This window comes from Miscanthus floridulus, chromosome 2 (genome assembly GCF_019320115.1).
Source record: "Miscanthus floridulus cultivar M001 chromosome 2, ASM1932011v1, whole genome shotgun sequence".
Lineage (NCBI taxonomy): Eukaryota > Viridiplantae > Streptophyta > Magnoliopsida > Poales > Poaceae > Miscanthus > Miscanthus floridulus.
The window spans coordinates 38,015,658-38,077,122 of record NC_089581.1 but is presented as its reverse complement, the minus strand read 5'-3'; the positions used below and the strand labels follow the sequence as shown (position 1 = coordinate 38,077,122).

The following is a 61,465-nucleotide window of genomic DNA, read 5'->3' as shown; positions in this document are numbered from 1 at the left end:
GTTCATTACACTTGAAGTAAAAAGTTTTGATTACAAATAGAGGACAAAAGTAAACTGATCCTAACAATAAAATAAAATGTGTGTATATTACTAATATAAATCAGGATTATGATTCCATAGGTGCTCGATGAGGTATTCTTTTAACTGGACATGTGTTTCCTTGTCTCTGATCCTTTTGTGCGCTTCAATAAATTCATCAAGGGTTCGATTATTCTCATGAGAAGGTTTTATATTTTGGCCACCATAATTGAACTGCTTAGTAGGGTCCACAACTCCTTCATCCTCGACAATCATATTGTGCATTATCACACAAGCTTTCATGATGTCTCCAAGTGTCTCTGTGTCCCACATGCGAGCTGCTCCTCGAACAATGGCGAACCTAGATTGCAGAACCCCAAAAGCTCTTTCGATATCCTTCCTCGCTGCCTCCTGTGCTTTGACGAAATATTTGTTCTTGTTGCCCATAGACTGAGAGATGGACTTCACTAAAATAGCCCATGATGGATATATACCATCGGCTAGATAATAACACATCATATAATCATGACCATTAATGGTATAGTTTAGCTCAGGAGCTCTCCCCTCTGTCAGGTTTGCAAATAAAGGAGACCGATGAAGCACATTGATATCATTATGAGACCCAGGCATTCCTAAAAAGGCATGACATATCCAAAGATCGTTGGAAGCAACAACCTCCAAAATAATAGTGGGCTTTTCCACATGCCTCTTGCACTGACCGTGCAATTCTACAGGACAATTCTTCCACGCCCAATGCATACAATCAATAGACCCTAACATACTAGGAAAACCATTTTTCTCACCGAGTGCCAGTAAGCGTGCTGTGTCAGCCTCATTAGGATATCTCAGGTATTCATCTTCAAATAGATCAACAACTGCAGCAACAAACCTACGTAGGCTCTCAATTATGGTACTTTCGCCAATGCGAACATACTCATCCGTTGCATCAGCTGGAACCCCATATGTTAGCATACGAAATGCTACAGTGACTTTCTGGAAGCAACTTCATCCAAGTACATTGCCCCCACTCCTTTTTTGCACAAAGTAATTGTCTCGTGATTCAACAACATTCATTATGCGTAGGAAAAGCTCCCTACTCATCCTGTACCTGAAAAAAAATTACTCGTACAACATTTACGTACCAAACTATGTATGTACCACAAGTGAATGTACACGAACCTCCGACGAAATAAATTTGGGCCGTACGTCGGCTCATCAGCCAAGTAATCTTGAAACATCCTTTGGTGCCCGCCTTCTCAATCTCGATAAATAACACTGTGCCCTTGGACGGAACCACCATGTCTTCCTTTTTGGTTTGAATATGTCTCGACAATTGTAGCCGCTGAGAAGATCAAAATGTCATCGTCGTCTGATGATGAATCATCCAACTCCCTCTGCAGAAGTGATTTGGAAGCACTCATGGCGTCTAGCGTGGAGGGCTTGCTGAGAGGTGTCTGTAGCTTGCTGGGAGGTGCCTGCCGTGTCCTGGTACATGCCTACGGCTAGCTTGGTGCACGGCGCGGCAAGACAAGAGGACTGCGCGGCGGCCTGGGAGGTGTTGTTGCCGCCTGGGAACTGCCTGCTATGGTCATGAGGAAGGAGGCGGCGGCAATGATCAGCCCACGGTGCACGAAAGAGGCGGCGCCCCTGCTGAAAGAGCGACGTAGGTTTCTGCGGCACGGGAAAAAATGACGACAAAAAATAAAAAAGGTTGTGGGCCTCAAATTTGTTTTATTGGAACTCAATTATGGAAAACTCTTGGAGATGGGCTTTTTTTTTCCTCCCAATACCTTTTGGGGAGTTGTAAAACTACAAGATTTGGGGAAAAAATTTAAGGTAATGTTGAAGATGCTCTAGGTACTTACCACTTGAGTGAGCAGTGAGTAATTTATTCTGGTCGTCAAAGGCACTTGACTATGCTATGATGAATATGCGCGCCCCTCTTTTTTTTGAACCTGGGTTTCTCTTCATTACACATTGTCTAACAAATCGTTAGCAACAATCACAGATACATCATCAGGAATAGAGTTGGTAATCAACTCATCACCCTCATTACATGCATAACCCAGCGCAGCCAGCTCATGAGCGGCTCTATTACAATCTCTACCAACATAAACACACTCAAAATAAAGAAAGTTGGAGTCCAACAGAGACTTGATCTCGCTAATCAACAGACCCACAGCCGATCTTCATCCAAACTCGACATGATGGCCTTCACAACCTCCTGAGCGTTAGGGCTGGATATCGAGCCAGCTCAGCTCGGCTTGGTCCAGCTCGAGTTGGCTCGTTTGGCTCGTTAGCGAGCTTGAGCTGGCTCGTTTAGCTCGTGAGTTACTAAAAAAATAGGACACACATGTTTATAATGTTTATGCTACATTAATTCCAGAAGATCGCGTCCACTATTATGCAGCCATACATGATTAATACACATCAGGTTCATCAAAAGTATCAACCATGCAACATAGTTGGTCCACATATCAGGAACTTCAGATTTTATAATTAAGAACCTATACCCAATGATGTGAAAGGCATAGCCAAGGAAAATACAATCAACAGTTTTAGACCCAAGTTTACGCTTTTTGTTGATTGTCACATTTACTTTAGCCAAGCAACCCCAAGTGCGCAAATATGAGAGATTTAATCTTCTCTTTTCCCATTCCTCAAATGGTGTGATCTCTTTGTTCTTTGTTGGAACTCTGTTCAGGACATGACATGCTGTCAAAATCGCCTCACCCCACCATTCCTTGGATAATCCCGCTGTACTCAACATGGCATTCACTAACTCTGTTAGAGTGCGGTTTTTCCTTTCAGCAATCCCATTGGATTGTGGTAAGAATGGCGATGTTCTTTCATGAACAATACCATGTTCCACACAAAACTCATCGAACACATTAGAGAAATATTCTCCACCTCGATCGGACCTTAACCGCTTTATTTTCCTCTCAAGTTGGTTCTCAACTTCAGCTTTATAGGTCTTAAAATAATTAAACGCTTCATCTTTTGTTTTTAAGAGATACACATAGCAAAACCTAGTGGAGTCATCTATAAACGTGAGGAAGTATCTTTTACTGCCTTTAGTCAAAATTCCATTCATTTCGCATAAATCAGAATGGACAAGTTCTAGAGGTGCTAAATTCCTCGCCTCAGCAGCCTTGTGAGGCTTACGGGGTTGTTTTGATTCAACACATACATGGCACTTAGACTTTTTGACCAAATTGATTTTAGGAATTAAATTTAGATTTGCTAACCGCATAAGACAGCCAAAACTTGCATGACAGAAACGTGAATGCTATAAATCCGACTCATCAGAAATATTAACATAATTCACCATTTTATTACACACATCATGCAGTGATAAACGGAACAAGCCTCCGCAATCATATCCTTTACCAACAAAAGAACCATGTTTTGACACAACATATTTATTCGACTCTAGAACAATTTTGTAGCCATCTCGACATAGCATAGATGCACTAACAAGATTCTTTTTGATGGAGGGCACATGCTGCACGCTCTTCAATGGCACCGTTTTTCCCAAAGTAAACTTCAGAATGACCGTACCAATACCAAGAACATGAGCACGCGACCCATTTCCCATCAACAAGGCGCCAGACCTCTCGACCTGGTAGGAAGAAAACAGAGAAACATCAGCACACACATGAATATTTGCACCACTATTCATCCACCACTCAGGTGAATTACATACTGAAAGAACAAATGGTAAAGAATTACCATACCCAGTTGCTCCTTCTCCAGTATCAGTAGTGACAACATTTGCTGATTTCTTTTGCTGCTTGAACTTGCGCTCAGGACACTCACTTGCCCAGTGCTGTTCATTGCCACAAACAAAGCAGCCTCCATCTCTCTTGTTGTTGTTCTTCTTTTTAAACTGTGCTGTTTGAACAGGCTTTGTTGTGTTCTCTTGCTTGTTCTGGTTTTTCTTCTTTTTATACTTGCGGAATCCAGAGTTTCTCTTCTGTACCACATTAGTAGTAGAGGTCTCAACACTCTTTCCATTATCTTTTGCTCTCGCTCTTTCCTCAACATCAAGAGTACCAATGAGCTCTTCAACATTGAACTCCTGTCTCTTATGTTTGAGTGAGGTAGCAAAGTCCTTCCAAGAAGGTGGTAACTTGGCGATTATACCGCTAGCCACAAACTTGTCCGGTAAGACACATGGAAAGAGCTCAAGTTCCTTAGCTAGTGCCTGAATCTCATGAGCCTGTTCCACTACAGATCGGTTCTCAACCATCTTGTAGTCGTACAGCTGCTCCATGAGGTACAGCTCGCTACTAGCATTGGTAACTCCAAATTTTCCCACAAGTGCATCCCACAGCTCTTTCCCTGTAGGAAGGATGATATAGCTTTTCTGGAATTTTGGATCAAGTGCGCTAATCACTGCACCTCGAAAGATGTTGTCATCAACCTTAAACTTAGCCTCATCCTCAGGAGGCAAGTTAGCAGGTTTGACATCAGAGATATGATAACATGACATTGCAGTGAGCCACAATTCCATCTTAGCTTTCCAAACCAAGAAGTTTTTACCATCAAAAGGATCAGGCTTTAACACAGCAGCAAAACCTCTGATAGAAAAATGTCTAAAATTAGGTTTTCGGATTGTTAGGATAATAGGCAATTTCCATGTCATTTTAATTCTATAAATTAACAGCATGATGATGATATATAAAGAATTTTTAATCATTGAAATAATGATATCGATTATATCCATAGTAAAACTACATGCTGGATCATATATCATTTGAAACTTATGAAGATCATGAATCACAATAAAGAGAAACACCTGGAATGGTATATATTTCATATCTGCAACAAGCATAAAGCTACATACAAAACAACATGACTGTAAGCAGTAAACACATATGTAAAGCATATATCTAGCAGGAACAGACATAAGATATCTTATGAAATGACATGACTGAACATATGAAACAAATTGAAGAACTACTGAAACATGTAAAACGTAAAATAGAGAGAAGATGAAACGATCATACCCTCCCATCCGCAATTCCGAAGTTCCAGCTTCCCTTGACATGCCGTAGGTGAAGAAGATGTTCCTTCTGTTCGCTGATGATGGCTCGCAGCTCTTCGGGCAGTCGCGTAGACGCTCCCCAAAAACCTAATTGCCGATCCCCCGTGCAAGGTCCCGAACGACAAGGGCTTCGGAGGCACCTGCCCTCTCGCTCCTCCGTGCGCGCAGAGTTACGAGATGAAGAAAGCCAAGCAACTGAATCGATTTCCGGAATACGTGTGTTCTCTATTTAACTAGAGTTGGAAGACTCGCAGGGAAAAACGAAGAGGCTACAGAAGCATGCGCAGGGAAGACAGAGAGACTCCGGGAGATCAAGAGTCAGGTCGGGTTAGTGGGTGCTAAAAATTAACACGCCACGCCACGCCCGCCGACCTGCCACGGCCCGGGCCCGGCCGGCGGCGGCGCGCGCGTGTGGCACGCCTTTGTCCGTTTCTCAACCTCTCAAATTAAACGGATTAATTCCAATCATTTAAGTTGAGTCAACGTCCTTTTAACTTCTAATCCGGTACAAATAATAATACCCACAATTACAAGCCATAGAGTTATTGATTTATTAAATATATAAATGGGCCTAGCCCATAATAAATCCAACACGCAATCCCCGAATCAATATAAGAGAATCATCGGCGAACAACAAGTGTGATATGCTAGGTTCACTATGGCAGATTTTCACTCCAGCTATTAAACCACCATCTTCTCCTTTTCTTAACAGAGCTGAGAAAGCTTCAGCACATAATAAAAATAAATAGGGGGATAGGGGGATCCCCTGCCGAAGCCCTCTCTCCGGTGTTGCGCACCCTTGGCCCGCACACTTACGCTTTTGGGTAACTTATATGCGGGGAACATAAATTAAATTTACGTACTAGACCCTCCATCCTTAAATAAATCAATTTCTAAAGTTATCATAAGTCAATCTTCTTTAATTTTAACTAAATTTATAAGAAAAGAGCACCTGGCACTAAATTAATATTATAAAATACACCATAAAATATATTTTCCTAATTTATTTCTTTGGTGTCATAAATATTATTGTACCCCTATGTTCACAAAAGAATATAATTCTCGTTTTTCGAGGAGTAAAACAGTTTTAACATTGAGTAAAGTTATATAAAAAACTACTGACATTGTTGATACAAAATAAGTTCTATTAGATTAGTTATAAAATATATTTTTATAAAAAATTATCTTGAGACATGAATGCTAATACTATTTATATAAATCTAATAAAAATTAAGTTAATTTAACTGATATGGGTCCTATAGTTGCATTATTTTTTGGACGGAAAGAGTACGTATTTTTCTATAAATTTAGTTAGACTTGATTTTTTTTATTTAAGACAAATTTAAGGATTGATTTATTCAGAGATGGAGGCGATCGGTCCAGAGTGATATCTCAAATCTGTAGTTTGGTTTAAGGTCCATGTCCCCCATCTTTGCCGTCCCGAGCGAGAGGTTTGCATGCCTCTTCCTTGGGAACCTTGCAACCAAAAGGAATCCTCTAATTTGACGTCTCTAAGATTTGGACGAGGACGACGCAGTCAGTACATGGCAAAAGCAAATGCATATGTAGTGGTGTCGTACGTTCAGAACAAACTGCAGGCACATGGCTCGCAAACTCGATACGAAGGCTCTCAAGGACTTTCTTTTATTTTTCTTTTTTGCTGAGGGCCTTTGTGTAGTTTGGATGGGGCAGCTTCCTCATCTGTATCCTTTCCGTTTGTGTTCGTATGCATACGCGTATATGTACGTTTTCTGGTAATATATGCCGCGCGTTTTGTGATAAAAAAACTCACAACAAGGCCAATCCAACTCGGGCTTTGGTAACACAAGAAAGGCCAAGATTCCCGGGCTGGCCAGAGTGGTCCAATAAACAGCCCGCTGGTCTCCGTCCGTCCTCTGTCGTCACCGTGCCTCCGCGCATCAAGACGGGAACAGGGACATGTGCAGAGCCGACGCCGCCAGCGTGTCTCGATCCCAGAGGGTCTTCGCTTTAGTCAGCTTATCAGCTAGAATTATAGTATTTTTCTCTCATAACAAAAATAACTTCAGTCGACTTTAATATCAATCAAACAGGCCAAACTAATCCATCGGAGTGGGCGGAGAAACACCACCAAACCAAAGCCGAACGAATGGGGTTCCAACAAATGACGATGCCGGGACAACGCAATGGCGAGCGTTGCGAGACGTGAAGGCAGTCGTTTACAAACCAAAATACTATTTAAACTGATTTGTTGTGAGAGAAAAATACTGTTCTAACTAAAAAATAAATTAAAAAGTATGAATTATAAGATAAACGAAAGCCTTCCTTCGTTTGCCATTGTCGCCTCGTCTCATCTGAAAACGAAGCTTGGGAACCCCGCCCCCACAATACAAACGACCACGCAGCCTCCGCGGCCACTTCATCGGACGCTGTCCTTCCTCCCACGGCAGGCAGTCTCGCTGTGCGGTTGTTGTCGCCCTGCGATGGGCCCTTGTGTGCCTCCCGTCACCGGTCACCGGGCGAGGGCCTGTGCGCGTGGCGCTGGGCCGGGGCTAGGTATGCGCCCGTGTGCCATTTCGGGATTTGTGGCGGGCTTTGTCATCGGGGAGCTGGGCCTATCGTGACCTCTGGCCCTGGATAGTCGGGCCGGCCCACACCTATCCTGGACTTGATCCTTGCTCGGCTTGAGTTTCGTTGCTGGAGTTCTAATACACGCATGGTTGCTGCGGTATCAATCTTCGTTGCTTTCTTTTTTTTTCCAGAAAAACTAACGGAAATGCTTTGGTGCGGACTTCGACATGTCCGGACGCCGTGTTTCTTGGGCCTCGCATTACCAGCCCAACTAGCCTGCTCCCCTCTACGGCTCTACCTTCGTTCTTTTATGGTTTCTTCAAAAAAAAAAAAAGTAGCGATATCTCCGTACGGCCATCGTGGCGTTCCGCATCGCTCGTCCACCACTCGCCTTCTCTCACCGCTGGTCTCTCCAGCGGCAACCACCTCCACTTCCTCCGCCCTGAGGCCCTCGCCCGCCTCCGCGATGCCAGGCTCCGCCGTCGGAGTTGCACCTGCAGCTGGCGCTAGCATCCACCTCGTCACCTCCTCCTGTGGGTGGAGACGACGAAGGCTTCACGATCGTGCCGTACTTCGCATCTGCCTCGAGCGAGGCTCCTCGCGCCCGATGCCCCAACGGAAGAAGCTCGCGGCGACTAAGTCCATGGTGCTCTTCGTTTCCCACCTCCCAGCCCCGATCAACCCATCGAGGCGGTTATCGAGTTCCTCAACGCGCCTTACATGGTGGTCACCGTCCACTAGAGTGTCGCGCATGACATGTTGCAAGCGTATGTTTTAAGTGTTTCAAATGTTCTAAAAGTATGTTGCAAGTGTTTCATATGGATGTTGTAAAAGTAGATCAAAATGTTGCATATATTGCAATGGCTATACACGTATGTTGCAAAAGTCTATTCCAAATATTTCATCTGTTTTTTTGGAGTAAGTTGTAAGTGTGTGTTTTCTGGATGTTGCATATGTTTCACACATATTTTTGCAAGTGATGTTGCAAATGTTTGCAATGGCTTTCAAATGTTTTTCAGGTGTTTTGCAAGTGTTTTATCTGGATATTGCAAAGTAGATCAGGTGTTGCACATGTTGCAATGCGCTTGAGATGCCACTAGTACAGAAATGATTTTTAGAGGCGTCTCTCTTTTCTAACAGAAGCGGTTGTCTTAGCACGTCATCACTAACCTTCGCAGTAGACATTGTAGCTATACAACCGTTGCTAGAAATCAATTTTTAGGGACGGTTTTATTAAGAAATCCGCCTCTGAAAATAGATTTTTAAGGGCGGCTGTCTTAAGTCAACGGCCTCTTAAAATCAATTTTATAGGCGGTTTTAAAATCGTCTCTGAAAATCACTTATTTTTACAGTCGCTGGCATAGTAGCGGTTTTAAAACCGTCTCTGAAGATCACTTTTGACCGTCTCTAAAAATCTTTTTTATACTAGTGTGCGGAGGGGCGCGAGGTCCCTACGTGTGGTCTAGTGACGCGGATGACGTCCGGACGGCATGGGCGCGCGAAATATAGGCACGGGTGTGGAGTGTAGGCGCAAGCGCGGGAAACATAGTGTAGCTTGGGCGTCCGTCTAAATCAGCCCTGGGCAAATTTTATCGAGAACCGAACCGAACTAACCGAGAACCAAAATTTCAGCTACCTGTTCAGTTCTCAGTTCTTAGGAACCAAACTTTGTTCGGTTAAATCGGTTCCTCCCCTCGGTTAACCGAAATAACCGAAACCGATGAGAGGAACTTGTAAATCAGTACCAAGAGATCAGTAATTGGGTTGTGAACTTGTGATTTGTGAATGTGCTGATGTGTTGGTTTTGGTTATTTGGTTGTGACTTATTAATTTGCATATGTTGCCATGTCATTTATGCCTTGAAAACAACCAAAATGCTGCTGAATTTTTCTAATGTAACATGTTCAATAATTGGTCGGTTAGTTCGGTTGGAACCGAAAACCGAACCGAACTAACAGAAACCGAACTTGGTCGGTACCGAGTTTTTTGAAGAACCGATCGGTACCGAGTTTCCTGAGAACCGAACTTTCTCAAAAACCAAAGAACCGATCGGTTCGGTTCGGTAAAACCGAACGCCCAGGCCTAGTCTAAATGTATGGGCGCTAGCACTACCGAAAAAATAAACTCAAACAATTTTTTTAAATTGCTCCATGTTATAGACGTTTAATGATAATTAACCTCATTCATTCGACCGATGAAACAATAAGGTTATACAAAGATAATTAAGGACAACTAAAAGATATGCTTAAATATTAGCTTATAACACTACTTACTGCCATCATCATCATCATCTTTTGTCAGTAACTGCTACGGAATCCTATTCTACAAAGGATAGGACAAGATTTTGGATCTAATCAACGTATGCCCCGAATTTTTTACTATTTGGCCCTTTTTTTGAAAGTTTCTCTCAAATAGACCCCTGGCGGAAAGAATTCCGGAAATGGACCCTTGGCTCGGCGCCAGAGTGACTGGCGCCGAGGTCCTGGGCATGGGGAAATGGCCTGCCAGGGGCTCGGCGCCAGAGTGACTGGCGCCGAGCTCAGCGCCGTAGATCTTGGCGTCGAGCTCGGCGCCATAGTGAATGGCGCCGAGCCACCTGCATTTAACCCAGCCTGCACTTCTTCCCCGAGCGTTCTTCCTCTTATTTCTCCTCTGTCTCGGGTTTTTTTCTCGCCACTTCACATACCTCACGAATCGACATATTGGACCTTGAAAACCTTGATTTGATCCGTAGATCTTCGAGAGCAAGGTATACTCGCTCACCTCCTTGTTTTTCTCGCATCGATTCGGTACATATTAGTCGGATTTTTGAACCTAAGAATCGTCATCACTTAGGGTTTCATTGTATCCCTCAATATATGTATTATACAACCGTAGGTTGATTTTAAGGCGTGGAAAAAGCTAGCAAACCAAGCCGCATGTAGTTATGTTATGGGTTTATTGTTGTGGATGAAATGAGAAACCCTAGGTTTAGGGTATAATGTTAATTGCTTTTGGTTCTTAGAACGAAATTGATTGTATTGTAGTTATGGTTCTCATTGATATTTTGTTGTGATATTTTTATTTATGTTTGTTAAATTACATCCTATTTGTTAGATGCAAGAAATGTTTCGGGAGGAGTTTTGGCGAAAATGGGGTCGTCCTCGAGAATTATACCCCAACGCGTCTAGCAAAGATGCCCCCGTTCCTCCTAACCTTCCTGTCCCTAACTATGACTGTGGTTTCCCGGCTCATGTTTTTCAATCGAAATATCCGGACACAGCCGCGCGTTGCTTCTACACATGTAGTCGGTTTAATGTAAGAAATTGTTTGTACTATCCTTTTTCTTTATTTGTTTAAGTATGGTACTAATATTTTATTGGAATCTCGTTGTGTAGGACCATGAGAGGTGCTTTTTCTTTTAGTGGATCGATGGTGCAGACAAGTTTGATCCTAGGTACCTCTTTTTCGATGATTGGTTTAGAGGGAGACATCCACGTGAGCACTTCAAGCGGTGGGTTCCACCCCCCCTAACCCTTCGGCAATGATGGCTAAGGAGAAGCACCTAGCCACAGTTAGACGACTCGAGGAACCTCCTCTGTGCAATTACGGAGATCGAGCTGTGATAAACCCTGAGAATACGTTGGAGTTTGTGTGTCCAAACAAGCATGAAGTAAGTGCAAAGTGTATGTGTTAAAATCTTGAGCTATATGTGTTTATGTACTAATGTCTCATTATTTAGGTGTATTCAATGGCAAAGTGTCGTTTCAAGGAGTGGTTGTATGGTCCTAAGAACCAATGGCTGGAAGAACCGCGGAGGGTTAAGGAAAAAAAGAAAGAACGGGTAATCTACAAAGCACCTCCTGTCATGTGCGAATGTGGTGTAAAATCCAACTATGGCCTAGTCCCTTCGGAGCTTGGAATAGGTCATTATTGCGGCCATATGATTGAGTATGATGAGGTTCGTTATTTTTCTAGTAAACATGAAATCGTATTTTGTTTGTTTTGCTAAGACATATATGATATAATATTTGTTTTGAACAGAGCACTAGGAAATGCAGTTGTGAATGTTATGATGGTCAAGCTAAGTTCTTGGATGAACTAAAGAAGAGGCAAGTAATTGTACAGAAGAGGGGATATGGACCTAACTACATCAACCTATTCGTTAAACATCATAAAGAAAAGATGCGTGAGTTTGCTAGACAGCGCGGTATTTGTAACCCGATCGATGTTGGGCTTAACAAATGGGGATTGGAGAGGCGGACGATGTTAGAGGAGGAGAGGGCAAGGAATGAGGTAAGGGAGGAGACAAGAGTACAGATGTAGGTCTTGAACGAGCATGTTGCTACATTATGTGCCAGTGAGTGCTTGAAAACCTTTTTTCATTGCCTGGTTTTAAATGTAATATTATCGAGTTGCTAACTGATTGCATTTTATACATCAAGGGATTGGTTGCAGCAGGGAACATGCTGCAGAGGTGGCTCGTGCAAGGTATGAGGAGAAGAAGTTAGATGGCCATAGATCATGAGCTGGTCGCACCGTTCAATCACCGATTGTGTTGTGTGATGATGGAGACGAGGATGAGAACGACACTAGCAGACTGAGTGAGCTCATTGCTCTAGCAGAGGCGGGCATACAGGTGTAGGAGGCTGAGGACGACACTGGTAGACTAAGCAAGCTTATCTCTCTAGCAGAGGCGGGCATTCAGGCGCAGGAGGCTGACGACGACATTGGCAGACTGAGCGAGCTCATCGCTCTAGCAGAGGCGGGCTTACAGGCAGAGGAGGATGATGACGCGTTCTTCACTCAGGCCGCAGCGGCCACAGATGAAGCGGAGGCCGCTTACTACAAGCGACAGGTAGGTCAGAGCAACGCAGTTGAGCCTAGCCATAGCAACAGGGTTGTAGTAGAGGACTAGTACTCGGATGATGAGTTGCTTACTCAGTACGTTTCAGATTGAGGATTTAGAAGTGCATTTGCCCCTATGTCTACTGTCGGCACTTAGTTGTACTATTAATATGTTGTGTAATGTGACATAGTATCGAACTTTTCATTATGTGGTTGTTTTCATTATCAATGGTCTTAATATTTCGCTTAATGATACAGACGTATTTCCATTTAAACATGTGCTGCAAAAAACAGTTAACGACATACGGTATTATAGAAATCAACACACGAAACACATTAAATGGCATGTGACTACATGTACCGAACCTGGGTACATAGTTTTCTTTGACTAAACCTAACATGCCTTAGGTAATTAAACCATGCCTTCAGTAATTAAACCTAACATGCCTTAGGTAATTCAACCTGGGGTTCTCCACAAGAAAAAAATAAAGTCATCCTAGTAGTGTGGCCACATAGCAAATTGTGTTGCACCTTCTCCATAGTAGCCTCCCGTTGTTGGTGGTGGTGGTGGCGGGGGTGATGGGGGAGGCCCCTTTTTCTTGTGGTTAGGGCAGGTGCAATATGGATCATTGCAGAGTGCCTCCTATGAATCGGCACTATTGTTGTTGTCGTCCTATTTGTCGTCCTTGTAAGCGCTGCTAACTTCCCTTTCTAGATCGAAGATACGGTCTTGTAGGTAGTAGATGTACTCCGCATGCGGATAAATAGGTCGAGGATCGACCCACCTACTGAACCCACAGTTTTCTTCAGCCAAGGAAGACTACAAAAAGCATGTCATGTAAGTGATATACAAGACAAACATATTGAAGAAACAAATAGTAATAGCAATTACCCATGCTCGCGGGCATTTGAAGAAACGACGACCTCCATCTATTCCCTCGGTGAACATCTGCACTAGGCAGTCCTCACCATGCATGCATTTTGGCCACTCTTCTTTCCTTTCATCGTATCCTCTCAATGGTGCCTCTTTGGTGAAATCACTTTTGCTCTCAATTGGGAACCTCTCATAAAGAGCTTCCTCAAAGAAATCGGGACCAAGAGGACCCTCCCACCCCCAGGTAGTTTTCTTCCCCTTTTCTCTCCCTATGGATGACCCTTCAGACATTGGTACTACAACGAAAGCAAATGCTGAGGAGTGTTCTTCTTCCTTGTTGTTTGTGTGAATGAGAGGGAGTGAGTGGTTATTTATAGGTTGAGAGGAGGAATGGAGGCCTGTCAATGTGCCATGTCAGCGATCCATGTGCCTCTTCACCTTAGCCCTTGGATCAAACAGTCATAAGATGGATGGTGGAGATAGAGTTTAGTTGTGCTTCCTTTCATGTTGTCCGTGCATCTAAAAGGTCTATATCAGTGATGTGATAATTCGATGATGTCCGTGTATCTGACAAGTCTATGTTTATTGTCTGAAAAGCATAGATCCGTTCACTGTTGCTTGATAATCCTAGATTCTTCTACACAGCGTATGTACAAATATTCCTGGATTATAAACATAATAAATTTATAGTTAATCTGTGTACTACATTTATGCCTTTGTACAAGTGTAGTATGATTAAAGGTTCACGCAAAAAATTCGCAAGATACTGTCTTGTATTAGAAGCATCCACAGTTACAAACAGAGACATCAATATATATTCTAAACATTTAATCATCCAACAAGCATAATGCAACCACAATGAATATCACAACCAACATAATATGTCATGCAAAGTCCAAATAGTCCACAATGTCCATACAGTCCCAAATAGTTAAAGAAAAGTAAATACAAAATTCACAATAGTTCATAGTAACACCTACCACGTCCCTCACTGTCTCCTACTCTTGCCCCTACCCTTGTGACCAGAGCGCTGGTGCCTGGAGTGTAAGGATCACATGGACGGCGTCGCCTAGTGCCTAGAGGTGGTGTAGGATGAGTCGATGGAGCGTCATGGAGCTGAGAGGGCCCAAGCTCATCGTGGCTCTTGTCCATGTCATTGTCGTCGTTGGCCTCCTCGTCCTCCTCCCCGTCCCCTGTAGCTGCTTGACTAGAGGAACCCAAGGCTCCTCTTCCTACGGAAGGATCGTACACATCATGCGTCGTGTTTGTCCTGCAACCACAACGACCAGCTGCACGGCGTAGACGACATGACAACCTCTGTTGTACAAAACTATATTAACTGAAAGAATATAACGTATTAATGATTTGTTTGAAAGAATATTTTTAATCTTACATCTAGGAAGCCAAGTATGTAGTCATCATTGACTCTCGGCCGAACGCGCTCGATCTCTTCAACTGAGCTTCTCAGTGTATTGCCCTGCAACAAAGTTTTCAATAATAAGACTTCTGAACAGATAGCATTTAGTTTTGTTTTCTTTTGTACAAGATTGTAACTTATTATAAGGGTTATACAGCTCGAAGGTTGCAATAACTACAATAGATAACTCCTAATGTCGGTCCAAGAACGCCTAATGTATTGTTATGTAACTAAACGTAACAAAATAAGGCGATTGGCTTACCACTCTATCCTACAAAAAAAGTGAATGAATTAGAATTGCAATGTACAATGAAACATGAACTTATAAATGTATAAGTAATTGACACAAATACAAGCATAAATTGAGACATGCATAATTAAATATATGATAAGACAAATATAAAATAATACTATAAACCAATAGTCCTACCTCACTAATCTGCCAACGGCAACTTCGTGAGTTGTGGCCAAGTCTACCGCACTTGCCGCACTCGTACTGCTCGGGATCAGTAACAAATGGAGTTCCTCTCCCACGCCTAGTTCTTTTGGGTATCTGATCCATAACCATCCTATGCCTCGTCCTCTGCCTTGATCCACGCTTGTTCCAACGGTAAGCTGGATCCGCAATGTACTTCGGCCCATCATATGGAGGCCACTCTCTAGGGTCCCAGAAAGGCACGAAGCGGGGGCTCCATGTGTTCACAAGCGTGTTGACACTGAACTCGTGAGGTATCCTCCTCTCGATATTATAGTTGCGATGCCTAGCTGCTGCCACCAAATGCGAACATACAAAGTGGTATTGCCTTGGTTTACCACAAGTGCACTTGAAATCTTGGAGGACAACCACATGTATCCTCGACTCTCGGACCTCGCCGTCGGATGTTGTACTACCCCTATGCTCGACCTGATAAATCCCTGTGGCGTGGTCCAAGCATGCAACCTCATGTGTGCCAGCCCTTTCTCTTGCCTTCTCTAGGTGTGCCTTTGGTTTCGGAGCCCATATCTCTCCATCACTCCTCAACTGCAATGCATGGGCGTGTCTATCGTTGAACCAGGCAACAAGCTTATAGAAGGTGAATTGAACACTTGCATTCACGGACATATTACGTATCCCCAATAGCAACTTATTGAATGACTCTGCCATGTTGCTGCACTGAAACTCGTACCTCCAGCCACCGTCGTTATGAGCTCTCATCCATTTCTCCAAATCCCTCATCAAACCTGTGAGCCATTGTCTACCTTCTGCATTTGATGCGGTTCTGACCTGCTCCAACTTTTCCCTAAAGTACTTGTCCTCAAGCTATCGAGCAGCCTCCTAGAACAGATCAAAGTTTTTCTTGACACCGTCCTTCCGTAGTAGATTCTTGGCAAGGTGTCGAGTACACCAACGATGGTGCAAAGGTGCATACCCCTCTAACTACTCTCACACGGCATTAAGTATGCCCTGATGCCTATCAGATATTACGCCAACCTCCCTGCCAGGGCCAACCACGTGTATCCGGACTAGCCTCAAGAACCATCTCCAACTGTCATTGTTCTCCTTCTCAACCAAAGCAAATGCCAAAGGAACCAACTTATTGTTCACGTCACAGGATATGGCTATAAGAACTGTGCCCTGGTATTTACCAATCAAGAATGTACCATCAATGGAGAAGACGGGACGACAGTGCCTAAAGGCCTCGACACACTGAGGAAAGCACCAGAAGGCACAGAAAAATATCTGCCTCCCATCCTTCCATGCATTAGGTTTTGGGATGTACTCATAATGTATGCCTAGATTCACCGCTTTGATTGCATTGAAAAAAACTGGCAGCTGCTCATACCCATCCTCCCAGTCCCCATATATCATCTTCCACGCTCGCTGCTTAGCCTTCCATGCTTTACCATAAGTTATCACATATCCTCCATACAACACCTCAACGGTCCTGATAATTGTTCTCACCTTCATGTTGGGTTCTCCCTGCAAAATTCCCATCAACTGCTTGGCAATGAGGGTAGATGTCAACTGCCGATGCCTCAGTGTCAGCTCATGGTCAGCACAATTGTGTGGCCCAACAACTTTTGTGATCTTCCATTTTCCGATCACCTATTGCTTCCTTGCACAAACCCTCCATGGGCAGCGTTCCTTGTCACACACAACTGTGTAACGACGCTCCACATATGAATGCAATACCCTGTAAGGCCTCTTTCGTATCACTGCAAAAGCCTACAACCACCTCTTCAAAGCAGGGAGGTCATTGAACACCCTCCCCTCCTCAATTACCATGTTAGGACCGGCCTCAGGAGCTTCTAGGAGCTCATCATCACGTCCTTCTGCAAACGCCAGATCGGAATGAGCAAGATCACTGAACTCATGAACTCTAGGATCACAGCGGTTGGGAAAGATACGCCTCATCATCTCAACATCACTCTCCGTCAGCTCTCCAACAGGATGATCATCATCAGAATCAAGAGCCCTAGCTATCTCATATGGCTTCGAATCATTCATAATTTCAACATTATTGGAGCCACGAAATCCATCTCCAAAGTGCACTTGCGCAGCAACATGGGGCACATCCATATTCTCAGGAATGTCTCCTGCAACGTCATTACAGAAATGAGGAAAGAATAAAAGAAATAGATGTAATGAACGGGATAAGCTCCCAAAAACCATGCAGTTAAGACACTTACTCGGATGATTCTATGTCAAAGGGATCTCATAAGGAAGATTTGCCATGAAAACATGAGTATGACAACCATCTCCAAATAACGCATTGGGGGCAGATTGAGCATCAGGAACCGTAGGCGCAATCTGCACATGCAGGTAAGGTTCCGAAACGGGAGGGTCGATGTGTGCCGGATGATCCATTGCTGGGGTAAACCCATGAGGGATTGGATCAACTAACACCCGATAAACAACCATGTCCAAATGTTACAGCTGGCTCTTCATAGCCGATCTCACATAGTTGTCCCACTGATCCGCACAACCAATTGAGATCATTCGCCTAAAGATGTTCGGAGGACAACCTAGGTGCAGTACACCATCAACTGCAATGTCATCATCTCCAAAGCAATGCAGCTCCTCCCGAGCCCTTGCAACCATCTCACTAAATGAAGGCCTATTATTGAATAGCACAGGCACGCTTTGCATGTCAAGAAACTCAACATATCTATAACGATCGCTTTCAACCGTGCCTCCATGATATATGGTCACTAGGTTGACCATCTATTTCAAAAACGTAATGAAACACATGTCCTTTAGTCCAAATTAGACGATAGATAGTACCTAACAAGTACTTTCTAACTACAAACTAAGTAATCATGATAATAACTACGTATATATTTATAGTGTACTCACTAAATAGCTAAATCATATGTAGTTAACTACAAATATAACTACATATCTAAGTAGCTATCTAACTATATCTATTTACCAATGTATCTATGTTTCTATCTATCTACATATATATCTCACTAAATCAACTAACTAAGTCATCACAGTATAACTAGTAAATAATAAACACCAACTAAATAGGCACATTGCATATTCATATTTTTTACCTTTCCGGGTCGACGGACGATGGGCGTAGGTCAAGGCGAAGATCTAGGCCTACGGTGGTGCGGCCAATGACAGAGGTGGCGCGCGGCGGTCGCGGGGTGCCCGGCGCTCCACGTGGCGAGACCGGCTCGACGGGCGCGGGAGGCGGGGCGAGGCGAGGGCGGCGGTGGACGTCAGCAAGGCGCGGCGAGACCGGCTCGATGGGCGTGGGAGGCAGGGCGAGGCGAGGGCGGCGGTGGACATCGGCAAGGCGCGGCGAGACCGGCTCGACAGGCGTAGGAGGCGGGGCGAGGCGAGGGCGGCGGTGGACGTCGGCAAGGCGGGGCGAGGCCGGCGGTGGAGGGGGCAAGGCGGGGCGAGGCCGAGGCCGCCGGTGGAGACAAAGGCGAGGACGGCGGTGGAGGGCGTGGCGGCTCGGCACTGTAGCCAACCAACGGGCAATAGTGCGAGGGCACGGTGGCGCGGTGCGGGCTCAGGCGAGGGAGCGGCGGCGGCGGCGCGGTGCGGGCTCGGCCGCCGGAGCAGCAGCGGCGCGGGCAGGCGGAGCAGCAGCGGCGCGGGCGGGCTCGGCCGTGGCACGGGTAGGCGCGGCGCGGCGTGGTGCGGGCAGGCGAGGGCGCGGGCAGGCGCGCGCGGCGCAGCGTGGCGTGGTGGCGTGGGTGAGCATGGGCGCGGGCGCGGCGGGGGAGTGGCGACAACGCGGTTAGGGGCGGCTAGGGCGAGATGGAGAAGAAGAACGGCGGCCGGTAGATATTTAGGGGGCTCGGCGCCAGAGTGACTGGCGCCGAGCTCGGCGCCAAGATCTACGGCGCCGAGCTCGGCGCCAGTCACTCTAGCGCCGAGCCCCTGACAGGCCATTTCCCCATGCCCAAGACCTCGGCGCCAGTGACCGTGGCGCCGAGCTCGGCGCCAGTCACTCTGGCGCCGAGCCAAGGGTCCATTTCCGGAATTCTTTCCGCCAGGGGTCTATTTGAGAGAAACTTTCAAAAATAGGGCCAAATAGTAAAAAATTCGGACGTACGCCTCCTAGAGAGTTAGGAGTTGCAAGCAATCTGCCGGATGGCTGTTGATGAGCCTAGAAGAGTGTTGGGCCTCGGTACGACAAGCAGACAATCCAGAGAGGTCCCTCGGCTGGCTAGGCTAGACGAGCTCAACTAATTTTTTTTAAAAGGCACCGGCAAGAAATTTGTTGTGCATGTATTAATAGAGTAGAAGCAAAGTACAACAATTTTTTTATAGAAAAAAAACAACCACCCTCATAGAGAGTCAACACCCACCATAGAACTACTGTAGGTGAAATAAACCCAGGGCTACCGTTGTTGCACCGCCACAACAACGACCACAGGAAGACGCCTTCAGCTGGCTATCGCTGCCGAAGCAATCCTGGTCGCTGGCAAGCGTGAGCAGGTGCCTCCGCGCCGGTCTTTGCAAACCGCTTCCAGCCAAGCCGTCGTCGGCCCCTACGGGTCGCCACCAACCACCCCTACGGCAAGGACAAACAACACGGGCACAACGGAGAATCTCCATTGCGCTGCCTCCATGGAGGAAAAGACGTCCACGGACGCCTTTAGCGGAGTAGCTTTTCAACCGGAGAAAACCTCAGAGAGATAAGGGGCCTCACAACAATGCCTCCAAAGAGGGACATGGCGCTGATGCGTCATCATTGTTGGCATAGGCACAAAGCCAAACAATGCTTTCACCCGAGAACCCCTCACCTCAAAAGGTCGCCGCGCCTAAGCAAAGATCGTCGTCGTCGCTGTTTCCAGTCACAGAAAATCCACAAAGGTAGCTCGTCGCAAATCGACGCCAATCGCTGTGGTAGGTCCATAGGAGCCGCCACTATCTAGATGTCGCTGCCACGGCAAACAGGCCAGCAAGTCACCGTGGTGCCGATCCTCGTGAATCGCTGCCATACCAAAAGCCGCCAACCCCTACAAAACGCCCCTAAGACTGTCTCCAACAGAAATAACCTAAACACGATACCCATTCAATAGTATAGGTCACATATAGTGAAAGGGTCATGGGCCCAAATCTCTCCTTCTCCAACATACCCTGACCTCAAAGTCTCCCAGCCACAAGTTCACTCGGTAAAAAAAATCTTACCAGCCACCCCCTCCTCCTCACAAAAAAGAAGCCGCCCGGTCTCTCTCGGTCTTCCCAGGCGGCAGCAGGCGTGGCGACGGCGCACCACCATGGGTGGCACGGCGGCGGCCCCTTCCCCTTCGCCTCCTTCCTCCCTCTCTCTCTCCTCTCGACCTCCTCTCTCTTTGCCTCTCTCTCTCCACACGGTGCGCATCCAGGTGGATAGGACGAGGCGGCAGCGCACCCGCCGGCCAGCCCGACCAACGGCGCGGGCGGTCTGGCGGTGCCTCTCTCTCTTCCTCTCCCTCTCCCTCTCTCCAGATCTACAGCCGCATCGGGCGGCCTCCGGCGCACCAGCGTGGCCAGGCCTCCGCGATGGGCGCAGCCGCCTCCCCTCCCCCCGCTGCGCGCATCTCTCTCTCGCGTGCCTTCGCTTTTGGGGTGGCGGCGCGCCACCAGGTCGCGAGCGCCGACGGATCCCCGCTGCGTGTGCGCGGTGCACCAGCATGAGCGCGCCCGAGGTCCGTGCCTCCGACACGGCGCCAGCGGCATAGCGGGCACCACCGGTGGCCACGGCTCCCCCGAGCCTCCCTTCCCGTCGTCGTTCGCTGTGTTTTGCGTCGTCGAAAGAGACGACGCTTTTTTGCCTTCCGACTCGCCTGCTACGCAAAATGGCTGCCTTGTTTGCGTCCTGAGCGTGTTTTTGGGACGTAAAGCACTGTGCACGACGTATTTTGTGGTTGGGTCACACTTTGCCTGCGTTGTTGGAGACAGTCTAAAGACCTCCGCAACCACACAGCGTACCATGCTGCCCGCTCGGCCACCGTTGCCCCAGTGCTGCCAACCACCACTTGACCACCACCGCCGCAGCACTATCCACCTCGGCACCTACCGTAGGGCGCGTTCCTGCCATCGCCGATGCTGGTGCCCTCCAGCAGCCTCCGCTGGCTCCACACATCCATGCCGCACAGCCGCCGGGAGCCGCCATCACCTCGTCGCTGTCGGCCACCACCCGGAAGCAGCTGTCGCAGGGCGCGTAGGCCCGCACCATCCCCGCTCGCCATGGCCGGCGCTCCTCGGCCGCGGAAACAGCTCCCACCGGTAGCCGCCTCCTCTCCACACAGATCTGGACCAAAGAGAACCGGATCCAGTCCATCACGGAGTGCAGCCCGCCGCCGGTCGAGCCCCTCACGGATCCAGCCCTAGGACACCGGATCTGGCTGCCAACACACCGGATCCGCCGTCTAGGGCCACCAACGCCGACGCTGCCACAGTTGGCGGCCTCCTCGGCGACCGCAACCGGCAGGGGAGAAGGAAGGGAAACCCCGCCGCCGCCTTCCTTGGGCCCGCGCGGGCCTCCCGGCGGAGCACTCCGGCGACGGCGAGGTGGGGGAGAGGAGGGGGCAGAGGTGCGGCAGCGCGGTTTGGGGTTGCCGCCCGTGCCGTCCGCTCGGGCGACGCGGGGGCGAGAGCAGTTTCTAGGTGGGAATCCGAACCCAACTAATTATCTTTCCAGAAGTGCATTTTCCTACCATCACCAATCCTCCACATATAACCCATCTTAGCCGCTTGGTCTGTCCACGCAAAACCTTTGAAAAAACAGAAATGTTATACAACACACATGTATTTTAGCAAAAAAAACACACATGAATTTTCTCTCTCTTTCCCTTCCCTCTCTCTTTCCTCCTCTCTCTCGCTCTTTCTCTTTCTCGCTTCGTTGACCGAGCGGATGGGAATGAGGACGACGACGACCAACGCGTTTGCGATGGCATTCAATGCCGTGCCCCAGGCCACGTCGCACGAACTAGTGGGGAGGCGCCACCTCACCCCGTGGGCCCCACGTGTCACTGACTCTGTCTTTTTGTCCTTCCATAGAAAAAAATTGTGATCTGTGATCTGTGATGTGTGATCTGTGGAGGCTGAAGGTAGAAGAATGGTGGAGGCTGTTGGATCTTAATCCTATGGTGTAAAAAAATTCATGTGTTGAAACTGTATAAAATATATGGTTGTTGGGTAGACATACCCTTGAAGAAATTAGAGGCACTCATCTTGTTGCTTGCTTATGGTGTTTCACGATCAGTATTGGAAATTAACGGAGAAGTGGTGGAATGTGTGGAACCACATGTTGGATCACTCGGCAAGAAGCTTCTCAGTCGCCAGAGAAAGCTAGTCTTTTTTTTTGCGACGTTTTTAGAGAAAGCGAGTCGACGCCGCTTGTTTCTTCGGAAAAGATCAGAAGAATATCTACCTGTTCCGCGTTCCTTGGTCGCCTTCTGTGCGACGGAGAAAGAGAGAAGGGAATGAATCGCAGGCTTAACCGTAGCGGCGTAGCACAAGGAAAAAAAACAGAACGGACACGCATGAAGACTGAAAAAAGTAACTTGCATTCATTCTTTATTTGTGGTACCGTTGGTTTCGCTGAAAAAACAAATCGAAATACTGTTCCGACTAATTTGTTGTCAGAGAAAAATGCTATTCCGGCTAAAAAAAACAAGCTGAAAAAGACGGATTATAAGAGAAGCGAACGGGGACACAATCGTCTCTTTTTGCCACTTGGCCAAAAATATCACACTTTGGTCACTCATTTGAACTTATTATACTACTATTTTATGTGCTTGTCCTTTACTTTCTCGTCTTTTCCACCTCTTGATCGACAAACTCGTCCAAACGGCAATCCAGAACTGAGACCAATAATTGTGTCAGGAAGACCAGAGTTTCAGCAGTTTGTTACAAAACAAAAGCAACACAAGCTCCGACCTCCGAGAGAGATCACATAATTGATTGAAACAAAAGAAAGACACCAAGCCTCCGCCAGTGTAAGTGCTGCTCGCGGCAACCAACAACCCCAAAGTCTGGCTTCCAACTTCGTCCTTGCAGTTGCAAATCAAAAATAGCGGCAGACAGGGGAGCCATGCTGGCAGGTTTCTGAAGACGCCATGTCTATGTTTCCAGAGGTACCAAGCACATAGCAGCAAGTCAGCAAGTAAGTATTGCACCAGTATTAGGGGGATCAGGTCATCAGACTTATTCCATGATTCTTGTCTTTCAGACTTACTAGTTGATAAATACAGTAGTTGCCATATTCTCCCCATAGCTAGCCTATTCTCTGATCTTGTCTTACACCAAAGAACACGGAAGGGAATGCTTCTCCCGGCTTTTCTCCTGCAACCGCTCCTCCTCGCATGCTTCTTTTCATCCTTTGTTCATCCTATGGAACCAAACGCATCCAGAACTTGGTGCGCCAATATGTCCATTCCTTATCCTTTTGGTATTGCTGGCGATGGCGGGAGCCCCTTCCCGTCCCAAGGCTTCCAGATATCATGTGGCTCCCGTGGATCTGCTGCCTTGTCTGGACCCGGCGGTCCGTCGCTGCCCATTGGAAACAGTGTGTTTGGGATTCTTGACATCTCATTGCTGGATGGTTTTGTGACCATAGCAGCTAGTGCCAGTTCTCAGGAGTGCAAGGGGAACTCTAGCTTTAACCTTGAGGGTACCATCTTCACATACTCAGATACAAGAAACAAGTTCACAGCTCTGGGTTGTAACGTGGTGGCCATGCTGTTGAATGGCAGTAGCGGGTATAGCGGTGGTTGCGCTTCCTTTTGCTCTACCAAAGATAATATCGTTAATGGTTCATGCTCTGGTGTGGCTTGCTGCCAAGCTCCGGTGCCGAAAGGGCTAAAGAAGATGGAGCTAGAATTCAGTATTATATCCAACAAGTACAACAGCACTCCACCATGCGGCGAGGCCTTCATCGTGGAGCAGAACTCGTATGTGTTTTCAAGTCTTGACTTGGATAACAAGCCTCAATACCGACCTGTTGTGCTTGAGTGGTCTGTGGTCTATAGATGGTGGCAGCTGTTAAGAGGCAAACCAGTCCTCCACATCGTATGCCTGCCGGGAGAATACCTACTGCTACAACTCACCAAATGGAATTGGTTACCGCTGCAATTGCTCCGACGGATTTCAGGGGAACCCATACCTGCCAGGGCCTGGTGGTGGATGCCAAGGTACCAAATAAACTCTTGTACATAGATGCCTGTAGTTCTTCTCAAAAAAAAAAAAAACCCTGTAGTACCTGTAAGTAGCTTTTAATAATTTGTTTCTTCAACTTTAGATGGCAAGCAGAATCCATGTCTGATATCTGTTTTCTTTTTCACGTGGCTGTCCGCTGTTGGCAAGATATTGATGAATGCACCACCACAAATCCGTGCACACATAAGTGCGTCAACACAATAGGTGGTTTCCACTGCAGGTGCCCCGCAGGGATGAGCGGCGATGGCTTCAAAGAGGGAAATGGATGCAATGGAGTAGGCACGCTAACAATTGCCGGAGGTAAGTGTTTGAAACCATACATCATCCAGTGAAAGATTATTCAGTCATAAGAAACTTCTGAATTTTATTGCTCCTATCTTGCAGTCACAGGACTAGCTCTGCTAGTACTTCTCTTTATTCTTGGTTTCTGGACCCATTGGCTTGTTAAGAAGAGGAAACTTGCAAAGACAAGACAGAGATACTTTATGGAGAATGGTGGCATGTTGCTGAAGCAGCAGATGTTTTCTGAGAGGGCACCGCTGCATATATTCACCTCTAGTGAGCTTGACAAAGCAACCAGTAACTTCAGTGATGACAATATTATTGGCAGAGGGGGATTTGGGACTGTGTACAAAGGCATACTATCCAACCAAGTGGTTGTGGCAATCAAGAAGGCACAGCGAGTTGATCAGACCCAGATGGAACAATTCGTCAATGAGTTGATCATTCTTTCACAAGTGAACCACAAACATGTGGTCCAGTTATTAGGATGTTGTCTTGAGACTGAAGTTCCTTTATTGGTTTATGAATTCATTACCAATGGGGCCCTTTTTCATCATCTACACAATACATCAGCCCCAATGTCATGGGAGAACCGTCTAAGCATTGCAGTTGAAACTGCATCGGCACTTGCATACTTGCATTTAGCTACAAAGATGCCAATAATTCACAGAGATGTCAAGTCATCAAACATACTTCTTGATGAGAATTTCACCGCAAAGGTGTCTGATTTTGGTGCCTCAAGGCCAATACCCTACAATCAGACCCATGTGACAACATTAGTGCAAGGGACACTAGGGTACCTTGACCCTGAGTACTTCCAGACAAGCCAATTGACTGAGAAGAGTGATGTGTACAGTTTTGGTGTGGTACTCATCGAGCTACTAACAAGGAAGAAACCTATTATGGATGGTATGACGGATGACGTGAGAAGCCTAGCCCTGCAATTTAGTATGTTATTCCATCAAAATAAGTTGTTGGAGATTGTTGATCCTACAGTAGCAGAAGAGGCTGGAATGCAACATATTGAAACGGTAGCAAAGTTGGCGTTACGATGCTTAAGGTTGAAAGGTGAAGAAAGACCAAGGATGATAGAGGTTGCAATTGAACTTGAAGCACTGAGAAGGTTGATGAAACAACATTTTATCATGAAGAGCGAGTCTTTGCTTCACGAGTCATGGTGCCATGAAGAGATGAGCATTGATGCACCATCGAATTTTTGCCTTGGCGATGATGGCATTCCTGGAGATGAAAGCCAAGAGATCATTCTACTTCCATCCAACGGTCTCTCATCCTAACTCAATAACTATCACAAAAAGAAGGTTTTAGCTGATTCTACCTTCTCAATTGTCAATTCAATCTTAATAATCTCTACGTCTTGTGCTTAGCTTCCAACCTGGTTAATGGAATATTGCTATACAAGTCCTTTTTTGTGAATTATTTGCCCAATTTTTTTGTTCAGCTATCAATGTTAGAAAATCCATTTTCAGTCACGGTCTAAACTGATTTCTAGAGGCGATCCTCTAGCCAAGTGCCTCTAGAAATATGTGTTTTGCAAAGGCAGGCGGTCACCTGCTTTTAGAAATTGGATTTATAGAGGCAATTGGAATCATAGCATAGCCAGCATCTAGAGATTGATTAAAACTTAGTGCCCCTTGGCATTTCTAGATGTGGTTCTTGATGGAGCCGCATCTAAAAAAACAAGACACCTCTAAAAGTCATTTATGTGGTACTGTATTTTTTGTGTCCACTTGTAGTTCAAAAGACGATTGTGTCCACTTGTAGTTCAAAAGACGATAGCAATTCAGCTAAGTTATATCTCTATTGTATCAAAAGAGTTCACCCTGTTCGCTGATGCTGAAATTTAGTTTATGCTAATGCTTATGCTGAAATGTTGTGAGAGAAAAACAATGTTCCATGACTGAAAAAGTAGTTCTGAATAAGCTCAAGCAAACAGGGCGAACAAAGAAATCAAGAGATCTATATATGCTTATCTCTTAATCTACTAATCAACCATTCTATAGTACTAGTATATTGTCCATACTAACGCTACGACAATATTTGGTACATACACACCAAAACAACCAAAACACAATAAAACCTCTTGTCACGCTATTGACCCTAGTCAATGCCATAACGAGAAGTCTTCGAAACAAAATCATTTTCCAACAAACTAAAATTTGGTTGAATTCGTGCCACGCTCGAATTCAACGTGCAACCATATCCTACCGTTCCTACTCTGGGCGGCGCAACATACAACATGCAACCGCTCGAATTAAAGATTATGCTCACGTCATATTCTCATTCAAACGACGACATAAATGCAAGAGAGCAAAGCAGCCTAAAGATTAGTAACAGAAAGACTCTGCATGACCACGTAACCAGTGTCTGTGCCATCCTATAATAGATGTAGCACAGATAGGCCATAAAAGATTAGCTTGATAAATGCTAAAATCTCCCGGCATGTGTATAAATGATCAGCAAGCACTAAAGCAAGCCCAATAAGAGTTGTCCTGAAGCCTTTCATTTGCAATTTTGACACTATCCAGCTTGACCCATTGAAAAGGAGTCACAGAGCTGCAGGAATAAAAAAAAAGGAAATTTATCGTAATTTTGACATTGGTCAGACTAATGATGCCTACTTCAACTTGCTCTGAACAAAAAAGGCTGCTGCTGCTTTTTGCTACAAGATTAATGACAAAATAATATCCTACAATAGCCAATGGACCAAAAAAGATCATTATCAGGAGCACTACCCAGTATAATAAAATATAGGCAATGCCGCAGGTTCTATTTAACTTTGACAGAGATCCTTAATTATAAACTTCAATGTGATTTTTGTTTACCGTGGTGTTTAACCAAGATCCGCTGTCAGCTCAATATTGCCCACTAAATTAGCAGATACGTATTGTTGGTGACCCATTGGACTGAATAGCTGAATCCTCGGAATACAAATCAGCCCCAAAATCCATATCTGATTTTTATCCGTATTTTTTCCATTTATTTTTGGCATATCAGCTCACGAAGCAGAAACAGAACAATCCAGGTTGCAGTAGCAAAATATTTTTACAATAGGGGCATGCCATCTCTTGTCGTATCAGCACCAATGACAAGCACGAATGCCGCTGAGCACTTAACTTTTTTCTCTCGTCTAATAAAAATCTCGCAAAATCTTTAGCCGTCTTTCGAAAAAAAGTTCACACTCATGAGTTCTGAGCCACGAAATGGACAGTAATTAGCAAGTATGCATTTCACCTCATAGTTGTAATGACCCACAGCAATTAGCATGTACGTAAATGATATGTCTGCACCTGCGTTGTAAAGCCCACACAGTCAGTTGTCGCGCAAAGGAGGTAAACTCTAGTGATATCATGAATACACTCTAGTGATATCACCATCAGCATCCCTCTAATCTCCTAGCTGAGATGAGCTCCAAGAATGGGTATGAAGACCACGACCTCTTCACCTTTGGCATGGAGCTTACCACCGCCGAGCGCTTTTCATACTACGAGAAATGTGTGGCTTTTTGACGTTCTATTACGTTATAACATGTGGAATTTACGCCACAATTTAAGATTTATGACAATGGGTTGACGAAAATCCAAACGTCAAAAAACCACCGTCACAAATTTATTATGTAACGTTTATATATTTATTGTCATAAGTATATGACATTGCTTTATTATCACAAAATCCTCGGCCTTGCCACGTGGCAGCTGACATGGCAGGGAAAAAAACGTCACAAAATAAGATTTGGCCTGCTAAAGGCCACGTAGCTCATGGGACACAAAGATTTGGTGGGCTGTTGCTGGCTTTTTATGGTTGCAGCCCAAGCAATTTTTTAGCCCATATAATTTTTGGCCCACACAATTCAGACCAAAGCCCAAAGCTTACAGCCCAAAGCTTGCAACCGACCATCAAAATAAATTAATCGATGCAACAACTAATAATTAGAATATGCCCGAAATACATTATTTATCATTTATAATAATAATACAGATGTACAACAATTAATAATTAGAATACACCAGAAATACATCATTTATAATTAGAAAAAAATTGGTTTCATAGCTTCCAAAGACCACGACATTCGAAAAATACCATCAAAAGACATCCGTCACGTAAAATACCACCAAAAGAACGAAATGTTACCTTCAAATAGCATTCTATCACGGTGGTTGCTGTTGCCGTGAATTCCTCTGTCGAGACACGTTTCTTCCTCAACCTAGCTGCCTGGTTGGGCATGGACACGCTGATAGACAGCGACACACGCCCTACGCCACGTGGCTACCTCGCACGACCCAGTCGCTTCGGGTCCGCACGGTGGCGCCCGCAGCTGCCTCACGCCCTCACGTCCGTAGACACTGCCAGGAGACCAGTGCCCTATGTGCGACTATACGTACATGCATGGATCATTTATCAATGAGCTCACAGCGCATGCAAGAGCAATCGAGTTTGTGTGCATGCATATAGGAGTACTCACGATGGCTGGGACCTAGGACGAGGGCTGCCTATGCCTAGTTCACTCGCCTGTGCCTGGACGCCAAGCTCGAAGCCACCGATCTACTCTCATCTCTCACCACCACCGTTCCCCACCGTTGGCACCACCGTACCACTATCGAGCTGTGTGCCCCACCATCTCCGCCAGCATGTTCTCACCCCTACGCACGATAGCAAACAACTCCGAGCCGGAGCCACGCCATGCGCCAAAACTGCTGTTGTCCGCCGCCATGGCCAGCTCTCAGTCCGCCGTCGCTGTTCCCATGGGTGCAGACCACCAGCACCTTGGCCGATCATACCACCACGTCCGTCCGAACTTCTTCCGACCACGGCTCACCTGAACTGGGTAAATCCGCTCTGGGACGCTGGATCCTGCCGCCGCCAGGTGCATTGTTCCTACTGCTCGCCATGGCCGCCGCACGGAGAATTCCCACGAACAGCTCCAATCGGAGGCGCCTCCACCGAGCCAACTACACTGTCGCGTCCACCACCACCGCGTGACCAAACCGGAGAAGAATTAGCGACAAACTGCTCGGTGCTCTGCTGGGTCGTTGCTATAGTTTTGAATGTTTGATGCAGGGAAACAACAGAGGGAAAGAGAAGTGGCTAATAAAGGTTCGAAAACCCATGCAGGCATGGCGCATGCTCTGATCCCTTCTCCCTGCTTGGCTGCTTCCTATTACCCGAGACCCGAGCTCGTCCTCGCCATCGATTTTGTATGAAATACGTGTGTGTATTTGAAGTGGCCATGCAAAATGAGTACGCTGGGGAATGATAATAGCAAGGGCGCTAGCGCCCGCACGCACGCACAGTCTGTCTCCGTCCGACTCAAACGCGCACCCTGCGCTTGACGCTGCACCAGCATCTGGACGACCACACAGCCCGCCACTGTCCGCCTCGCCCCCGCCTCGCATTCACACCCTACCCCGTTGCTGTGCCCGCCACTCCTTCCCCCTGACCCCCTTATCTCTCTTCGTGTGGGTGGGACCTAGGAACTGGCCCCTGCTCGGCGCGCCCCATCCCCCGGGCCTGAGCCGTGCGCCCATCAATCACCGTGCCCCCGTGAAACACTTGCAATATGAAACACTTAGATGCAACATACAACTGGCACAGATAAAACTTTTGAAACATGCTGTTGCAACATATGTGTGAAACACATGCAACATCCAAATAAAACACTTGCAACATGTGTGTGAAACATATAAAACATCCATATAAAACATTTGCAATATGTGTGTGAAACATATGCAACATCCAGATAAAACACTTACTGCAGCATACGTCTAAAATAAATGAAACATTTTAACAAACGCTTGTAACATACCTCTGAAACACTTGCAAAATATGTACAACATCTCGATCTACTTTTGCAACGTCCATATATAACAGCTGCAAACATATCTCTGAAACATCTGAAACGCTTAAAACATACATTTGCAACATAGGAGAGGGGGAAGGCCGGGGCCGGTCAATTCCAATCGCCGGGGTGGGAATGTGGGATCCGACGGCGAGCGGCGGCGCGCTACCACCACCACCACCCCGCAGCACCGGCCTTGGCTCGGCCAGGTGGGTTGAGCATGCTACAAGAGGGAACGGGCGGCACGGCGCTCGGCCGAAGCGAGGAGCGAGGTGCGGGTGGGGCGCGTGATGGGCGGGAGAGAGGAGCGAGGAGCGAGCGGTGCAGGTGGGGCATGTGACGGACAGGAGCAGGTGGACGCGCGATGGGCGGAAGTGAGAAGCAAGCGAGCGAACGGCGCAGAACGGAGCGCGCGATGGGAGAAGACCGCAGCCACGAGAAAAAATGAGGCGCACGGCGTTCGGATCGGACGGACGCCTGTGGCGCTCGCTAAAACCAAGATTGGGAGTATCCTTTAATTTCTTGAGCATGCAAGCGAACAGAGCCACGGCGAGGAAGCGAGAGCCCGGGACGTCAGTGCACGCCGCCGCCGTACCAGCGGATTGAGTGGAAGTGAGACTTTGAGCTAGCAAAAACCTTGTGCCGACTGACTTGCGATCACGCAACGCTAACCGAGAAAGGGATCTTCACGAATGACGACAGGTGGTGTTCGGAGCACGCACGCAATCTAAACGCGGGACGGCAAACTCTAGCCTGCTCGATCTCATTCCATGCCTTCACAACTTGTTCACCGTGCAACTATTCTCTCCCGTTTGTATGTAAGTTGCATGGCCTCTCTTTTGTTGGGTTCTTCGTGGAGAGCCAAACAAGACAAGTAATGTACATTTAATCTCGACGACCTTTATATTATTCTATAGTGTGAATTTTCGTCGTCCTTTCTTCATTCTTCGGCATCGGATGGTGTCAATTTCTAGAAAACTAAAATCACCGTGAGCCTCAGCGAAAAAAAGTTGTCTGGGATCGAAGCCTCAACTCTGTCACTGGCCGGTGGGCCCTGGCTCGTTATCTATACAAACCAAACCCGCGCTCCAGAGCACAGCGCTACACCTGCGACCTGCGCGCATTCACAGCCGCCGGCGCCACACGTGCCCGCGCGCACGGGCGCCACCACTCTCCCTTCCAGCCTTCCTCTCCCGGACCGGGCGGCACCCCTGCCTCAATGGCTGCCACCGCCACCATCGCCGCCCACCTCCCGCTGCGGGGCCCCGCGTGGCCTCCGTCCCGGCCATCCGTCGCCGCTGTAACCCGGTTCCGCGGCCGGCAGGAGCGGCGCGGCCTGGCGGCGACAGGCGGGAGGGGATTTGCCCGGGTTCGGGCGGAGGCTTTCTCAGGTGGTGGAGGCGTGGGGCGGAGGGACCCCATGGTGCCGCCTTACAATGTCCTCATCACCGGCTCCACCAAAGGTGAGCGAGCAGCCCGGTGCTGGCGAGTTTTCGTTTAGGCCCCATTATTTATTGAGTTTGGCATGAAAGGCGGGGAAGGCTCCACATCTCTGTTGCGTGCCTGTGTTGAGACTTGAGACGCAATGTGTGTAATTCGAAGAGAAACCGATAACTACTGAGGCCGAGGTATCAAAATGAATGCTTGCAGTATCGATCTTTTCACTCAAATCAATGGAAGCTTAAGCTTGGAACTCTGTATCGATTGAGTGAAAACAATTTGTACCTTCAACATTTGCTTCCTTTTGTAGACACTGGCTTCAAACAAAGAAAACGGCACGCATATGAGCAAACAATTTGTACCTTCAACATCGATCCTACTCAACAGTTTTCTGTATTCTTCCGCAGGTATAGGATACGCGTTGGCAAGGAAATTTCTGGAGGCTGGTGATAATGTTATAATCTGCTCGAGATCAGGTATATAAGGAACTTTTCAGTGGTATTAGTATTAGCATGTTATGCACTGAAATGCACATTTAATGGCCTAGCATGCTTTTACAGTTTGCAAACTGTTCTGCATAGTAGCCCACCTCCTTTTTTTTTCTCTCTCTTTTCCATTTTGATGACAGAATGATTTATAATTACTTTCTGTGGGAGTGGGATGTGATCCATCTATTGCCATTTGTCATTCCCTGCACTTTTCTGGTATTGTTTCACGAAAGGTTCTCAACGTTGGTGCTAGCTCTTTTAGATCAATGATCTGTCAAAGAAGCAATGAATAATTTTAAGTCATTATGACTAACTGAATGTAATTAATAAACTTCTAAAAAAAGAGGATGAAAAAGACAGCATGAAATAAATTACAATTGATACCAGTTTAGTCTTTTCCTTGACATGCAGTCTATCCTCTACAGCTCACAAGGTAGAATCTGTGGTCAGTGACTTGAAGAAGGAGTATGGAGAGCAACATGTGTGGGTACCTACCGCTGAGCTTCTCGGTTCTTATTTTTTTCATTAATTCGTTTATTCATGAATTGTGTTTTCTTCTTGGATGTGATATAGAGTTGCACCTTTTGCTTCTTACTGGTGACTTGTTGCTATTTTATTGTCACAGGGAACTGTCTGTGATGTTAGAGACGGAAAGGATGTAAAGGCACTTGTGGAGTTTGCACGTGACAAACTTAAGCATATTGATTTATGGGTATGCATAGATTTCTTCCCTCACAAATAACTGCATGTGCATTAATCTTCACAGTTGTTCTTTCTGGTATAGAAACATGGAACCACTTGCAATGAAATGATACTGATGTTTACTGCATAATTTCTGCCAGACTTGAAACATTTCTTAATCAGGTGCATGAGATATTAAACATGACTGTGGCTTGTTTGTGGCATACTCTGCCCTAGGCACATCTTTAAGTTTCCTCCTTGATTGTTCTAACTTCATTTTTAAAAGGGGAAAAGATAAAATAAACTCGGCTCCTCTTGGACCAGTTTAGGTTTGTCTGAAACTCTGAATAGCAGTACAAATATGGTCTTTTTTTATATTTTTGTTTTGTGGTGCAGATCAACAATGCTGGATCAAATGCATATACATACAAACCACTTGTGGAGACCTCGGACGAGGCTCTCATGTAAGTTTTGTCCTATTTGAGGAAGCTTGGCAAATACACTTCTATCATTTGTGCTGTTAATATCAATGATTAATTGGCCCTTTTCTCTGATTTACTAGGGAAATCATCACCACTAACACCCTTGGACTGATGATATGTTGTCGTGAGGTATTAAACTATTAATCACGCTAAATATTAGTTTTCTTACTTCCAGTATGATGATCATGAACAATTATTTACTAAACATCGCATGTTTGCCATCTTAGGCAATAAATATGATGAGGAACCAACCTCAAGGTGGTCACATATTCAACCTTGATGGTGCTGGTTCTGATGGAAGGCCAACTCCAAGGTATGTGTTTCCAAATTCCAAATATCTAGTGTAATGTAATGTGGACACTACTACATGATTTTATCTTCATTTGAATTCACAAATTATACAATGCTGTGGAGTTTTGTGCAGTGCATAATATCGTCTTAATTTTAAACGCTGGTAGGATCAGAACTCTTACCATCCCTCTCCATATGTGTGTGTATTGTAATTGACACTGTTTTGACAGACATATGAGCGGATCAGTAGTTTGGATAAGTGAAATTGGTTGTGAACAGAGACAGATAGCAAGCAAGGATAAACAAATTAGATTTTTATGGCTAATACTACTGTGAAATACTGCTATAGAACTCCAGGTTTTTGTTCTCAGATATATGATCTGAATTTTGGCTGATAATAACCAGATTTGCTGCATATGGTGCAACAAAGCGAAGTGTTGTGCATCTTACGAAGTCACTTCAGGTAAAAGACAACCCTTTTTGAGGAACAACCTCAAATTCTTGGTTTTCTTTAGAAATTCCCAGTTACATAGGAGTATATGGTCATGATGAACATTTGATTTATTATTGCCTCATAGAACTGTTGATTTCCTTGAGACATGAAGACTATAAACTACACTGCAAATCCATAACAATTATTTTTCAGTGTCCAGAATTATCTGTGATTTATCGAAATCAGTTGGTATAGACTATGACTAGTTGCTGGAACACCACAGAAGTTTTTTATAAAAAAAATCTTAAACAAGTAGAGTTTAACCCCCCCCCCCCCCCCCCCCCCCCCCCCCCCCCCCCCCCCCTGCAGGTTGAGTTGAGTTTTCCTAAGTAGACACCACCCACCCACCCCAGACATCAATCCCCATATTATTTTGTCATTGTTGACAACAATAGTTAGCTGTAGCTAATAAGAAACATAATTTTATTTTAATTGCAGGCTGAATTGCAGATGAATGAAGTGAATAATGTGATGGTGCACAACCTATCGGTATGTAACCCCATCATTTCTTCTCTTGCCATAAATATTCTAGACATCTAAAAATTAGTCTGAAGTCTGAACAGCATTTTAACTTTGTAAGCGACATGGCACGGTGGATAGTAGATTGATTATGACTTCTGAGAGTGCAAGGTACATGCATAAATAGGCAAGGATGTGGAGGGTTTGGTTTGTAAGTAAGCCATCACCGAATATCCTTGCCTATCACTAATCACCTATCAATCTACCTCGGCGCACATGGTTTCAATGGCCTGCGCAGCATAGCAACCGTGGGCCAATAGGCCTAGCCACAATAAAGGCCTAATCACCTGTCTAACAGGCGTTAACGCACTAAAGTAGTTTAACTAGCTACTTTCTATAGGCTTTGGGCCATGCATAAATGCATGACTATCAGTTTGCATTCTGCCTCAGTAATCTATAAATAATGTTGAAGGAGCAATCATGCAAATTATATGTATATCATGTGCAGCCTGGCATGGTCACAACAGATCTTCTTATGTCTGGTGCAACTACAAAACAAGTAAGGATCAGCCCCGACTCATTTTCCTTTCGCCATAGTTAAAAGAATTCAGGGTTACTGAATTATGAACTTACTGATGCCAGGCAAAATTTTTCATCAATATATTAGCTGAACCTCCTGATGTGGTAAGAGTTTTATCATTATATTGTATTCTGGTGTATTGTGGTTGGCTCTTATTTTACAGCTTCCATGTGGCCAGAGTAGCAATGGCTCATTAATTGTTGTATGTATGCCTGTATCTGTTTTGTTGTGCGCCTGTGTGGAATGTGCAACCGTCTTATTTGAAAATGGATTTCCTAAGGACTCCTAGACAGTTCATTATTAAATGGATCAACTAGACCATTATCTTTGCTTACATTACAAAAGTTCCAACATGCTAGTGCTTAGTGATAGTGAGTTTAGTCATGCATACATTTATATCTGTTGACCTCTTCCCTAAGGAAGTAGTGGGCATGTGTATAGCCATCCAGTAGTTCCGATGTGACGATTGAGGACTGGGGATGCAAAATTCTGACCATTATCATACACAATACTACTTACCTTTATCACATAAAAAAATATGTTAACAGATCACTCAATCCTATGTCATTATAATTATTGATTTTTCTATAACATATACTAAGGAAAATAATAGTCAAAACGAGTTTTGGAGACTGTATTGACTATTGACTGTCTAATGAAGAATCAAATAAAACCAGAGAGAGTAAGTTTTCAAAATCAGATTTCCACAGTTCAGTTCAGTTGAAGTACCTCACAATGTTTCATGGAGCATAACATGCATGGCTGGTTATGCAGTTTATGCTATATATGAACTGTAGGTTCATTTTTTCGCTAGATTTCTCTGGCTATTCAATTTAGGTAAGACCTACAGTTTTTTTAAGCTTCTGATTGGTAGAAAACTGCGCTGACCTGAGATACTTATTCATGTCTCACACTCACTGTTATAATAGGTTGCAGACTACCTCGTTCCGAACGTCAGAGCAATCCCTACCAATCAATCCATGAAGCCAACCTACATTCGCTTCCTCACAGGCTTGAAAGCCTACTCAAGAATTTTTTCTGTAAGAACTCTCCTGATCATGGGCGCTGTCTTCAATTATTCTTTGACATCCTGACAACACCAATTCTCCTGCATCTGTAATTCACCCTCTACGATTTCACCTGCAGAGACTTGCTTTTGGTGCTCGAAGAAACAAGTATGTTACTGAGGATTAGTTGTCCGTGCTGCCAGCTTCCAACTGAAGAGATTAGGAACAATTCTTTTCAATAAGCGTCACTTATTTTTCTCAGAAGATGGAATGTATTACAGATGTCATCCATGAGAACACAGTGATGTACTCTTCTGTACAGTAGTAGCAATTTGATTACCTTATTATAAATACTGCTGATAATTTATCATCCTTGTGCATTCTATGTCTGTACAAATTTCAAACCATACTTGGACAAGATTGGCTGAAATTGTATTATGCCTGTTCTAGAGCAGATCATGATACATCTATGCACCAGATTGAACATACTCTACCTGGTTACTTACCAGAATCTCTGCAGTCCTTTGCCTACTTACTCCACTTGCAAGTGGATGCAATGTTAAAATTATGACCTAACTGTTTGATTGATGTACTATCTTTCTTCTCCTTGTTTTTTTTTTTGAAAAGTATGCAGATAGCAGGACAACAAGATAAGGCACAACTACCTTGATGTGAAGAATTTCCACTAATGAATCCCATAAAGGCTTGCTATAACTTCACTCACATGTCAAGCATGCTGCTTGCCTAATAAGTCGACCTCAGCATTAATCACGGTACCAAAATTATCATTTGCAGTGTTATGTTTCTTTGTTATCACATCCACTCATGATTTTAATAAATATGAAGAACTTCCACTAATGAATCCCATAAAGGCTACATGTGCTATAGAAAGAGCACCTATGACATCATGACATATCTGTAATTAACATGGGACAACCACTCTTCTTGTTTTCTTGTCATTTTGAGAAGCCTGTACTTCCGTGCCTAACTTTCCTTCTATGAACAGCCACTGTGATGATGGATAAGACACTGTGTAGTGAGAGTAGCACTGTAGCGTCTCTAGTCTCTTACAGGGAGATCTATATAGAGGGGGGGGTGATATGCTTTCTAGTTCAGGACATCATTCCTCACCCTTCTAGTTCTCCCTGGAAGAAAGGATACACCCTCAATTCCTTTTGCTTCCTAAGTTCTCACTGGAAGAACAGAAGGCTAAAATCATTTCGCTTCATCACATATATAGGTATGATTACTAATGTTTTTCTCTTCCGCAGCATTTGGCTTCTGTTTAATCTCAGTTTTCCCTTTTGGAAATCTTTCAGTGTCCACTTTTACTCAGATAACAGTGGGGGCTCGGGTAAAAAAACACTTTTACTCATAATATACACAAATTGATGGGTTCTGTCTTTTTAATTACAAAAGGCAAACTGCTTGGTTTCCTTTATCTTTACTGAATATGCCTGTTTTCTTTCTCATTCTGGAATGTCTCAAGAATGCTGTATTTCCGTTAGTGATAATGGAAATGGGGTTACCTCCAGTTCTAAAAAAAATTGTGAGATTGATTTTCAGAACAATGGTGAACAATAAACCAGAACAAAGCAATGATGTTCCTGACATGTCAAGCATGGTGTCTTCTCGCATTATCTGGGCAATGCAACCAACAAGGAGTTTCTTGCGGTGGTCTGATGATCTCCATATGATCTTTGTGAAAGCCGTGGCATATCAAGGCGGACCCCATGGTTTGGCTTCTTGACATTTGATCATACCTTGATTTGATCTTTTGGGGTGACGGGCTCCCTTTTTCGTCCCTTCAATCTTTTGTTGTTCTATAAAGCTGATGCTGTGTCATGCAATTTGTTACAACCTGTAGAAGCTAAACCGGCTGCCCTGCAGAAGACAATGGAAGCTATGGGGGTAAGAGGATGACTACGACAACAACAACATAGCCTTTCAGTCCCAAGCAAGTTGGGTTAGGCTAGAGTTGAAACCCACCAAGAGCCCCAAGTTACGGTTCAGACACTTCAATAGCTGTTTTCCAAGCACTCCTATTTAAACGTAGATCTTTATGTATATCCCAAGCTTTCAAATCTCTTTTTATTGTCTCCCCCCTGTCAATTTTGGTCTTCCTCTACTTTTCCTCATATTATTAGCTTGGCTTAGAACTCCACAATGCACTGGTGCCTCTGGAGGTCTCCTTTGGACATGCAAAACCACTTCAACCAATGTTAGACAAGTTTTTCTTTAATTCGTGCTACCCCTAGGCAATCACGTATATCATCGTTCTGAACTCGGTCCATTCTTGTGGGACCACAAATTCATCGCAACATACGTATTTCTGCAACACTCAGTTGTTGAACATGTTGAATCTTTGTAGGCCAACATTCTGCTCCATACAACATAGCCGGTCTAATCGCCGTTCTATAAAACTTGTCTTTTAGCTTTTGTGGTACCCTCTTATCAGAAACTTGTCGCCACTTGATCCACCCTGCTTTGATTCTATGGCTAACGTCTGCATCAATATCTCTATCCCTCTATAGCATCGATCCCAGATACCGAAAGGTATCCTTCTTAGGCACTACTTGATCTTCCAAACTCACATCTGTAACACCCCTGGTGTTACGAGCTCGTTTAGCACCGCGATTTAGGCCTAAATTTTTTTTCGAAACGAGTTTCTCGAAATTTTTTATTTAAAATATATTAGATGTGATAAGTGAATCCGGTGACCCAGTTTTGTGGACTTGAATAAACGTCCAAGTTAAATTGCTCGGTACGTAAAGATATTTATGAATGTCCGATAACGATTATAGCAAGTAAATGGCGAATGGTTTGTTCTATTAGATTAAGCATGAAAAGCAACTTTTATAAATAAAATAAAATCCATTAATGAATAGAACGATATATATATATATATATATATATATATATATATATATATATATATATATATATATATATATATATATATATATATATATATACTCACGGGTTTATTTTGATAAGCACGAACTAACGAGAGAGAGCGCAACAGCTTCATTTAGTTTTTCCTAGCGTACAGTGTACTCGTTGCGTGTCAATTATTCACCGTCTTGTCATGCCACTGTTGTCCTGCGTGCCGGCGCCTTGTGCGGGCGTCCTTGCTGCCGCTGTCTTTTGCCTTTAAGAAAGATGGTCGGCCGCTGCTCGCAATCGTCCCGTCTGCAGCGCTGCCGATGCACGCCGCGCTATCCCGGCGTTAATGAAGTTGGCCGGTCGCTCACGTTGTTTTCTTCCTTCCTTTTCTATCTCTGTCTGCCTTACATGTCTTGTCTGCCTGTGCCGAACCGCTGCTCGCTTTGTCCCTTTGCCTCTGTGACCTGCCTTGCTTGCCTTGCCTGGCTCAGCTTGTCTCTACCTGCTGCGGCTTGTCTCAGTCTATCCTCACTTGTCTGGACTGCCTCTGTGTCGAGCCAAGCACCCTATTGACAGCGCCCTGTTGCCTTGGCCTACTCCCAGTGCACTCCCTTTTTCCTCTCCGATGCCTCTCCGTGCCGCAGCAACCGCAACGCCTGAGCCTCCATCCTCAGCCCTGCCTCCCTCCTCCTTGTTCTGTTGCCATGCCGAGCAACTCGGGCTGGGCCGGTTGCTCCTCGGCGCCCCTCCTATTTCCATCGCGAGCGCACACGGACTCCCTTGGTCCCGTGCTGGAGCCGCCGCACCCCACCACGTCTGCCCGGTGCCGGCCCTCCCCCCGCGCTAGCGCACGTGCCGCCCCTCCCAGGCGCCTCCTTCGCCTCGGTCTGCGCCAGGCAGGCCCCGTCGCGGTCGCGTGTCTTCCCGCGCCGCTCCTGCTATGGTCGCGCGTGGCCGTCGTGGCCACGCCACCACCCCGGACGACCACGCTAGGGACCGCATCCAGCCGCGCCGAGTCTCATGCCGCTTCACCTCTGTCACCGCGCACCGCAGCGCCCTCTCCGCGTCACGCGCCCTCGTGCTGCTGGCTACCGTTTCCCCGTCGGGCTGCCGGCCAGCCGCAGGTGCTTGCCTCCACGGTCGCTGCTGCTCATGCCGCCATCCCGTCGCCATCCGCGCTGGAGCCACCTCGCCTTCGCGCCATGTCCGTCTGGAACCAGGGAGCTGGTCTCGCCAGCTACCGCTGCCCCCCTCCTCCGCCGCCGTGCTTTCCACGGCCCCGTCATGCCTTTCCCGCCACCAGCTGGTGTTCCCCGTATGTGCTCTGCTTTTGAGGAAGGTGAGATGGGTATGAATCCAAGCAGAAATTTTATACAGGGTCCTTACTGCGAAATATGTGACTCACCAGAATAGTGCCAATGTCCTGCGGGTTGATTTAAGTAAAGTATGAGGGCCTCGGTCCAATTTGGCTCTGCTGTCGCTGTCTGGTCCTGGCTGTGTGGGCCGGCCTACTCGCCGCGCCACGCCTAGGCCGTTCGCCCCGCGTTGGGCCGTCGCCTGCCCCGCTGGGCCAACCTGTGGCCTACGCCTGGGCCGGCCGTGTGCTGCTCCCGCCTGGGCCACCGTGTCGTTACCGCACCGCTGGGCCGCGTGTGTTGTGCGCCTGCGGGCCGAACCAGCTCGTCCGTCGTGGGCCTCGTTGGGCCGCGTCCACCGCTGGCCCCTTGTGTTTTCTAAGGCGATTACTAAAATTAGTTTCGGGAATAAATTTATAAAATCAATATAAATTTGTGTAGTTGTCCAAAAATTATAAAACCAGTTTTGTTGAGTTTCTAAAATCATGATCCATCCAATAGTGTATTTTGTTAACATAGTTTGATAATATTCTTGGAAGCTATATAATTAATTTAAGGTACTTAATATTGTAAAAATATAAACTTGTAGGAATTATTGTGATAAATGGGTAATAGTGTTGAATCTGAAATTTTTACAGTAGCCTCCTAGCAATATTAGGTACCCATTATAATTTTTGTGGCTCCAGAATAATTAGTTTGCTAGGTAGCTAATGATGCTCTATTTCGAACAAGGATTAAATTGATAGAATAAAATAAAGAAACAACCTTGGTTTATATAACTAAAATAATTGTTGGGAAATAACGCCTTATCCGACAACGTGTATATGTATCATAAGTACGGTCGTCGTTAAAACTAGCCTGTTAATTTGAGAGGCGTAAATCATATTTCTACAGGTCACGATTGCAGTTGATTAATTACTTCTTGCATTGCATATCATAATAGGGAGGTCGATGGATCACGGAGTCATCGGGAGTTGCTGGAGAAGGGTGCTTTTAGAGATCGTGTCGCCATGATGGAATGCTAACTTTTGGTTATATTTTACCCAGGCAAGCCCCGATGCATAACCCCTACTTTTCTACAGTTTAAATTATATTTATGCATTAAGTTTTAAGGAGTCGAATGAAACCCACTTGCATATATATATATATATATATATATATATATATATATATATATATATATATCTTTATTCTATGAGTCTTACTAGTATGACAGGATCGTGTAGAATGCTATGTTATAGGACTCCAGTAGAAGTCGAATGATTGCCTGTCACTTGCGAGAGATAGAAAGGAAAAATGGTGATCGGGCAGGGATATGGTTTGGGTATTGGTGGGTGTAAGAGGTTGTGTCGCCATGGATGCAGGGCATAGCTTGGTTACACTGCTTTCCCTGTCTGTGTCGGTTAAGGACCGGCTGTTACATAAGACTCGAGGCAAGTCACAGACTTATTATCCCGAGCATATACTTGGGTATGGGCGCTTGGAAGACTTATTGCTCTCTTGTCGTGGATCCGGCTCTTTTCGGACTGACTGTCTTGGTGGTTTTTTGGTTAGGAGGTCCTTGCACCGCACTGAGTCCAGGACTGATGGGCGGGGGCTTGGAGTCCCAGTTTGGACGGGGACCTAGACACCCAAGACAGGAGGGTGATAGGTTGGTCCTGCTTGTGCCTTAGGTACAAGCGGGGCATGTGTTTTCGGTGTACTCAGCTGGGGGCATTGACTCGCGAATCGCCGGGCAATCCGGTATGGCTTATTTTGTGTCTAGCACTATAGTAAGAACTAAAAGATAAAAGATGGAATGAAAAAAGGAAATATGATTGCTTACCACCTGCTTGAAAGTAGTATAGGTGCTTACATAGAATGGTTAGTTAATGAACTAACACACTGCTAATAAAAATCGAATATAATGACGCACCTTTAGTAATGCTCCTGCAGATGCAATAAACCTACTAGCCAGATAGCCTTGCATATCCTTGGAGTCTTTTGTTTCCTCCTGTCGGGTAAGTCTTGCTGAGTACAATTGAATACTCAGGGTTTATTTCCCCCTGTTGCAGGTGACAGGTGGATGCTAGAGCTGACTCTTGTATGTGGATTCCTCCTGTTGAGCTCAGAGAGGATTTCCTTTACGCCGCGATCATAGTTTTTATTTATAACTCTCGCTAAATATTTTTATAAAGGAAAGTTTTATAATCTGTTGTCATAGTTTATATAACAATGTTTCATCATGCCATGAATAGATATTTATTTTCGCTGTAATTTTGATAACATGTTTATATTTCGTTGTTCAATTAAATTGTTCATAAACTCTGATAATATGATTACATTCCGCTGTTATACTAATAAATATCATACTCTGATGTTGTGTTAAAGTGATGTAAGAAATAGTTAAGAATGATGTAAGCTTTATTCTCTCATTTATGATCCTGATAGAAAAATATGAATTTTCGGGTTCTCCCCTGGGGTGTGCCCGACGGAACCAAGTAATTTAGTGTTCTTCTTTGGGTGCTTAGTGTCTAATGGAAGATGAGCACTCCTGGGAGGCATTAGATTAGGCGGTTCTGCCACAGGTGGTATCAGAGCATAAATGAGGAAATAAAGCTTCGAAAACCTTTTCTAAAATAAAATTTGACAACAAATTCTTTCAAAGAATAGGACGTTTTTACTGCGAAGTATATAAGTAGCCCTATTACTATGGTTATGTATCCAGGATAGATGGCACTCTGCTGACTTAGGTAGGCTTAATCAAGTTTTCTGCAGGTACACTGACCCGAGCATAGTCCGATAGTGCCGACCAGCTATAGGGAGAGAACGATGTGATAAAAATTTGAGAACGGTTGCCCTATATGTTGGCAATAGTGAAAGGACGTATAGGACATGCATTCATACATATCCTAGTTGTGCATTATAGTGTTGTATTGCTTGCAGATACGCCATCCATAGGTGTCACGTGTGTCGTGTTGTGCACGACTAACTCGTTCCTGTTCCAGAGTTAGGTCTACACTGTGGCTTCGTGCTTCGTGTTCGCCCATGGTTCACGCCTGTCGTGACCCACATTTTCTCCGTACTCTTTTCTATGCTCTTGTCGGACACCTGCCCTACAGTCATACCAGTCAATAATGGCCTCGGACCTCGCTCGCCTCGAACGCGTGAAAAATTTGGTCGATTCATTCGCAAGCGATCCCACACACGAACCCTGGTGGACCGCACCAGGACCACTGAACGCTCTGACTTTATAAGTAGGGCCTGGCTTCACCATTGGTATCACCACTCGGTGCACTTTAGCTCACTTAGTTTTCCTTTAGCAAGCTTTTCACTCAGCCTTCCTCACTACCCCCACCAAAAATGGCAGGAGCCTAGGTTAGTAGTTACTGCCTGAACATTGAGGGTTTTCCTAGAATCCTGCATGCCACTCTACAAAAGCTCAGAGTCAAAGATCGTTCCGAGTATGAGGGCCATGAGTATGAGGAGCATGGCACCGAGCGGTGTGAGGTTACCGTCTACATCGGGAAGAGTGAGGATTTCCCCGACCTCACTAAAGCCTAGAGTGTGACTGCATCCGGGTTTAGCTTCATCGACACCTACCAGGTTGTGGCCCGCAAAGCCCTGCGGTACCTCTACTAGATCTATGAAGAGCCCATTGCCCATACCCCCATGAGGTTCTTTCCACCTTTGGACAAGAATCGGTGGGCATGGAAGGCCCACATGGAGGCTTTGCAAGGGCGAGATGTGCAAGAAGACAGTCCTACTATGGTGCACTTGACCACATACCTGCTCGCTCTAGATGAGCAGTATGACCGGCAAGCCTTGGAACTAAGGATCTGTCTCTGTCGAGCCGATGAAGCCGAGATCTTCACCCGGATGCTCCAGGTGTAGCTCGTCGAAGCGTATGCCAGTGCTGCAACTGCTGAGAGTCAGGAGACTGCCATGTTGGAAGCTCTAAAGGAGGCTGAAGATCGGCATGTCCCTCAGCTATGTGAGGCCTATCTTGTCACCAGGGCCAAGTGGAGGACGCTGGCTACTGAAAGGCAGGATGCCCTGATCTTGGAAGGGATCCCTATCCACCTGCTAGAAAGAAGGAGAACCGGTGTTGTAGTGCCGCCAACACCCCCACCCTCTAAAGTGTCAGAAGTAGAGTCCTTGGTTCCTCTCACTCAGCCATCGCCAAGAGAAGATACAGATCCATAGCCTAGGTGGTAGAAGAATCCGCCGAGCCCAGGAAGGAAGATGCGTGGTCTCGAGTAGATTAGTCACCTTGGGATGTTGTACTCGTAGTAGTAGTGTCCTTTGTCGTTGTCCTCCGGCATTGTACTCTTGGCGTTGTTGTCATTCGTAGTTGTTGAGATCGTCCAACCGTAGGTGAATGCTGTGTCGTGAATGGGAGCCTGAATGCCTATACGTTGTACCCGTATAAGACCGTTGGAAATGCATTCTGTTTTATTTCGCTGTGTTTATTGCATTCATCTATCTTAAGTTTCGTTAGATGTGCTTAAAGTTTTCAAGGGCGAGGTTAGGTTGGTTACAAGAGAAGCTACCATTCAGATACCAGTAGACCAGCCGTGATTGGAACCTAGGACACTATATCGACTAATTGTGGATGTCCTAGCAGAATACTTGAATCTCTTTAAAACAAATCTACCATTGGATTTGAATTCCTTGTCCCTTGTTGTGAAGGGAACCTTTGTTGTTTGAATTTTTCCCTTGCAATACTCCTCTTACCCTGTGGTCTATGACCCCACCGCCTTCAGGGCATGTAAGTTGGTAACAGTTGCCTGGTTAATAGCTTATGGTGCCACGATGAAACTGAGGGCCCCTATGGAACAGCTGCCACATGGTGACGCTGCTCGACATGCGCTGGTATCGAGGTTGTTGACCAAGTACTTTACCAAGTTACACTGCCATACCGCTTTTGCTACAAAATATTCTCCTTGGAAATGTTCAGCTGTTCAAACGGGAAATCCATAATGGGTTGATGAAATAGTGTTCTTGCATGATAAACAAGAGGAGGTGGTCTTGGAGGAAGAACGTATGGTTTCAGTTTACATGAAAGACGGATGTGGTCAAGGAAGGAAAGAAAAAGAAGAGTAGTACGGAAAGTTAGCCTTAGGTAGTCGGGGATGATTGTAACAGCCTAAGTGGACATCATGTCCCAAGCCCTGTGTTTAGTTGACTGCGCTATGCATGCCGGGTTATTCGCTGCGTGCCTTGCAAACGCTGTCGGTGCCAGGTCCATTCTCGCATGGCCATGGCATCATGTCGCACTCGCCGTCCTTGTACACTATGCGTTTTTCCTTTTTCCTAGCATCCGGTCGGCTCTTGACCCCCATGCCTCGTCCCCATACCAGACCCCCTTCGCCTCTCTTCTTTCTCCTTTTGAGGACACGACCGCCCGCACGCCTGCCCCGTCGAGCGGACCCCCTCTCCTCTCCTCTCCCTTATCTTCTGCTTGCTCATGCAGGAAGCGCACCATGGCCGTGTTCATCCCCACAGCATGAACCGTCTGTGTATCCCATTCCCGTCGCCTCCGCTTCTGGTGTGACCTCCATTCGCAACTATAAGATACCTTTGGTCCTAGCTCTTCTTCTTCATCCCCATTTCCCTTGCATTTGAAGTAGAGCTAAGAAATCTAGTCGTTACTCGTTGAGCTAGGTTCGTCAGTCTGAGGTGATGGTGTAATCTGAGGAGAAGCAAGGATCCGATTCATCGAAGAAGTTCAAGTTCCCTTTGGTTGGTGTGATCTTAGGGTTCCCGATGTTTTACTTCTCAGTTGACTGTTTCTGGATCTGTTGGACCTACACCATGTTTTGGATACTCATTATCTTGTTGTTTCTCCATTGCTCTCGTCTATCTCGACTTCTGGATTAAGTCTTATCGAGGACCTAATACCAAGGTACCCAATGAGGTGGAACTAAAAACAATCAAATGTTGATGCTCCCAAACGGACAAGGATGTAGCTACACTTCTTGCACAGAGGACTGAAGATTGGTTCCGCCTCGTCTGACCCCTGAGGGCTAGACTCTACCTCGCCCGATGGCTAAAGGCTGGCTCCACCTCGCCCGACGTCTGAGGGCGGGCTCTGTCTTGCCCGACCCCCAAGGGCGATACTCCGCCTCACCTGATGGCTAAGGGCTGGCTCCGCCTCGCCCAACGCCTAAGAGCAGGCTCCGCCTCACCCAACCCCCGAGGGTGATACTCCGACTCGCCCAACGGCTAAGGGCTGGCTCTACCTCACCTGACGCCCAAGTGCAGACTCTGCCTCGCCCAGCGGCTGAGGGCTAGCTCCACCTCGCCCGATGTCCAAGGGCAGGCTCCGCCTAGCCCGACGACTGCACCCTGATCCTTCATAAAGACGAGCACAGGATATGACGGGACATTCGAGTCAACCGTAGTATCGAGGGCCTTGCCCTATAGGCTACAGGAAGGCACCGTCAGGATACGATGGGACAGGCGCTTTAAGCCCTTTTCGACCTAATAGTGCCTGAACAGTGTTGTAGGCGCTGACTTTTATCCCACAGTGTTGTAGGCGCCGCCATCAGCCCTCGAACGTGGATACTAACACAAGCATGCGACAACCACTACGATCCAAGACAAAATTAACATCACCTACACTGACGGACGTAGGGTCACTTCCCCGTCTACTCTCTGAAGGGTCGTAGCTTGGCCCTCTGACACGCCGCACCATCCGCCGACGTAGGATGGGACGCACCCACCTGTTGATAGAGTCCGGGGCATGGCCCTATAGGGATCAGTGAACATGCCATCCCTGACATGGTCTGCCATGTTAGCAGGGCAGACACACGGGAAAAGGAAGACCCGACTCCCTCGAAGGAGCTTCTCTACCTTTGGTTTTTTTCCCTGTTTCTCCTATCTATAACCCCTGCTCCCCCTTGGTCTATAAAAGGGGGTAGGATGCCCCACTAAAGGGACCAACTTTTGATGGATCAATTCAACATAACACACAGCTAAGCAGCAACCGAGCTCTTGGCGTCCTTTCGACCTTTTCATCAGAGACTTGGGACCCATCTCTCTCTCGACCATTTGTACCCCCTACTACAAACCTTTTTCGGTACTAATAACATGAGCAGCAACAAACTGGATGTAGGAACATTCTTCCTGAACCAGTATAAACCTTGTGTCCTTTAGTACACCATCCGAGCCTAACGTGCAACAATTATAAATTTACTAGCCGGTGCTTGTTTGAAACACCTACAATTGATGTGTCAGGTAGGGGCCTTTGGGAATTCCAAATCAAGCCTCAGATGGCTATCCATGCAATCAGCTGGGTCTCAGGCGCACACGTGTGTTTCGGTGACCTGGACTTCATCGTCATGGTAGGAGGAGAGTTAGCGTTGGCCCACGCCGCCATCCAGTCTCTCCCCTCCGTCAGCTTCAACTATGGGAGGCTTGAGGGCCAGCCCGGCGTCTCCCCTAGACCCCAGCCATCTAGGGAAGACCCATGCCACCTCACCCTCTCTCCGGAACACTCCTCATGGAGCGCCCCGATGGCACTTTTGTTCGATCTCCGCAACGCCACGGTGACCGTTAGTCACCTTGTGGCACAGCGCACGATCCCATCCCCCACGAACAACGAGTTCGTGGGGATGATCGAAAGCATCATGGAATCCCTCCACGGCCTCCTCATAGAGGGGCCAGGGTCAGACTCTAGCTCTAACTCTAGCAGGGATAGCCATCACCCCTCTCAGGAATGTTTCATGGTGGAAACCCCCGAGGGACACGTCGAAAGTGTCTCCGTGGAGGAGACTACTCCGTCAGGCAACCTTGGTGGTGGAACCAAAGGGGGGACAGTGGCCCCACCTCATGTAGGGGTGGAGCAGCTAAGAGCCTAGAAGCGGGAGATAGACGAAGTCGGACAACAGCTTGTTCAGGAGTACGTGGAGGTCGATCGAGAGATCTAGCACCACAGAGACGGTGGGTGCTCACGCGCCGTGGCCCATGACATGAACCGAAGGATCATCGCCGATGATGAAACCCTTCCTCACTTCACTCGAGCAAGCCAGAACATCGCCGCTGCAATGACTTTGCTCCATGGCCTTCTAGAGGCCGCAACGCCTGAGGATCATCGGGCCCACCATGAAATTTGAACGCTACTTGAGCGTGCGGTAGTGCAGCAGGCGGAAAGCTCATTGTCTCAGCGACACGAGCTCAACACCAGCGAGTGTACGTCCTCGGTGCATCCTACCAGGGACGCATCAGTCCACCAAGCACCACAAGGTGGCGGGAATCATGCTGCGATCCCGTTACATCAATGTCTCGGCCACAACCACGATGCACGCAGCACCATCGACGCCCGTAGACGCGCCTACAGCGACCCAAGGGAAGGAGCCCACCACAGCTATCATCCTTGATGTGGCGGATGTTGTGATAGCAGTGAGGGCTAGAGCCCGAGCCCTGGCCTCCCAGGGCCTCAGGCCTTTAGCCGGCACATCCTCAATGCTGCATTCCTAACAAGGTATCGACCACCTACTAATATCCCTAAATACTCTGGGGAGACAAACCCCAGACTTTGGCTTGAAGACTATCGGCTTGCCTATCAAGCCGGTGGTGTGGATAATGATGACTTCATTATCTGCAACCTTCCACTGTTCTTGGCCGATTCGGACTGAGTGTGGTTGGAACACTTGCCATCCAACGCAATCTTGAGTTGAACGGATCTGAAGGAGATCTTTATGGGAAACTTCCAGGGCACGTACAAATGCCCTAGGAACCCATGGGACCTCAAGAACTGCCATCAAAAGGCTGGTGAGACCCTCTACAGGTACATTCAGCGCTTCTCCTGATGGTGCAATGAGCTCCCTAACGTCGTCGATGCCGATGTGATAGGAGCCTTCCTATCCGAGATGACTTGTGAGTCCTTGGTTCATAAGCTAGGACACAAGGTCCCATGAACCACCAAGGAGCTCCTAGACATCGCCACCAGCCACGCCTCAGGAGAAGAGGTGGTTAGAGCGATCTTTGATCACCTCGAGGGCAAGGCAAGGTGGGACGAGGGTACCGGTGAAGGCACCTCCAATCGTTCTGCCAAAAGAAAGAATAAAAAGCAACGACATGAGGACTCGCTCGTGGCTGCTGCTGACTGCAAGGGTGGTCGAAAGCCCGTAGAGGGCGCTTTGAACCACTTCAAAAAAAATGCTCGAGGGGCCGTGCCCAAACCACGCCTTTCCCATAAAGCATCCACTCAAGGAATGTAGCCTCATGTGGAAGTTCTTATCCAGAAGCTCCAACAAAGGGGAGCAGGGGAAGGAACCTGCCCCCACTACGGATGACGCCGAGGAGAAGGACGATGGCTTTCCAACGCTAGACGGCTGCCTCATGATCTTCAGAGGATCAACGTCCTACGACTCCAAACGTCATTAGAAGGTCACATGTCGCCAAGTCTACATGACCCAATCGGCCACACCTCCCTTCCTTCGGTGGTCGGAGTCCACCATAACCTTCGATCGGACCGACCATCCGGATGTTGTCCCATACCCAGGAAGATATCTGCTTGTGGCTGACCCGATCGTTGGCCCAAAGCACCTCACCAAAGTACTGATGGACGGAGGCAGCGGCCTCAACATCATGTATGCAAAGACGCTCGACGTGATGGGCGTCGATCGGACGCACCTCCGCCAAATCCAAGCGCCTTTCCACGGTGTCATGCCCGGGAAGCAGGCCATGCCACTCAGGCAGATCGATCTACCCATTACCTTTGGGGATCAGTTCAATTATAGGACTGAGACCCTCACCTTCGAGGTGGTTGAGTTCCCCAGAACCTTCCACGCCATCGTGGGATGTCCATGCTATGCGAAGTTCATGGCCATCCCCAACTACACATACCTCAAGCTCAAGATGCCAGGCCCCCATGAGGTCATCACCATCAGCACCTCCTTCCAGCGGGCCTACAAGTACGAGGTCGAGTGCTACGGCCACGCCACAGCAATTGTTGCCTCCGGGGAACTCGCCGCCCTCAAGGAGGAGGTCGCCGAAGAAGCACCCAACACGAAGAAATCGATTAGGTCCTTCGAATCATCAGGAGGCTCCAAGGGGGTCCTTATAGATCCTAGCAGCTCCAAGGGTAAAATGGTACGCATTGGTACCATGCTTTCCTCCGAATAGGAAAGCGCGCTCGTCGACTTCCTCCGCGGCAATAAAGACATCTTTGTGTGGAAGCCCTCAGACATGCCAGGCATTCTGGGGAGGTCACCGAGCATACCTTAAAAATCCATCTAGGCTCCAAGCCGGTGAAGCAACACCTACGTCACTTCAATGAGGAAAAGTGTAGGGCCATCGGTGAAGAGATAGCAAAACTGTCGGCTGTCGGATTCATCAGGGAAGTACACCACCCAGAGTGGTTAGCTAATCCCGTTCTTGTACAAAAGAAGAGCGGGAAATGGAGGATGTGTGCTGACTATACGAGTCTCAACAAAGCATGCCCAAAGGATCTGTTTCCTTTGCCACGCATAGACCAAATAGTCAACTCTACCTTGGGGTTCAAAACCCTCTGCTTCCTCGATGCGTGCTCCAGCTACCATCAAATCGCGATGAAAGAGTCCGACCAGCTCGTGACATCCTTCATCACCCCCTTCGGATCGTACTGCTATGTCTCAATGCCGTTCGGTCTGAAGAACACTAGGGCTACATACCAACGCTATATGCTCAGATGCTTCGGGGACCTCATCGGGCGGACCGTTGAGGCCTACGTCGACGACATCATAGTTAAGTCCAAATGGGATGACCACCTTGTCACTGATCTTGAGCAAACCTTTGCGAAACTTCGAGCAAATGACATCAAACTCAATCCCGAAAAATGTGTTTTCGTTGTCCCGAGGGGCATGCTACTCGGCTTCATCATCTCCGAGCATGGCATCGAAGCCAACCCGAAGAAGATTTCGGCCATCACAAGGATGGGCCCAATTCAGAACATAAAGGGGGTTCAGCAAATCACAGGGTGCCTCACCGCCCTCAGCCGATTCATCTCGTGCCTCGGAGAACGAGGTCTCCCCCTTTATCGACTCTTGAAGAAAGCCGACCGCTTCGAGTGGATGTCCGAGGCCTAGGAGGCAGTTGACATGGTCAAACTACTTCTGACAAGGCCTTCGATCCTAGTTCCTCCAAGCAATGGAGAACCCCTCCTGCTATGCATAGCGGCCACCACGCAAGTTGTCAGTGTCGCCCTGGTAGTAGATTAGGAGGAAGAGGGGCACGCCCTTAAGGTCCAGCGCCCTGTGTACTTCATCAACAAGGTGCTATCCGACTCCAAGACCTGCTACTCCCAAATCCAGAAACTCCTGTACACTGTCCTCATCACCAAGAGAAAGCTATGCCACTACATCGAGTCACACCCCGTGATAGTCATGATGTTGTTCCCCCTCGACGAGGCCATCTAGAGCTAGGATGCCATGGGAAGAACCACGAAGTGGGCACCTGAGCTGATGGATCAAGGCATCACATATGCCTCCCAAATGGCAATCAAGTCCCAGGTGTTGGCTGACTTCATCGTGGAATGGACCGAGGTCCAGACACCACCAGCGGTCGTCGATCAAGAGTACTGGACGATGTACTTCGATGGGTTGCCGATGAAGAAGGGCGTCGGCATGGGGCTGGTCTTCGTATCACCCCTCGAGGTCCGCATGAAGTACATGGTTTGTCTCCATTTCCCCTCATCAAATATTGTGGCCAAGTATGAAGCGCTCATCAATGGCCTACGAATCGCCATCGAGTTGGGCATCCGATGCCTCAACATCCGGGGCGACTCCTAGCTGATCGTCAACCAAGTCATGAAGGAGTCGAGCTACCATGATGCCAAGATGGCTGCGTACTGCCAAGAGGTCCGACGGCTAGAGGACAAATTCGACGGCTTTGAACTCAATCACATCCCAAGGTGCCTCAACAAGGCGGCCGACGCGCTTGCGAAAGCAGCATCCGGTTGAGAGCCAGTGCCATTGGGCATCTTCGCTAGCGACCAACATAAACCCTCGGTGCGCTACGAAGGGTCAGAGTGGGCCGACGATGGCCCATCTGATCTAGCCCCAGGGGCTGACCAACCGATGGCTCTGTCTGACCCCAAGGTCATGGAGCTTGAAGAGGATCTAGCAATAGAGCCCGACCCTCTGGACGACTAGAGAACACTCTACCTTGACTACCTTCTCCATGACATGCTGCCGACAGATAAGACGGAAGCTCGACGGCTCACACGTCGCACCAAGTCCTTCATTCTTGTAGTGGGTGAACTCTACAAACGAAGCCACATCAGGATCCTACAGCTCTGTATCCCCATTGAACAAGGGAAGCTTCTGCTAAGCGATATCCACGGTGGGGTTTGCGGCCACCATGTCGCGCCTAGAACCTTGGTTGTGAACACATTCTGACAGGGCTTCTACTGGCCCACTGCAGTAGCCAACGCCGAGCAGATCGTATGCACCTGCGAAGGGTGCTAATACTACGCTCAGCAAACTCACCTCATGGCCCAGGCACTCTAGATGATCCTCATCACATGGCCCTTCATGGTCTAGGGGCTTGATCTGGTTGGGCCTCTCAAGAAAGCACCCAGGGGTTACACCTACTTGCTTGTCACCGTAGACAAGTTCACAAAATGGATCGAAGCTTGGCCAATCCCCATGATCAAGTCTGAGCAGGCTGTGCTGTTCTTCCTTGACATCATCCATCGCTTTAGAGTATCGAACTCCATCATCACGGACAATGGCACATAATTCACCGATAAGAAATTCATTTGATTCTACGATGAACACATCCGGGTCGATTGGGCTACCGTCGCGCACCACCGAACGAACGAGCAGGTCGAGCGTGAATGGCATGCTCCTACAGGGCCTCAAGCCCAGGATCTTCAACCGATTGAACAAGTTCGGCGTATGTTGGGTTACCGAGCTCCTTGCGGTGCTCTGGAGCCTGAGGACAACTCCTAGCCGGGCCACCAGCTACTCGCCTTTCTTCACGGTCTACGGTTCTGAGGGCATCCTCCCAACCGACCTCGACTATGGAGCACCAAGAATCAGAGCATACGACGAATAGGGAGCCAAGCCATCCCACCAAGATGCCATGGACTAGCTAGACGAAGCTTGCGACATCACCCTCCTCCGTTCAGCCAAGTACCAGCAGATGCTACGTTGGTACCACAACCGATGGGTGCGGGACCGAGCCTTCAACGTCGGGGACCTTGTTCTCCACCTCGTACAGAGCAACAAGAACCACCACAAGCTCTCCTCGCCCTAGGAAGGGCCATATGTCGTCGCAGAAGTACTCTGGCCAGGCGCCTACAAGTTGAAAACCATCCACGGTGAGGTCTTCAACGCTAGGAACATTAAGCAGCTATATTGTTTTTACCCTTAAATAAACGCATACTCTTTCTTATCAGTCTTTTGCCTTCAAAAATCCCTGATCCTTAGTGACATCTGACCCCTACAATGTGTGAGGGGTCAAACCTCACTCGGGGGTTGATATAAGTATGTTTATCTTGCAAACACTCTCTGTGTTATCTTTTCAAACATTCTTTGTGTTTTCCCTCTTTTCTCATGGTAAGTCCTAAAAGCTAGAATTTTGGGAACAAAATCTGAGTATAACTGGTAGGACTACAGGAAACCCACGCCCCAGCGGCTACGGCCTTCTTGCTCACCAGCATGATCAGAGTTGGCGTTCCCGCAGTCCAAGTTTTTTGCGACCTTAACTATGAGAAGGGTCGGAGGGCACCAAAATCTCCTTTGCGAAAAGAGGGAGAAAAGCCAAAAAGCTGTTTGACGTAGCGAAAGTTGAAAACTTATTCATTTTTCGCACAAATTCATCGCTTACAAAGTAATTTCATCACGAAAAGGACTAATGTATTCTTAAATACAAAAGACTATTCACTACGAGGCTTCCCCACAAACTTATTTGATTATAGTCTCTGACCAGCTCTACTACGAGTACTACTACGATCGCCATGCCACGCTCTCCATCGGTGACGTCTAGCCGCTCCATGGGATCCTCGAGGGCGCCATCATCAGCAACGTCAAGCACCACGTCGGCGACTATGGTGCCTCCGCCAGGCTATCCAGGGACTGCGCCATCGTCATCAGCCGCAACTCCGACAACAGCACCTCCACCGGGGCGTCCAGGGACTGCACCATCATGATCAGCCACAACCCTAACAACGACGTCTGCGCGGGGGACGTTTCCCGCCGAAGAAAGGCCGCCACGAACGACGGCAAAACCGATGACGCTCAGCACCCTCTAGTCCACCTCCTCCTTCGGCAGAGGCGGCCCCTTCTCGGCAAAGGCGGCCGACACCATCTCATCTACGATGGATAACCTCTAGCTCAACATCACGCTCTAGATCTATGAGTTTTTCTCCCTCTGGCATTACCCAATCTCACTTAGGAACCGCCGCGACACACGAACGCATTTGGTAGAAAGGAAGAAGAAAAGGTAGCGGCTCATAAGCAGGCGAAGGAATGGGACAAGAACTCCCCTCCCCCTCCCTATTTAAGGAAGAGGCGCAGCAGCTGAGGAAAGGCGAAAGGTTGGGACGAAAAACTCTCTTCCTTCCCCTATTCAATGTAGATGGGAAATCAATGCTGATGGAAATCTGAGGGGACGCGCCTGGACCGATAGGACACGCTCTGATCAATGAGACATCGCCTAGTCAAAACAGGATGTTGCCTAGGCATGGCCCACCTCTACCACACATCGGGCGCAAGAATCAGGGCATACCCGCATGCAGGCGACTCTCCGCTTCCCTAGGCAAGACCATAGAATGACCCAACGATGGAACCCCCATCAAAGGGGGCCCAATGGGCCTCCTGGGTCGATCGAACGACCTAGATAAAACAACGAATGAACGACCACTGAAAGATAAGCACCTTTGTTACCTACTTCGTGTGTTAATTTCATTACTGAGCGTCCAACCCCGGCAATGGTAGGGGCATGGACATTGCTCGGGGGCTACCGAGGGTGTCTACTTGTTTAGACATCCTCATCGCCTGACCCCTCCTTACGTTTAAAAAACTAGAGATGTGGGGTACGGGTGTAGAACTTTGAGTAGAACTAGATGAATCGGTAGACCCTACTCCCCGGCGGCTATGGTATTTTCATTCACCAGCATAATCGAATTCATAGTTCCCCGTACCCTAAGCTTCTATATCCGCCTTCTCGAGAGGGGTTCGGAGGGGTCCGCCTATAGAATCTCCTTCAAGGAGAAGCTGTCAGGTCACTTAAAGTCAATCGAATGACTTGAATCGCCATCGAGAGACAGAGACGAAAAATCATGATGCTCGTGCAGGTCACACCGGCCCCGTCGCAAACGCCGGACTTGAAACCCACACGGACATGTCTGGTAAGAGCTTCTCGTCGCTCGTACCACCGAGGTAACACTACCGACCCCTACTTTCATTTCAAATTAAATCGTACATTAAACCTATGCAATCGCTGCATCTCAACGCTTGGTGTCGCGTCATGAAGCGGTAGTCACCTCATTTGATACGAGCAGCAAACGACTGAGGTTCGAAGGTTGGCCCGTGAAGGGCTCGAGCCCGCCTCACGTCAAACAGAGCTAGGGGAGAAAAAACTAAGATGAGCCCCAGCGGCCTTGCCTAACCCCACTCAGAAGCGGACAGGGACATCTCGACCTTTCTCGTTTGATTCTAACCTCAAGCCAAACCCATAGAATCTCCGTCGAGGAGAGGCCAACGGGCCACCTGAGCCTATCGAATGGCTCGGTCATCTGTCGAGAGGCGGGTTAAGAAGTAGTGAAATGCCACATGAGGGCTCTGCCCACCTCATCAGCAAATGATGGACCTGGATTTCACATGAACATACCAGTTAGTGAGCTCATTGAGCGCGACACTTGAGCCGTTGAGGCAAGTGTCGTCAACTCAGCCCCTCTGGCTATGGAAACCGAGGACAGGGTGATGCGCAAAACATGGTCGACCCCTATTAGACCTTAAGGGGCTTGGGGGCTTGAGCCGCTCGATCCAAGATCGAGAGATCGAGGTTTGAAGGCTGGCCCACGAAGGGTCCAGAGCTACCTCGCGTCACACAAGAGCCAGGGGAGAAAACGCAGATGAGCCTCAGCGGCCTTTGCCCAACCCGCATTGAGGCGGATAGGGTCATCTCAACCTTCTAGTTTAATCCAGCCTCTAGCCGAGCCCATAGAATCCCCATTAAGGGGGAATATGTTGGAAGGCGGTTCAAGGAGCAACGGAATGCCACCCGAGGGCTTTGCCGACCCTGTCGCAAAGCAATGGGATTGGATTCCGTCCGAACATCCCCATTAGCGAGCTCATAAAGCGCGTCACTCGAGCCGTCGAGGCAAATGACGTCGCCTTAACCCCTCTAGTTGTGGAAACCATGGACGGGGCGACAATCATGAAACAAGCCGACCCTTGACCGAACCCCCACCACGTGCAGGGGCTCGAGGAAGGTCAGGCCGGCAATGAGACCAAACGCACGGTCACGCAGTGATCGCCAAAATCCTAAGTAAGGGGTACGTGCGAATGCAAGAGTAAGTTTGCTACCCTCGCTCCGGTCTCCAGTAACATTTGGGCCCAGCGACTGCAAGGGGTCATATCTCACTCGACGGTAGATAAAGGTACGAATACCTCCTTTCTTTTTTTGAAATAGTCATTACATCAGACCTTTTCCTCACGTCGAGACTGGCGGCAAGGTTCAGGGGAACAGATAGGTAAGAGTGCAAAGAGCCCACGCCCAGATGACTATAGTAATTTTGCTCACCAGCACAATCAAAATTTCCCCCTAAACACCTCGGGCCCTACACTCTTAATGAACGGAAAGATCAAATCGCATAAACCTTTTTTCGAATGCAAAAGGGAAAAAAGCAAGCTCAAACGAACGGAACAAAATTGCAAAAAGAAATCACGAATATGTTTTTGGACACGAAAGTACCGACACTTGTCCACATATTACAGATAAATGTTTCTCAAACTTATTCAACTAACTACTTTATCGAAGGGAGAACCATGTCTTTCAGCCTGTTCACTAGGTTCCACGCAATGGGAGTCACCGCCTTCTTAATCTCATCCAGCTCAGAGTCTTCATAGCCAGGTGCAAAGCCGAGGCTCATTACCTCCAAGTTGATCTCCCGATCATAATGAGAGCGGGCAATAGTGAAGGCTTGGGTCATCCTGGCGTTAAAGGCGTCCTCCTCAAGCTAGCCCACCCATGCTGTGATACCCAGGGCAGGAGCCATAAGTGAGTTGGTTTCCTCCGGCTGCGCCACCCCCAGGTCATCGAAGACCACCCCGACGGTGGCGCATAGAAGATCATGCTCGTCACTCTTGGCCTAAAGAATCCCCTGCACTTCGGTGAGCTCCTTGCCAAGCCCGACAGAGATGCTCTCGACCTCCAACCTTCGGGTCACTGTGACTCCAAGATCCGCCCAGAAAGAGTTGACCACCTCATGCACCTCATCGTGCTCTCAGACGGCCCAGTCACGCTCCTCACGGATCATGCCGTGCTTCGAGCAGAGCCTTTTTGTAGTCTAGAGAAGCTCGTCTCACTCCCTGTGTAGCCGAGCAATCGCCTTAGCATCTTGATCTACCCTCCGCTGTAGCGCCATGGACCTGTCCTTGGCTTTCAGCTTGAGATCCCACTCCATCTCTAGCTCCACCAGGAGCTTGATGGCCCACTAGCTGGCCTCAGCGTCCTTTAAGAGCAGCTTGTCCCACGCCTTTTTGGACCCTGGCGGCCGCCTCCTCATCCTGCTTCACCCTCGCCAATAGGTCCTCGAACATCCCATGGATCTCCTCCGCATCCCGACGCGCCTCGGCTTTCTGCTGCTAGGCGGCAGCAAGCTATGCGCCCACATCTCCTCGCAGCTGGGCCTCCTCGGTGAGGCGATCCCATTCCACATTTTGCTCACGGAGGAACCAAGATTTGTCTCAGCTACGAGCAATGAGGATCCGCGCCCGCGATCCCTATCCTTTCCCACCAAAATCACGCCAGACGGTTCGTCTTCCCAAGTAGACCAGGACTCTTTTCCCACAGAGGGAATACGGGTCAGAAGGCTTCTTCTCCGACCCGCCTAGGTCCAGGAGTCCAAGGGCTGGCCCAACAGTCTTGACGCCCATCCCAACGAGGGATGGGCCCACAAGCGACTAGGACTCAGGTTCACGAGCATCGGTGGAGCCTTGATCTGAAATTGAGCCCCAGCCAGGCTGACCCTAGATGAAATCCCCACGAATGGGATACCAGGGTTCCCTTAAAACTATCCAGTTGACAAAAATCAAATCTCACAGCCTTACCCGCGAAGGGTCTAAAAATTACCCCCCAGGTGATTCTACCCGAATCACCCAGGGGCTTAGGGGCTACACCCTACGGGTGCGCTCGCGCGCACCCTCTGGCGAATCAAAATACCCCTAGGCGATTTTGCCTGAATCACCCAGGGGCTCGGGGGCTACACCCGATGGGTGCACTCGCGCGCACCCTCTAGCGAATCGAAATACCCCCTAGGCGATTCTGCCCAAATCACCTAGGGGCTCGGGGGCTACACGCGATGGGTGCGCTCGCGCGCACCCTCTGGCAAATCGAAATACTCCCCGGGTGATTTTGCCCGAATCACTCGGGGGCTCAGGGGCTACACCCATCGGGTGCGCTCGCACGCACCCTCTGGCCAATCAAAACACCCTCGGGCGATTCTATCCGAATCACCTGGGGGCTAAGGGGCTACTGTCGGGGACCTAATACCGAGGTACCCAATGAGGTGGAACTAAAAACCATCAAACGTTGCTGCTCCCAAATGGACAAGGACGTAGCTACACATCTTGCACAGAGGACTAAAGATTGGCTCCGCCTCGCCCGACCCCCGAGGGCTAGACTCTACCTCGCCCGATGGCTAAAGGCTGGCTCCACCTCGCCCAACGTCCGAGGGTGAGCTCCATATCACCCAAACCCCGGGGGTGATACTCCGCCTCGCCTGACGGCTAAGGGCTAGCTCCACCTCATTCGACGCCCGAGGGCAGGCTCCACCTCACCCAACCCCCGAGGGTGATAGTCTGCCTCACCCGATGGCTAAGGGCTAGCTCTGCCTCGCCCGATGCCTGAGGGCGAACTCCGCCTCACCCGACGACTGCACCCTAATCCTTCATAAAGATGAGCACAGGGTACAACAGGACATTCGAGTCAACCGCAGTATCGAAGGGCATGCCCTGTATGCCTGCAGGAAGGCACCGTCATGATACGATGGGACGGGTGCTTTAAGCCCTTTCTGATCTAACAGTGTCCGAACAGTGTTGTAGGTGCCGACTTTTGTTCCACGTGTTGTAGGCGCCGCCATTAGCCCTCGGACGTGATACTAACACAAGCATGCGATAACCACTATGATCCAAGACAGAATTCACATCACCTACAGTGACGAACGTAGGGTCACTTCCCCGTCTACTCTCCGAAGGGTTGTAGCTTGGCCCTCTGACGCGCCACACTGTCCGCCGATGTAGGATGGACGCACCCACTTGTTGACAGAGGCTAGGGCACGGCCCTATAGGGATCAACGAACATGTCATCCCTAACACGGTCTGCCATGTTAGTAGGGCAGGCACATGAGAAAAGGAAGACCCAGCTCCCGCAAAGGACCTTCTCTACCTTTGGTTTTTTTTCCTCTTTCTCCCATCTGTAACCCCTACTCCCCCTTGGTCTATAAAAGGGGGGCAGGGCGCCCCACTAAAGGGACTGACTTTTGATGGATCAATTCAACATAACACATAGCCAAGCAGCAACCGAGCTCTTAGTGTCCTTTCAACCTTTCCATCAGAGACTTGGGACCCATCCCTCTCTCGATCGTTTGTACCCCCTACTACGAACCTTTTTCGGTACTAATAACATGAGCAACAGCAAACTGGACGTAGGGACATTCTACCCGAACTAGTATAAACCTTTTGTTCTTTAGTACACCATCCGAGCCTAACGTGCAATAATTATAAATTTACTAGCCGGTGCTCGTTCGAAACACTGACAAATCTCAATTGTATGAGGTTGCTCTTAACCATGTATTTCTAATCCATGTGTGGTGTAGTCTTCGAGGTCGTGTAATCCCTGATCTACGGAATGTAATCATGTTACCCCTCTTCTAGTTCTTTCTTCAAATCTCGGGTCAAGATTCTTTTTAAGGGGGGTTGGTTGTAACACCCCTGGTGTTATGAGCTCGTTTAGCATCGCGATTTAGGCCTAAGAAAATTTCTGAAATGAGATGTGATAAGTGAATCCGGTGACCCAGTTTTGTGGACTCGAATAAACGCCCAAGTTAAATTGCTCGGGACGTAAAGATATTTATGAATGTCCGATAACGATTCTAGCAAGTAAATGGCGAATGGTTTGTTCTATTAGATTAAGCATGAAAAGCAACTTTTGTAACTAGCATAAAATCCATTAATGAATAGAATGATATATATATATACTCACGTGTTTATTTTGATAAGCACGAACTAACGAGAGAGAGAGCGCAACAGCTTCATTTAGTTTTTCCTAGCGTACAGCGTACTCGTTGCGTGACAATTATTCACTGTCTCGTCATGCCACTGTTGTCCTGCGCGCCGACGCCTTGTGCGAGTGTCCTTGCTGCTGCTACGCTGCCGCTGTCTTTTGCCTTTAAGAAAGATGGTCGGCCGCTGCTCGCAATCGTCCCGTCTGCAGCGCTGCCAATGCACGCCGTGCTGTCCCAGCGTTAATGAAGTTGGCCGGTCGCTCACGCTATTTTCTTCCTTCCTTTTCTATCTCTGTCTGCCTTACTTGTCTTGTCTGCCTATGCCGAACCGCTGCTCGCTCTGTCCCTTTGCCT

At 47.5% G+C, this 61,465-nt stretch overlaps 2 protein-coding genes and 1 pseudogene across 5 annotated transcripts; 2 read left to right on the top strand and 1 right to left on the bottom strand.

Moving 5' to 3' along the window:
• Positions 1 to 18,325: 18,325 nt before the first annotated feature.
• LOC136536367 (uncharacterized) lies at positions 18,326 to 19,132 on the bottom strand. The gene has a single exon (XM_066528689.1). The coding sequence runs from the start codon at positions 19,130 to 19,132 to the stop codon at positions 18,326 to 18,328; it is 807 nt and encodes a 268-aa protein (XP_066384786.1).
• Positions 19,133 to 23,098: 3,966 nt separating this feature from the next.
• LOC136538501 (wall-associated receptor kinase 17-like) lies at positions 23,099 to 26,295 on the top strand (annotated as a pseudogene).
• Positions 26,296 to 31,526: 5,231 nt separating this feature from the next.
• LOC136522056 (chlorophyll(ide) b reductase NOL, chloroplastic-like) lies at positions 31,527 to 42,906 on the top strand. Of its 4 annotated transcripts, XM_066515855.1 has the most exons (17): positions 31,527 to 31,990; positions 32,375 to 32,443; positions 32,848 to 32,942; positions 33,081 to 33,167; positions 33,533 to 33,600; positions 33,699 to 33,747; positions 33,846 to 33,931; positions 34,315 to 34,372; positions 34,841 to 34,891; positions 35,370 to 35,420; positions 35,504 to 35,545; positions 36,371 to 36,481; positions 36,588 to 37,688; positions 38,015 to 38,184; positions 38,316 to 38,359; positions 41,633 to 41,736; positions 42,744 to 42,906. In XM_066515855.1, exons 1-13 carry the CDS (start codon positions 31,747 to 31,749, stop codon positions 36,633 to 36,635), a joined length of 1,059 nt encoding a protein of 352 aa, XP_066371952.1. In that variant the 5' UTR covers positions 31,527 to 31,746; the 3' UTR covers positions 36,636 to 37,688; positions 38,015 to 38,184; positions 38,316 to 38,359; positions 41,633 to 41,736; positions 42,744 to 42,906. The 4 variants fall into 4 exon arrangements, with proteins under 4 accessions (XP_066371952.1, XP_066371951.1, XP_066371943.1 ...); XM_066515854.1 differs by lacking the exons at positions 41,633 to 41,736; positions 42,744 to 42,906 and having other exon boundaries at positions 36,588 to 37,221; positions 37,455 to 37,688; positions 38,316 to 39,051; XM_066515846.1 differs by lacking the exons at positions 41,633 to 41,736; positions 42,744 to 42,906 and having other exon boundaries at positions 38,316 to 39,053.
• Positions 42,907 to 61,465: the final 18,559 nt, after the last annotated feature.

What these genes read in the sequence shown, in the direction of transcription:
- LOC136522056 (XM_066515855.1), top strand. Translation starts at nt 31,747, where the DNA reads ATGGCTGCCACCGCCACCATCGCCGCCCACCTCCCGCTGCGGGGCCCC. An exon ending in TGATGATATGTTGTCGTGAG is followed by an intron (nt 33,748 to 33,845) that starts GTATTAAACTAT and finishes TTGCCATCTTAG; the next exon opens with GCAATAAATATGATGAGGAA. An exon ending in GATGGAAGGCCAACTCCAAG is followed by an intron (nt 33,932 to 34,314) that starts GTATGTGTTTCC and finishes GATAATAACCAG; the next exon opens with ATTTGCTGCATATGGTGCAA.
- LOC136536367 (XM_066528689.1), bottom strand. Translation starts at nt 19,132, where the DNA reads ATGGCCTGTCAGGGGCTCGGCGCTAGAGTGACTGGCGCCGAGCTCGGC.